This window comes from Gorilla gorilla, chromosome 17 (genome assembly GCF_029281585.2).
Source record: "Gorilla gorilla gorilla isolate KB3781 chromosome 17, NHGRI_mGorGor1-v2.1_pri, whole genome shotgun sequence".
Classification (NCBI taxonomy): Eukaryota; Metazoa; Chordata; class Mammalia; order Primates; family Hominidae; genus Gorilla; species Gorilla gorilla.
In genome coordinates this window covers 70,413,468-70,485,556 of record NC_073241.2, presented here as the reverse complement: position 1 = coordinate 70,485,556, position 72,089 = coordinate 70,413,468, and positions in this window count along the sequence as shown.

Genomic DNA, 72,089 nt, shown 5'->3' with positions numbered 1-72,089 from the left:
AGTTCCCATGCACAAGCTTTCATACTTGTGATATGCCAGACAATCTTCGTAAGTGTCTAAGGGGTCAGCTTCTGGGTCTTCACCTCCAGAGGACTGGGGCACTTCTTCTTTCTAGTCACACAGGTTGGGCAGAGCTCTTCACATAGCTGGCACCAATAATTTCCACTGAGGTTCTTTTTGCCACCCGTCAGGTGGCATCTCTACAGCCCAAGTAGAATTTGAGAGGATACACTAAGGTACTATGCTTTTAAAATGTATTTGACATAATTTAATGTATCATTCCAATAAATATTTAACCCTGGAACTATTTTTTATACCAACCGATACCCGTATGGGCACATATTTCAGAAAAGTAGACACAAGCCAAGCCCACACCAGGTGTTAAGAATGGGCTCCCAGTGGAGATGTGCTTGGAGTGATGGACTTTAGTTCAGGATGTAGAGTAGCCTCTGGAAGTTCCCAGTTAGCTTAGGTGCAGTGTGAGTGGATCGTGGGGTTCTGAGAGCTCTCCACATCTGTGGCAGGGGCAACTTGTTAAGGCTTGGTGATGGGGACAAAAACACTAAGGTGCAGGGTCTAGGCAGCACCTGTTAGTGCTCAGGTCAGCAGCTGTCTCTATAACAAAGCACTTTAAAGAGCATTTACCATGTGTTTCACACATCAGCTATTAGATAATACCAATGCTCTGGGGACTGTATGGCAGGAAGATGCTCAGGAAATGTCATTCTGAACAAAGGAGAGCCAAAGAAATCTTATTCATTCCTACGATGTTTTAGTACTATCTATATGCTGCTGACGTCTAAATTACTAGATGTAGCTCAAGTTTTTCCTATGATTTCCAGTCTAGATTTGCATATTTAATTTTTTTTTTTTTTTACATCTCCCTGTATATTTCTCATATGCTTTCCAGATTTGATATATTCAAACTGGAACTTTGGATTCTCTTCCCAGGGCTTGACACCCCACAGACTGCCTAGCCTACTAGTCTTTTTCACAAGAGCGAAAGTCACCACCAGCAGCCATTTTCTAAAGCCAGAAATATGGAACCAAGGTCTCATTCCTCCCTTTCTTTTATACCTTCCCTCACTAACCTATCAGCAGGCTTTGTCCATAGAATATGAGAAATTTTCATCCTTCTATTTTCGTTTGGTCACCACGGCTCTAGCTAGGACTCTTAGAGCAGCTTCCTCAATGGGCTCCATTCTTCGCTCATACTCTTCTGACCTGCCTCCATAGAGCAGCAAAGCTGATTTTAAATGGTCAATTCAGTTTGGCATGTCCCATGCTAAATATCTTAAATTAACTACTTTTGGCCTTAAGAGAAAAATAGAACCCTCCCAATGACCTATAAACACCCATATCTGGCACCTGCCTACCTTTTCCACACATCTCCTACCACTCTACACTAGCCTTCTCCTGGTCCCATGAATACGCTGAGCTCCTTTCCTTCTCCTAAGGTCTTTGCACATGCTTTTCTTTCTGTTTGATGGGCTTCTACCCTACGCCCAGCACATTCACGCTTAGTAAATGACTATCATCCTTGAGGCTCCATTCAGAATAAATGCCATTCCTTCCTCAGGTGGCCTTCATCCATCATCATCATCTCTAAAGGATTCCTTATTCTTATTCATGCTCTCTCTCTTTTAGCCTGTTTTCATTTGTCCTTCATAGACTTCATCATAATTTGAAATGACTTCTTTTATTTACTTGTATATTGTCTCTCTGTTCTATTACAATGTAAGCTCCATAGGAAGGGGGTCTGTCTGATCATTTACAGCCATATACCTAGTGCCCAATATAAACCTTGGCACAGAATTGGCATTCAATAAATATAATTTGGATTAACGAATGATTAACAAAGTGAGGACTGCAGCTCATGCCTATATGATACACTTAATCTGTAGACCCTGGCTTAACTGGCCTGACTTGTAAACTAACCAGGACAAGACAACTCATACCTTGAAAAATGATATTTCTCATATAAAATCACACTAATTTGAAACTTTCTTTTAGCAAAAGGCACAAAAGCCTTTACAGAAAAATACACTTCAAAATATAGAATTTAATAGCACTTCTGAGAAATCAACTGAGCATGATGTTTTCTCATCATTTAAACCTTGGTTGGGATTTGAATTTCAGAGAAGAGATTTAGTAAATAGCAGACATCAACCAAGCAAGGAAAATATATCAGAATATTAAAGAAAAAAAATGGACTGATGAAGTATAGCTATAATTTCCAAGTCAACTGTGTCTTTTGACTATGATCAGCAAATAGCTATCTAAGTACGGTCTGTTGATCAACATTCTCTATGAATCACTACTATCTGCAAGTCATTGGGTAAATTACTGAAGATACCAACATGTAGTACAAAGGGTCTCACCACCAGGAACTCAAAGTTAAGTAGATGAAATACTCATAATCACCTTTAAGGCTCATCAAAGATATTTAGAAAATTCTGCATGTGATCCGTAAAATCTGTTCAACCTAATAGTAAGCCAGGATTAAGCTTTTGTACATTCGAGGCACTACATCCTCCTCACCTGGACCTGATTTAAATAATATAATTATGAAATTTAAGCAGATGTCGTCATAAGATAAGACTCTTGGGGACTTTGCGAGGGTGTCAATGCATTTTGAATATGGGGAGACATGAATCACTAAGGGCCAGAAGGTACACTGTAGCAGACACACTCTCAAATGATTCCTGCCTCCTGGGGTTCAAGAGCTTGTGTAATCCCCGTGAGAGTGGACAGGATCTGTGATTTGCCTCTGAAAAATAGAATATGGTGGAGTGATAGGATGGACGTGATTACATGTGTGTGATTACTAGATTGTGTTACATAAAATTATAGTGCCCATTTTGCTAGAGTCTCTCTCCCTCTCTCCCTCTCTCCCTTGCTGGCTTGACAAAGCAAGCAACTATGTTGGTGGCCCATTGACAAGGTATGAAAGGTACTGTCTGGGGTTAGAGAACATTGCCAACCATTGTCTGTTGGCAATGAGCAAGAAAGTGAAGCCCTCTGTCCTACAGTAAGAAACCAAATTCTCCCAACAATCTCATGAGTGAGGATGTACATCCTTCCACAGTCAAGCCCCAGATGAAACTGCAGAACTAGACAATACCTGGTGTGCAGCATGTGAAATCCTGAAGCAGAGAAACTAGGTAAACTGTCAAGACTCCTGAACCGCATAAATTATGTGTTTGGTTAAGTATGTGTATATTAAGCTGCTTAGTTTGTGGAAATATAGTTCCGTAGTAATAGACACTAACAGAGAATTGCCCTCCATTGTTTCTGGATCTTCCTTTATTTTCCCTGACTCATGAGCCGGTTATATTTGTGTTCAGCTACATAACTAAAAGTCCTGGTTTCTGCAGGACTGGTTTCACCAAGGTCATAGGAAGCAAGAGTGGACACAATTTTCAGGCTTTTTGGTGGATTCTAGCTATCTTCATAGGGTTTCAGGCTGCTCGTAATCTTCAGAATCCAGCATTAGACACTAGAACAACCTTGTGAAGGCTGGTTACCCACAGGCTTCCTCTGACACTTTGTGAAGGCTGGTTACTTTTAGGCTTCCTCTGATACTTTGTATGGCTGAACCCCAACTAATAGAGTATGTGCTAGCATGGAGTTGGCATGGAGTTATGGGTTGGGGAATACAGCATTGATGAAACATGGTTTCTCCCCTTGACGAATAGGCCAGTGAGAAAGACAATTATACAAACTGAAAAAAAAAAATCCAACACAAGATGGTAAGCTGAAATGAATTGCAACATAAGTTGCTTTGCAGCTGTGATGGATAAATGACCACAGCACCATGGAAACCCAGAAAATGATGCTCTTTATTCCTATAGAAACACAATGAAAGAGTGACAGAAGAGCCATCATTTGTGATCCATAAGTTTCATGAAGTTGATTCCTAGGGTGCTGGGGTTGTAGAAAAGTCACTTTGTGATGGATTATATAAGACCTTGTATGCTAAAGTAAGGAGCTATGATATTTTCCTGTTAATCACTACAAACTATTGAAAGTGCTTCAGGAAGTTAACTCTATAAGAAATTTAGAAAACCAATTGGAGAAAATCAAAGTCTGATGGTAGAGAAAATTACAAGTATGTTACAATAGTCAAGGGAGAAAAAGATTACAGCTTCAACTAAGAAAGAAGAATGAAGTTAGAAAGAAAGAGATGGAGATATTTCTAAGGTGGACTTTTAGAATTCAATTTCTAAAGTAGTGGTTATGGGAAAGATGAAGATTTTGATAATTATTTGGAAATGTATATATTATGAGATAACATGGATGTGATTCCATTAACTAAATCAAATAAGCACTTCTTTATCCTTCAGGCCAGAGAGTTTGGGAAACGGGTCAGAATTTCCTGTTTTCTTCTCTTTTTACCTCCTTAGCACATTTGTAGGGTAACAGGAAGGAAGGGTAAATGCAGGACAGACTGGAATTAACCAAGAGTTGGTATATTGGAAAGCGGGGTGATGAAAGATGAAATATCAGGTACAGATTTAGAAATATATTTTTTGGAAAACGATGGCTAATTTTTTGAAACTCGGATGTAAAGAGTTTAATAAGCTATAGAGAAATAAAAACATTCATGCATTATTAATGGGGAAGTAAAATTGTGTAGCTACTTGGAAAAACATTTTGGCAGTTTCTCAAAAAATTAAACATAGAGTTTCCATAAGACCCAGCAGTTCCACTCCTAGGAATATATCCAAGGAAATAAAAATATATGTTAGGCAATAATGTGTACAAATATTTTCATACCCATATTATTCATAATAGCCAAGAATAAAAACAACTCAAATGTCAAAAAGATAATGTCACTCAAGTGACAAAAACATAATGAAAAAAGGGATAATGAAAACCGCGTCATGTGCATACAATAAATTCTCATACAGCCATAAAAATAATTAAGTACCGATTCATGCTACGACATGGACAAACCTTGAAAATCTTATTTTAAATGAAAGAAACTAGATGCAAAAGACCGTATGTTTTATATATATACACATATATATACATATACATATACATATATACACATATATATATATACAATTCAATGTGTATAAAATGTCCAGAATAGCAAGTTCACAGAGACAGAAAGTAGATTAATTATTGCCAGGGCTGGGGGAAAAAGAGAATGAGGAGTGACTGATAATGTGTACAAGTTTTCTTTTCTGAGACAGTAAAAAAGTTCCAAAAAATTATATAGTGTTGAAGGTAGCATAACTCTGTGAATGTATTAAAAATAACTGCATGATATACTTTAAAATGGTAAATTTTATAGTATTGTGAATTATTTCTTAACATAATTTATATATATATATATATATATTTAAAAGAGAATATATGTTGAGAGGCCACCTACTTGATATCCTTCATTTTCTCTGAAGAACTTGCAATGATAAAGTTTCTAAGAATTTTTAGGAATTCTTGTCACTATACATGCATTAAAGAAAAAAATAATACTTTCTCTCCTTGCTAAGTCTCAGTAAGTCAGAATTAAGTCATTGGAGGCTGTCTTTTCTAGTATTCAGACTCTTTAGAATGTTGTATCACAAATAGTAATACAAGTATATAGACAATCTTCTTGAGATCTGGAGGACCTGATTCAGTTGGGCTTCAAAGTAAGCCCTGAATAATTCTTTGTTCATGTTTCTCATGTCAATCGGCTAGAATTATCTGTGATTCAAATCCTGCTCATGTCTTTAGAATAGTCTACAGTATAAATTTTATACTAATGCCTGCATAAGATGAATTTGACCCAAGGAGCTGTGTTTCAAAACAACAAACAAAGGATCATTGGTCTCCAGGAGTGAATTTTGTTCTATTTTATATATGTTAGTTTTATTTACTTAATTTCTAAACTGGAATTCAGAAGAGGTCTCATATTCAGTAATAAGTCTCTGACTCTTCCAATTTTGACCTTTGTATGATACAAACAAACCAACCAACAAGGGAAGGATTCAGAAATATGAAGAATGCAAATCCAAATTTCTTACCAGGGCTCTCAGATTTGATTTAAAATATCTTAACAGGATCACTTTAGTTCATACTGATATGTAGATTCAGTGTCAGATTTAAGACTTAGGAAGAAATAATAGCTAGGCCACGGGGAAGGATAAAAACTGACTGTCTTAATCAAGAGAGAGGGAAAGAAAAAAATAAACTGATGTTTTCTAAACACCGAGTGAAAATTTAAACAAACAACTTATCTTCTAAGGATGCTCTGTTCAATATTCTTCCCTTGTGCTATTTTAATATGGCCATTAAAATAACTGTGTGCCTTGTTTTGTCACCCAGAGAACAACCTTCACATGGCATTCTTTGGGTACAGAACAGTGTCATAATGAATCACTTCCTCCTCATTAATGTCTTTTACTAAATGTATAAAACATTATACTTCTCATTAATGTCTTTCATTAAATTGAAAAAACCCTGAATGCATATATTTCTATTAAAACCAATGGGATCCTAAATTCACTGAGAAACTTTTGCTAAGATACATGCTACACATTTTTATCAGCATACCCTAACCATAGCAAGGCAGAAATAATTTCCTTTTATAACATCAAGACAAATTGTGCAAAGAGGGAGAGCAGTTTGGGGAATGGGCTGTGAGAACTCCCAATCCCCTCCTGTACATCTTCTAGTAAGCAAAGTCCTGTTTCAAAAATACCACTGATGATGGAGAGTTTTCTAATTACTCCTTCACCAAGTTAAGTACTCCAGTCTGCTTCATTCCATGTATTTCCACACAGGAGGTGCACTGACCCACCTTGCATTTTTCAGAGTTCACACCGTGTTCATCTCTTTTTGGCCCAATTCACCTGGTACTCGCCTGCTCACCCTTTTCAAAAGCTGGCAGATAGGGAGCTTAAAAACAACCTTAATTGTTCAGGATTTCTGCTAGCCTTAGATTGTGGCACCCTCTGCTTCTCTTGGACTGGAATTATTGCAATTATAATTATGTGTATGAGATGTACATTTTCAACCATAGAGTAACATCCCAGAAGACAGGGCCAAGTCTGGCTTGTTCAGCATTGTATCTGGTACATGGAGGTACTCAATATCTGTTGATTGACTGGCATGGACTAGAAGAACAAACTGGGTAACTTGTTGCCCATGTGCATAATATCACCAAATTTCTGGCACTCCCCTCACTCTAGGATGCCCTAATTTCATGTTGCCAAGGAGTGGGGAATGCTGTCAGATAATAGGATCAGAATTCCAAACCCTAAAGATGGATAGTGGCAACCACCTTCTACAGGGTAGAATACTAATTACTACTAGATAAGAGATTTAGGCTGTGTCCTTCTCATGCTTCCCTTTTCATTTTTGATACTTATTTTTGATACTTATTTTTATGACTTTGTTCCTCGTCTAATTCAAGATTTGTCCTATATGGTTCCATGACAGCAAGACCTAACCAGAAGTTAATGAAGAAGCAAAGGTGAATTTGATATCTGAGGTGGTACATCTGTGGTTTCTGACTATGATCATCCCGCAAATCCAATTTTGCATAAATAAACCAGGTTCTGGTAAATAATTGATCTCTGGGAACTTGACTTCATTTTTCTCTTTCCTGTAGACAGGTCTTACCAATCCCAGCTTGATAAGCACCTAAAATAGGACAATGGCCAAATTTTTGTAGACGTACTTTCTATGTTTAATGGGTGTTAGGATTTAACAGCACTATAACTTTCAGAACAGTTTTCTTCCTCATTTTTTACAAATTTTATCCTTAGAATTGAAAATCCTGCTGCATTTCAGTCCTTCTTATAGCTGCATTGATTAGTCTTCTAGGAAGCGCAGCTGTGGCAATAATCCTGTCTCTGCATCTTTGCAAGCAGGAGGGAAGGCAGGAGATAAGAGTTGCCACAGGGAGTCTATATTTAATCTACAACTGGCTTATCCAAGTGTCTTATTGCTCCCCGAGGGTCTCACCACATGCACTATTGTGAGAAAAAAAATGACACAGACGGAAGGAAAGAAAAGTTCACCTAAGATTGGTCTTCAACTAATTAATTCAGTTCAGAATTGGCACAGAAGTTTTTGCTTTACTAGTAATGCAGACTGAAGAAACTAGATCTTCCTAAGACCAGCACAGTTTACCTTTCTGGCCTGCCTGTGGCTGATGTGGGGGAATGGCTGGCCTTTTTCTTGGCAACAATCACTAAAGCTGCTGGGAGGCATCTATAAATGCTACCTCCAGTAGTTCCATCAAGGAAACCCCACTGATCCATACTGCAGATTTTTATGGACATTCACACAGTGGAACAAAGTAGGTATCTGAAACAATTACAAAATCAATTATGAAAACAGAAATACATAAATAATTAAAACATAAAATAAATAAATCTTCAGCCTCTAAGGGAGGCATAGAAACAGCTACTCTTCTTTAAACACAACTTTAATTTTCATTCCATTGCTTACAAGAACACAGTGATTGTCTATCTTATCCACCTGACATCAAACCAAAAACATGCCTGCCTTTGCAACCTCTCTGTCATCTGGTCTCACTCTAAATCTTCAGATATTCTAAACTGAAACCTCGGTCTTATGTCACTATCATGAAATAACACCACATTATACCTACTTGAAAATCATTGTGCTATTACCTTCTCATTGAATGGCCTCCTTCCTACTGTGTGTCTCTCTGAATTTCTTAAGAATGAGCTAAAATTCATCTTTTTCTAAAACTTCCATTTTTTTATTACTACTTCCTTCTCTGAACACCTTTAGCATACCTTATTATTATCGTCATTCTATCACAGAATTAGAATGCAGTGAGTGGGGAGGTTGAGGACCAGGTAGAAATGGACTAATATCAGCTAAGACTGTATAATTAATGTGTTCAGCCTAACCACCAGATGCTATCCACATTGCTTTTGAACAATGAAGGATTAAATGAGTAGTTCTCAGTTTTTTTATTTTACTAGACAATCACCAACATTTACGCACAACCAATTTTTCACGTTATATTTATATTGTATTCTCCTAGGGAAAAGGTAACACATATTCAAAATCACTGAGTAAAACTTCCTTTAGAAACTAACATTCACCACCATCCCCACTCAGTCCTAGGAATGATGATGAACTAAGGGGACAGAGATAATAGAATTTTCTTTGCGGCCAGCAGAAGCTAAACAAAATGAACAGTTGACACCTGAATGTATTAAACTTACAAAACACAGGAAAGGACTAAGATGATAGGCCTTGCCATTTCAGTCATGTGAACTTTTATACTGATTATTTTGTAGGGAAGGCTGATGCATACCTGAAAAAGAGAGGGACGGGTACCCTGCATGAAGTAAACCTTAAAACACTGCTAGAAGAAAAGATTGCTAGAAGAGAAGGGTGAGAGAATGGTGTCTTTCTTCTTGGTGAAGTGTGAAAAGTTCACAAAGTCAGGCCAAGAGATCAATACATTACACTCTTCCCCTTCCCCTCAGTTCAGATTTGGGGCAATTGTTTAAATTGTTCACTATTCAGGGCAGCGAGCTGGGAAATCTATCTGCAGAAAACCACCTAGTAGAACACTGGGGAAGCTGAATCCCTGACTTTCTTCTCTTTTTGTATCACAAAGGGATCCTATCTTTGGGTACACAAGAAGAGAGTATCTCCAGCTGTGTGAATACTAAACTGAAAATACAAATATGTTATTTGTTCAATGCTATTCAAGCTGCAATTCCATAGAAAATCTCTTGCTGTAAAAACTAAAGCCAGACGTTCTCCCACCAAATTTAATATTAGCAGGTTTTATCAGTTTTCAAAAATGAGTCAGTTAACAGTAATTTTTCAAGATTCCATTTTTCTCCTATAAATCTTAAATATTTAATGTCTGTCATAGTTCATCCTAGTACCAAAAAGCAAGTAAATAAGTAAAATAAAATAATAAGAAGCCAACATTGAAAATTGCTGATCCTACCAGTAGCTGATTACTAACATAATCTAATGAAAAAAATGTTATTTTTATGCGTAAGTGTAATATACTCAGTTTCTGATAGGTAGTTCATAAGATACAATGGTATTACCAAAAGAAGTGCCATGGACTTTGCCAGATGACCAAAGTTAAAAATTTAATGCCCAGGATTTTATTAAGTATATATAATGTAGATGTTGCTATTATCTATGGATTATTTAGAAGTAGAGACCAAAATAGTTTGCATGTGTGTTTCTGTGTAGACAAACCTGAGTTCATATCAGTCTCTCCTTTCTAACCACTATACGGTCAAAAAATTCTTCAACATCATAATTACCATCATTAACTAGAACATAAATTTGTTTGACCAAATACTATGTTTATGATACAAAACAGCTAGTCTTTCTTTTTGATTGAGGTCCTGAAATTTCTATTTCACTTTTCTTTTGGTATAACTCACTTGACTGATGTTTTCACCTCTCTTTCAGATGCCTCACCTATAAAATATCCTTTCATTTGTTTCTTTAATAAATAGTGATGTATAAAGACAATAATTATTAAAATGTCTCTTCCAATTTTACCTAATCCTGTGATTTTGTGTAAAGAAAATATAGAACCAAACTGAAAAAAGAGGGAAGATGTATGTGTGGGTGATAATATTAGTGTTATATGATGTTTTCTCTACATACACAATTGCACTTGTACAGATGTACCCTCCCTTACTGACTACTCTTCCCTTTGATTTCCACGAACTTATACTTATTTGTTCACATATCTCTGACTATTCTTAGTTTTTGCTGCTATGTTATTCTCTTCCACCCAAATATGAGATACTGGAATTCCTTGATGCTTTCTCTAAACCTTCTTCCTTCTCATTACACATTTTATTCTTACAATATTACATGCATTCTCATGACTTGAATTATTACTTATTATATTAAAAATACCTTCACACATCTAGCCTCAGATCTTAAACTCACTGGTTTGTTCAACATTTAAACCTTTCTTCTCTCTTCATCAAGCACTCCTTATTACAGTGAGTATTTTGTGACCATGAGACTAGTGTAGGAGCTACACGTTATTCATTTACAAATATTCTTTACTCTTTATTTGTAATGATAAACACATTCATGATTATTTAATGTTTAAAACAGAGTAAAATAATTAATGTGTGGTTATTAACAGCCTTCTGCTTTCTCTTATCAAAGTAAATTTCATTTTTGCTCGCATACGTTTCTAAACTTGTTATCTGCTGATTTTAAAAATTGATAAAGTGGAGAATTGGGGAAGTGGGTGAAGCAAGCTTGATTTATATTGTTGAGGGCAGACTTACTATTGAAAAGAAAAGAAAATTTGTTGTTTTTGAGAGTGACGGAGTCATATTTCAAGGCAGACTGCTTGGTTGAAGATAGTTGGGAAAGTTTGGAATGGGATGAAAGAGACATTGGTGTGTCTACCATAGATGGAAGCTACTGAGAAAATAAATAGGCTCAACTTTCTTTAATTCTGAATTTACTTACTTGTTTAATGCCTTTCTTTTCTATTCAACAATAAGTCCCACAAATGGAGAAACAATGCCTATCCTCCTCAATACTATATTACTATATTACTACTACCTATCAATAGTCCTAAATTATTGGATGTATTTAATCAACATTTTTTATTGATGGTTGAATTAATTAGTGTTCTTCAGAGAGAGAAAAACAATAGGAGATAGATAAATAGAAAGATGGATAGATAGATGACACAGATACAGATATAGATACAGATATAGATATAGATAACAGGGGATTTACTAGGGGAATTGTCTTACACAATTATGAAAGCTGAAAAATCCCGCAAGAGGCTATCTGCAAGCTGGTGACTCTGGGATGCTTGGAGTGTGGCTCAGACCAAGTCCAGAAGCCTCAGACCCAGGAGGTGATGATGCAACTCTCAGTCCCAGGCCAAAGGCCTGAGAATCCAGAAGCTACTGGTGTGAGTCTTGGACTCCAAAGGCCACATATCCTGGAGTTCTGATATCCAAAATCAGGGCAAGAAAGGTTTCACAACTTAGAAGACAGAGAAACAGGAAGAATTCATCTTTCCTCTGTCTTTTGGTTCTATCTGGGTCCAAAGCCGATTGGTTGGTGCCTGCCTTCATTTAGGGTAATCTTTTCCACTCCATCCTTGGACTGACATGCCAATCTCATTTGGAAACATTCTCACAGGTGCACCCAGAAATAATGCTTTACCAGCTCTCCAGGTATTCCTTAATTCAGTCAAGTTGACACCTGACATTAAATAACACAATGGTTAACAATCTGTATGCATGTTTCTCAGCGACTTAATATGCTATAACCATGAGGTTCAGTATATACTATGGGGACACAGATGAATGAGAGAAAGAGTTTTGACTTCTTGAGGTGAGGTTATACACATATAACCTTACTAGGTTTCAATTAAGATTTAGATTGAGGGCCGGGCGCGGTGGCTCACGCCTGTAATCCCAGCACTTTGGGAGGCTGAGGCGGGGTGGATCACGAGGTCAAGAGATCAAGACCATCCTGGCTAACATGGTGAAACCCCGTCTCTACTAAAAAATACAAAAAATTAGCCTGGTGTGGTGGTGGGCGCCTGTAGTCCCAGCTACTTGGGAGGCTGAGGCAAGAGAATCACTTGAACCTGGGAGGCGGAGGTTGCAGTGAGCCAAGATTGCCCACTGCACTCCAGCCTGGTGACAGAGTGAGACTCCGTCTCAAAAAAAAAAAAAAAGATTTAGATTGAATGATACTATTTTCAAAACTTTAAGAAAAGTTCATTTGTGCGTGAGTAGTCAGAGAAGGCTTCTCAGAAAGAAAAAGAGATGAATCTAGAAAGAACAAAAGTAGAATGAAGGAAAATCTTTTAAAACCCTTTCTAGGGAAGAGACAAAATTGTATCTATTATTTCAGGAGTTCGTGCTTCTTTGAGTTCAACATTTCCACATTTGTTGTACCTTGAACCAAAGTCCAAAGAGAATTATTTTGTCTTAAGTCATGGAGTACAGGAATTAATGAGAGAACTTTTAGTATATGGCAAAGCTGTAATTTTCTTCTAATGAAATAATCTTTCTAAGCTTCATTCTTCTTTTGTGGAAAGATTTTTGTGTAAAGGACCAGATACTAAATAAGCTATTTAGTAGAAAAATTTTCTAGGTTACATACTCTCTATTGCAACTACTTAGCTCTACAATTGTGATATGAAAGAAGCCACACACAATATGTAAACAACCAGTGTGGCTGTGATTCAGTAGAACTTTAAATACAAAAGGAGGTGATGAATCGAATTTGGTCTATGGGCTTCATTTGCAGATCTCTGGTGTATAGTGATAAATATTTTATGTGATAGTTGTATGAAATAAATAATATAATAAATACAAACTGCTTAGCACAATGCCTGGCACATAGTATAACAAGTGAATAAATTATAGCTATTATGGTCATTAGGCCACATGTGTTTTATAAGATATTTATTTACTCATTAATGTAATTGTTCATCAATATTTACTTAGTCCTTATTGCATGCCATGTGCTTTATAAGTAGATATAGGCATGAAAGATAATTATAAAAAGGAAAGTCACCCATTTTAAATAAATCAGGAGGATAAAAATAGTATAAAGAAAATTCTGCTCTGGCCATGAAAGAAGAACTGGTACTATAATTGTCCATCCACCTTAAGCAACTAGATAAGTAGATACAAAATATAAAATAACTGTTTTCAGACACCAGACAACAGGCAGCATAGAACCATAAATTATTTTTTAAGAACTGGAACAAATAAGTTGAGCCATATCATTACCCTTTCTTTCTTCTTAGAGGCCCTTTTAAAACCTTGGTGCAAGAAGGGGAACCCCAAGAAAGTAATAGTAGTCTTACTAAGTTGAATATACAAACGTCAGAGGGCTTGGAAGGTGGATTGGCTTGAATTTACAGGACAGAATATTATAAATGAGGGAAGTATGAAGAAAAAGCTTCAGAAATCTGAAAAACGTTCCTTTGAGCTATTGAAATGAAGATATGTGTCTGTGTGTGTTTGTGTGTGTGTGCATGTGTGTATGTGTGTACATCCCAACTTATGAGGTCACTATATGCCTAATACCAAATGCTTTGGATCATACTCATTTTTCTTTATTTCTTTTGTTAATGACCAGAGCTGGAAAAGAAAATTACTATATCTCATCCTAGATTGCAACTATTAGTTTGGTGCAAAAGTAAATGCGGTTTTGTCATTAAAAGTAATGGTGAAAATGGCTATTACTTTTGCACCAATCGAATAGCATCTAGAAGCAGCTGTACTGCTATATCCTGATAACAAAGAATGTGCCTCTAACTATAATAAGAGCTCATAGAGCACAAGAAAACTGTTGAGGAATCCTTAGTGTGCTGATCAGTCATGAGGAGAACATTGGGCTAACTTCACCATTGTTAAAATTATTATCTTAATAATAGCAAGTTAACATATTTTAATGCTACATCATAATGTGTGTTCAGGTAATTAGCTCAATTCATCCTCATAGGCTTAACAGATACAAGATGAACACATTTGTTTTTTTGACTCCTTTCTGTCCATAACACTGTGCTGCCTGAGCACTTTCAAAGAGAAAGTTTATTCTGCTTTAATTATTTTCCAGGTTATCCTAAAACTTATGACATTTATATGTAATGTATACAGTCTAATGTTATCAATATCCATACTCTTCCTCACAATAGAACTTTGAACGCTATTCCTAACATCATATTTTAATTGTAACTTTTTATCCTGCAACAATATTACTTTTATTATAGTTTTTCTGTATATTTTTCCACATATTTTTCCTTTGCCCTTTATTTTTACTTAAATCTTAATTCAGGAAGAAAGTCTGAAGTACATCCTTCATTATTTCCTTTAATGAAGGCCTGTCAGTGGCAGCTTCTTCTGTTTTTGTTTTGTTTGTTTGTTTGTTTGTGTGAAAATAACATATGTTTCATTCTGATTTTTGGACGTTAATCTTAATGCATATACAATTTTAGAATATATGTATTTTTCAGTATATTGAAGATGTATCATTCTGCTGTCTTTTTGCTTCCATAATTATAGAGAATGCAACTACCAGCACAACTGTAACTCCTTTAAGATAATCTGTCTTTCTTTTAAGTTGACAGCTTTAAATATCTTATTATATTTATTGTCCTATAGTTTCAGTAGGATGTGTACAGGTGTAACTGTTTTTATTTATCCTGCTTGGAATTTATAGGACTTTTTAAATAGGATTTTTTAAATCCTTAGATTCAATCTTTCACAAATTCTGAAAAATTCATAGCTACTGTCTTCTCAAATGTTCCATTTCATTCATGATCTCTGTCTTCTTCTTGAATATTAGATAAATATTAGGCTTTCTCCATCTGTCTTCCTTATCTGTTAAACTTTATTTCATATTTTATATCTGTTAGTCCCTCTGTGCTCTATTCTAAATGTTTTTCTTACAAATTAATTTCTATTTAACTAATTCTCCTTTCATTTTTGTCTAATCTGCAGTTAAATTTCTCATAAAGTTTTTCATTTTAATTATATTTTTATTTTCTAAGTTTTATTTTACAAATTTTTTCATCTTCAGTATTTTTTATCTTTTAAAATATTTAATGCTATATTTTATTTATATAAATATACATTTTTAAAAAATCTCTGGTAATTCCAATTTAAATACTTCATGACTGTTGTTTCTCCTGGTCCTCACTTATGGTATCTTATTTCCTTGAGTATAATAGCTCATTTCCTTTGGAAAATTTTGTGATCATTTAAGGTCTGAGATGAAGATATGTTCCTCTAGAAAGCACTTTCATCTGTTTTTGCAAGCACATGTTGCAGCCATCAGCCTAAAATCACCTTAAACTAAATTCTTGGCTTGAGTTTATTAGGATCACCCAGAAGTTAGGAATTTACATCCCAATTTTACCACTCCAAGTCGTGGTTATGAACTCTTAGAAATATAGTTTATATTTGATCTCAGATACAAGGTATTGTCTTTTTCAAGGTATTTTCTCCTGTGCATATATGCTGTGTGGAACTTGAGAATCACTTATTCCTGGTTTATCCCTAAATGGAAGGTAAAGTACTTTGGAATCTAAGATATTTTTGAAGGAGTATGGTGTAATTAGATGCCCTGCTTTCAACAGGACTTAAGCTTTGGTTTCTGCTTTTTATAAAAATAAAGTCACTTTTATGAAGACTCCTGGCTGTGAAGTCAGACTTACTGGCTTTAGATCCCAGCTCTGCTACTTACTAATCATTTTCCTTGGGAAAATTACTGAACTTTTCTGTGTTTCAGTTACCTCAACTGTAAAATTGGTGACATAGTAATGTATCTTCTATAATTCTTGTATTAAATGAAATCACACATGTAAAGTTTATTTAAAAAATTTGAACATATAATTATTCAATTAATTTTAGATGGATATAGTTTTTTATCCAAAGTGATTTATATGCAACTCTAGTTGAAGTGTTGCATTTATTAAAATAATTTTAATAAATATATTTTTTATGTTCTGTAGGCAATAAGATAAAGTTGTTACAACCAACACAGCATGGTACTGGCATAAAAACAGAAACATAGACCAACAGAACAGAATAGAGAATTCAGAAATAAACCCACACACTTATAGCCAACTCATTTTTTTACATAGAAAGCAAGAACATATACTGGGGAAAAGACAGTCTCTTTCATAAATGATGTTGGTTGGATATCCATATGTAGAAGAACGAAACCAGATCCCATCTTTCACCATTAAAAATAATCAACTCAAAATGGATTAAAGCCTTAAATCCAAGACAGAAAACTTTGAAACTACTGGAAGAAAACACTGGGGAAATGCTATAAGACATTGATCTGGACAGAGATGTCAAAAGCACAGGCAACAAAAACAAAAATAGACACACAGAATTACATCAAGCTGAAAAGCTTCTGCACATCAAAGGAAATAATTAACAAAGTGAAAAATACAATCTAGAAAATGGAAGTAATGTTCTTAAAAGATGAACTGTCCATCCAAGTAGAAATAAATAATCAGAATATATAAACAATTCAAAGAACTCAGTAGCAAACTATAAAAATAAAAAATAAAATAAAAAACCCTCAAGTAATTTGATTAAAAAATAGGCAAAAATCCTGAATAGACATTTCTCAAGAGAAGACATGCAAATGGCCAAGAGGTATATGAAAAAATGTTCAATATCACTAATCATCAGGGAAATGCAATTCAAAACCATATCACATTGAGATATCATCTCGACTCAGAATGGCTATTATCAAAAAGAAAAATAATAAATGCTGGCGATGATGTGGAGAAAGAGCGACACATGTACACTGTTGGTGGGAATATAAAGTTGTACAGCCATTACAAAAAATAGTATGGCGGTTTCTCAAAAAAATGAAACATAGAACTACCATGTGATCCAGCAATCCCACTGATGGGTATAGGTACAAAAGAAAAGAAATTAGTATACTGGAGAGAGATCTGCTCCCTATCTTTAGTTCAGGACTTTTTTCAATAACCAAGATATACCACCAAGCTAAATTTCCAACAATAGATGAGTGAATATAAAAGATGTTATATAGAGAGATAGATTATGGAAAATAAGATAGGCACAGAAAGGCAAATACGGCATGTTCTCACTCATACGTGGGAGCTAAAAAAAAAGTGGATCACGTGGAGATAGAGAATAGAATGGTGGTTACCAGAGGCTGGGAAAGGAAGGAGGTGGGGGCGTGAAGAGAAGTCAGTTAATAGATAGGAAAAATAAATGAGTTCTAGTATTTGATAGTACAGTAGGGAAATTATAGTTTTCAATAACTTTTTATATATTTCAATATAGCTAGAAGAGAAGAATGGTAATGTTCCAAGACAAAGAAAAGACAAGTGTTTGAAACATTAGAGTGAAAGGAGGGCGGGAGAAAAAAAAAGAAAGAAAGAAAACATAAGTGTTTGACGTGATGGATGTCCTAATTATCTTCATTTGATTATCACACATTGTATACATATATTAAGCTATTATATGTATGCAAAAATGTGTATAATTATTATATACCAATTTTAAAATGTTTAAAAGAAGGGAAGAATATTTTAACAAAAATACCTATAAACACTTACAGGAAAAAAGTCCAACCATGCAGAAAGTATTTTTCTGGATATATTTTTCTGGATCAAAGTATTATAGAAACAAAACAGGTTAATGACCTGTCTTTTCCCCTACACTATGTAACAAACCACATAGGCAAACAGGTGCAGCATAGATTCACAAACAAACAGACCTTCACGCATATATATGATTTAAATGATTATGTGGACATCTTGTTGTGGCCTGGAGTTTGCTTATTTTTTTCTCTTTGCATCTGTGAAAGAATATATACATACACACACATATGTGTGTGTGTCTTTATATATAAATGTATATATACACATTGATATGTATGTATAAATAATGATTTTGATGTCTTTCCCCAAACGTGGAGAACATTTGAACCTTAAGCTATCAGAAATTATAGATATCTACCCTTCAATATGGGGATTAAGGAAGATTTTGTTTTATTTTATTGTGATTATTATTATTACTTTCGGTCCCAGCCTTGAAATCGCCAAGGGATAGTTCTAACACAGCTCCGGCCACAATGCCCTGGATGCCCTCTTCTAGCATCTGCCTTTAATCACAGACAATATGGTTTGTGTTTAGAATCGAATGACTGTCATCATCTAGCACTAATGTTCTCTGTCACAGGGACTTAACAACCCATTTGGGGAACACTCTCAGAGACTTTCAAATTCAATATTCTCTCCAAACTCCTGGCTTTTCATTAACTGTGCCATGTGGGTTTCCAAGGCGTGATGCCCAATGGTATTATTTTTCCAAAGAGGTCATAGGAGAGAAGTTTTTTTTTTTTTCAAGTGCATATTTTAGCACATCTAAACATGCAAACCCACTGTAGGCCCTCTGTAGAAGTCTGCGTTCACAGAGAGCCAACATTCAGGACTCAACCTGATTTTACAATAGAAAGTGCACATGCTTTTGGATTGCATAATATGCAATTACCCAGCACACGATTGAACTGAATTACAAACTGTTGTTGATTTTCTTCATGGAGCTTACTTAGCTCTTTGGTATATATTTTCTCATTAGCTTTTCCCTGATTTATTCATGATATTTTTATGCATATAAAGGGCAGATTGTTGAAGTTCACATTGCAATGCCAAATTAGCAGTTGAAAAATCGCAGTTATGATGTGCAAATGATTCTCTAATGATCTGAAAGTATGCTCTAGTCCTTACTACAATTGTGGAGCTGTCAATTCCATCTTTACAATATTTCTCGCATCCACCCTCTCTTTACCTTTCCCGTAACCACCATTTCAGAACCTCATCATCACTTGCCTAAAAAATTGTAATATTTTCTAATCATTTTCCCCACATGTAGGCTAATCCCTTTGAAGCTTATACTTCTTAAAGCTGCAAGATTGATAATCTCAAATCACTCTCCTGGTTATGTTACTACTGTGTCCAAGAGGAAAGATAGAAAGAAAATAAGATAAAGGAGAAAATTAGAAAGAAAGTAATAAAGAGAAAGGTGACAAGAGGGCAAGAAAGTTTCTGTGGCGGGGGGTGGAAATAGGGAGTGCAAACAGAAAGGGAGAAGGTTGGAGAAAGAAAGAAAAAGTAGGGAGAGGAAGATAACTGTACATGTGACAATGGGAAATCGGCAATGTTCTGTTCTGTTGGTTTCTGTCTCGTATTACCTTTTGTTAATAAGACCCAATTTTATGCAATTGGAATATAGGCAGATGATGGTTTCTGCAGTTACACAGTTCAGTGGCACATTTTTATTTAATCTTCCTAACTAGGTACTTCTCCACCTGTGTATCGCTCTGCTCATCTAAATGAAAGGCTATTGTCCCTGCACCCAAGCACAAGACAATGTAATCAGGCCAATTTCAAATATTTATGGGAAATAGAAAGGCATCCTTCTTCCACCCCCTCTCTGCAGGGGCCATTATTGATTGGATGGTGATGAATTAGTGAGACGTGCTGTAAGGATTGGTAGGGGTACAGAGGACATACATTGTTAGTACCCATTATGCCACATGCATTTAAAGTCTAAGGTATTCAATGACAGAAGAATGTTGTTTAGCAGCTTTAATTTTCCCACAGTATAAGAAATTGTCTGGGTTAGGATATGGGAAAAAATAAAGAGATCACTCTACACATTGGAAGTGGACATGATGTTTCTTTCTTTTTTTATGATTCTAGAGGCCAAGTCACAAAGAAAAACCATATAGGCAAGCTTTAAAAATTCTGAATTATATGATAAAGATTTAGTGTCTCACAAAATCAAACTGGAAAAGTAGAAACCTTAATAACTACTTTTAAGAAGTTAAGGAAAGAAAGAACTGAAAACATTATAGAAATACAGTAATGTTTATAGCAATAAAACATACAAAACAATAAAATGTTTGAAACAGGGTCAGCAAACAGTTTATTTTTTAAAAGCTATGAGCAGAGAAGTTTAGTGATTTGGCTTTACAAATCATTTCATCAAATTGTATTTCAAAGTAATATAAGCTGAAACTAAGGGTTAGAATATAGAGGGGAAAAGAGCATACTTCTCCAATTAAAATAAATGTTGCTACTTTTGTCATCTCCTTTCTAATGACACAAATTTCTGAACATGGAATTGAAAATATGTTTATTCTTTTGCCAATATGTATTTATTATTATCTCATAGAAAAGAGTATAGCAGTTACTCAGTTATTATTGTTTGCATGAATAAATGACAATTACATTTGTGAGTTGCATAGCATCCTCACAATTCTTAGGGACAGATAAAATATGGGATCAAATATTTCTGTTATTTATAATAGTGATTAGCTTAAAACATCTGTTGAATTGTGTTTTTGTATCTAAAATACATGTGAAAATTAAAGAATGGGAAAGGTATTGTCCTTAGAGGGATTTTTTTTGTTAAGGAAGCACATCTTGGCATTAGTGCTGGAAAAGTGTACTTCTTAAAATGTAAATGATCTGTTGATTGTAACTTACAGTTAAAAGTGAGTCTACAGCAACCAAGATGCTTTTCAGTAAGTGAATCAATAAACTTTGGTGTATCCATGCAATGGAATATTATTTAGCAATAATAAGAAATTAGCTATCAAGCCATGAAAAGACACAGAGGAACTTTAAATGCATATTGCAAAGTGAAATAAGCCAATATTAAAAGGGTACATAATGTATTATTCCACCTACATGACATTCTGGAAAACAAAAAACTGTAGACAGAGTGAAAAGATCTGTTGTTACCAGAGGTTGAGAAGGAGAGGGAAGGATAAATAGGTGGAGCACTAGGGATGTTTAGGGTAATGGAACTATTCTGTATGATACTGTAATAATGGATACATGTTTTATGCATTTGTCTAAACCCTAGGACTGCACAACACCAAAGTAAACCCTCATGTAAACTATAGACTTCAGCTAATAACAATGAATCAATATTGGTTCATCAGCTGTAACAAATGTACCATACTAATCCAAGATGTGTGATAGAGAAAAGTGTGAGGGTGAGAGAGAAGTTATATGGGAGCTCTTCATACTTTCTACTCATTTTTTTCTATAAACCCAAAACTCTTTTAAGTAAAAAAGCCTATTATTTTATTTTAAAGTAAAGCTACAAATTAGATATGGCAGAATAACAGCCAAGGCTCTTCCTTAGTGAGCCTCCTCTATGAATGAGACCCAGGAACAAAAAACAATATTAAAAAAAATCAGTAAAATTAAAAGTTAATTTTTCAGAAAGATAAAATCAACAAACCAATAGCTGCAGTACTTAAGAAAAGAGATAAAAGAGTCAAGTAAATAAAATCAGAAATAAATAATGAAACATCACAACTGATACCACAGAAATACAAAGGATCATGAGACTGGTATAAACAACTGCATATAATAATAATAATAATATGATGACCTGGAAAATGGAGAAATTTCTAGAAACATATAACCTACCAAGACCTACTCACAAGAACATAGAAAATCCGAACAGAACAATAATGAGTAAAAGATTAAATCAGTAGTAAAAAGTCTCCCATTAAAGAAAGGCACAGGACCAGCTGGGCGCAGTGGCTCACGCCTGTAATCCCAGCACTTTGGGAGGCCAAGGCGGGCGGATCACGAGGTCAGGAGATCGAGACTATCCTGGGTAATACAGAGAAACCCTGTCTCTACTAAAAAAAATACAAAAAAATTCGCCAGGCATGGTGGCAGGCGCCTGTAGTCCCAGCTACTCGGGAGGCTGAGGCAGGAGAATGGCGTGAACCCAAGAGGCGGAGTTTGCAGTGAGCCAAGATCATGCCACTGCACTCCAGCCTGGGTGACAGAGCGAGACTCTGTCTCAAAAATAAATAAAATAAAATAAAATAAAATAAAATAAAATAAAATAAAATAAAATAAAATAAAAAAATAAAAAGAAAGGCATAGGACCCTGTGGCAGCAAACTGCTGAATTCTTCCAAACATTTAAAGAATTCATATCAATATTTCTCAAACTCTTTCTTTCCATTTTTGTATTTTTATTTTCATATTTATTTATTTTTCTGAGTCGGAATCTCACTCTGTCGCCCAAGCTGAAGTACAGTGGTGAGATCTCAGCTCACTGCAGCCTCTAACTCCTAGGTTACATCAGCCTCCCAAGTAGCTGGGATTACAGGGGTGCACCACCACACCCAGCTAGTTTTTGTATTTTTAGTAGGGATGGGGATTCGCCATGTTGGCCAGGCTGGTCTCAAACTCCTGACAAAAATGATCCTTCCACCTTGGCCTCCCAAAGTGCTGGGATTACAGGCGTGAGCCACCGCACCTGGCCTCACACTCTTTCAAAGAATTAATGAGAAAGGAGTACTTCTAAGCTCATTTATGAGACCAGTAATAATCTAATACCAGAACTACAAAAGGAAAATGAAAGGAAAAATATGCAGACCAAGAGCCTTGATGAATGTAGATGAAAAAATCCTGAAGAAAATATTAGAAAACCAATTTCAATAGCACAGTAAAAGAATCATTCACCAAGATAAAGTGGGATTAATCCAAGAAATGCAAAGATAGGACAACAAATTCAAGTCAATATATGTGATATACCACATTAACAGAATGAAAAACAAAAGCCAATTGATCATCCCAATAGATGAAGAAAAAGCATTTAACAAAATTTAACATACTTTCATGATAAAAACTCTTTTAACAAATTAGGTATAGAAGAAATGTACTTCAACGCAATAAAGACCTTGTATGACAAACCCACAGCTAACATCATATTCAACAGAGGAAAGTTGAAAGCTATCCTCCATAGTTAGGAGCAAGACAAGGATAACCACTCTCACCACTTGAATTCAGCATAGCACTGAAAGTCCTAGCCAGAATAATTATGCAAGAGACAGAAATAAAAGACATTCAAATTGGACAGGAAGAAGTTAAGTGTCTATTTTTGTAGATAACATGATCTTACATATAGAAAATCCTAAAGACTCCACCATATAACCTTTTTAGATGGAGTCTTGCTCAGTGGCCCAGGCTGGAGTGCAGTGTCCCGATCTTGGCTCACTGCAAGCTCTGCCTCCCGAGTAGCTGGGACTACAGGCGTCCACCACCATGCCCAGGTAATTTTTTTGTATTTTTAGTAGAGACGGGGTTTCACCGTGTTAGACAGGATAGTCTCAATCTCCTGACCTCGTGATCCACCCGCCTCGGCCTCCCAAAGTGCTGGGATTACAGGCATGAACCACCATGCCCGGCCCATATAACTCTTAGAACTGATAAATTTAGTAAAGTTACTGGACACAAAGTCAACATACAAAAGCCAGGAGGATTTTTATGCACTAACAGCAAAGTATCCAAAAAAGAAATAAAAAAAAAATCTAATTTACAGTAGCTACAACTATAAAATACTTAGGGATAAATTTAAGCAACAAGGCAAAATAACTGTGCACTGAAAACTATAAAACACTGATCAAAGAAACAGAAGATACAAATAAATGGAAAGATATGTTCATGAATTGGAATAACTAATATTGTTAAAATGTCCATACTTCTCAAAGCAGTATACAAATTCATAGCAATCTCTAAAAATTCCAGTGAGATTTTTCACAGAATTAGGAAAAAAATCCTAAATTTTATGTGGAAACAAAAAGGACTCTAAATAGCAAAAGCAATCTTAAACCAAAAGATAAAACTAAAGGGATCACTCTGCCTTACTTCAAAATATGCTACAAAGTTATATTAATTAAAACAGCATGTTTTTGGCATAAAAAGAAACTCATAGAACAATGGAACAGAATAGAGAGCCCAGAAATAAATCTACACATTTATGGCCAATTGATTTCTGACAAAGGCACTAGGAACACACAATGAGGAATGAACCTCTCTTTAATAAATGATGTTGGAACAACTGAATATCTATACCCAAATGAATAAAATTAGACTCATATCTCTCCCTATATAAAACGCTAATGCAAAACGCACTAAAGGCATAAATGTTATACATGAAACTATAGAATTACTATAAAAAAGCATAGGAAAAATGCTCCAGTACAGTGGTCTGGACAAAGACGTTTTGGATATGACCTCAAAAGAAGCACAGAAAGCAAAAGTGAAACAGACGAGTGAGATTACACCAAACTAAAAAGCTTCTACACAGCAAATAAAAATATCAAAATAGTGAAGAAGCAACCTATGAAATGGAAGAAAATATTTTCATATCAATTATATGATAATGAATTCATATTGAAAATACATAAGAAATTCAAACACTTCAATAGCAAAAAAAAAAAAAAAAAAAATTCAGAAACGGGCAAATAACCTGAATAGACTTTTATCAAAAAAAGATGTACAAATGACCAACAGGTGTATAAAAGATGGTCAACATCACTAATCATCATATAAAAATTAAAACTACAATGAGATATTACTGCACACTTATTAAAATGGCTATTACTAAAAAGACAAAAGTGTCAGTGAGGATGTAAAGAAAAGGCAATCTTGCACACAATTGGTAGGACTGTAAATTAATACAGCCATTATTGAAAACAGTGTAAAGGTGCCTCAAAAAATTGAAAGTTCAGCTACCATATTATCATCACTCCCACTTTTTAGTATATATCCAAAGGAAATAAAATCTGTATGTCTAAGAGATATCTGACCTCCATTGTTTATTGCAGCACTATTCACAATAGCCAAGATATGGTATCAACTGAAGTATTTACTGACAGAGGAATAGACAAAGAAAATGTGGCATATGTACACAATGGAATACCGCCTTAAAAAAGAAGAAAATTCTGTCATTTTTGACAACATGGATGCATCTACAAGACATTGTGTTAAGTGAAATAAACCAACTGCAGAAAAGCAAATACTATGTGATTGCCCTTATATGTGGAAGCCAAATAAGTTGAACACATAGAAGCAGAGACTAGAATGGTTGTTAATAGAGGTTGGAGAGTAGGGAGAGGTCGGGGGGAGATGTTAGTTAAAGAATACCAAATTTCATTAGATAGGAGGAATGAGTTCAAGAAATTTATTTCTTTTCTTTTTTTAATTGCACTTCAACATCCAGGATATATCTGCAGAACATTCAGGTTTGTTACATAGGTATACGTGTGCCATGGTGGTTTGCTGCACCTATTGACCTGTCCTCTAAGTTCCCTCCCCTCATCCCCCACCCGCAACAGGCCCTGGCGTGTGTATTTCTCCTCCCAGTGTCCATGTGTTTTCATCGTTTAACTCTCATTTATGAGTGAGAACATGCTCTTCCTGTGTTAGTTTGCTGAGGATGATGGCTTCCAGTTTCATCCATGTCTCTGCAAAGGACATAATCTCATTCCTTTTTATGGCTGTGTAGTATTCCATGGTATATATGTACTATATTTTCTGTATCCAGTCTATCTCTGATGGGCATTAGGATTGGTTCCATGACTTTGCTATTGTAAATAGTGCTACAATAAACACATGTGTGCACGTGTCTTTATAGTAGAATGATTTATATTCCTTTGGGTATATACCCAGTAATAGGATTGCTGGGTCAAATGGACATCTATTTCATAACATGGTGAATATAGTTAATAGCAATGTATTATTGAAAATTGCTAAGATAGTAGATTTTCAGTGTTCTCACCTTAAAAAATGAAAAGTATGTGAAGTAATGCATATATTAATTAGCTCAATTTAACTGTTCTGCAATGCATGTATATTTCAAAACATCATGTTGTACATAATAAATATATGCATTTCTATTTGTCAGTTTAAAAAATAAATTCAAAAATAAGAATGTTCATATGCTCTGAGCCACTACTGCCACAAATTGACAAATAAATATAAACATATGTGTTTGAAGTTAAAATGGGCAAGGAATACCAGTATCTTTTCCATGATTCCCAGCTTATATCAGCTTTTTCTATTATTTGACCAAGCACAGCTCTCAAATACATTGCATGAAAGAACAGCTACTATATTTTATTATTTTATTTTTTATTTTCTAGAAGAAAACCAAACAGAATTCCTTCAATAAGTATAGGAGAGAGGGTGAGGCATATATTGAAGCATTTCTCAATATTCTGCCGTTTATTTCTGAAGAAAATAAAAACACACAGATTACATTCCATAACCAAGGAGATTACTGCTTTCTCAGTGATAGATACTAACAGGGAAGGTAAATGACCTTCAATTGCCTTCTAATAGGAAGTGGCGTCTATAATAGTTGCTTTCAAGATGTGGTCAACATAACTCCAGGAAATCTTTAGAGTTTTCTTGGGGATAGTAATGGGGACAAAAGAAGAAGGCAGCATATACAGGACACTGAGCCTCTTACACCCACTTTAACAAAACATCTCCATTTTGCTTGTTTTATATAGAGTTAAGCGCATGATTTTCTTCAAAAAATGCTTTCTTGGATAAAAAAATAATAATTAGAAAACTATCGGTCTAGAGTTTACGCTTTGAAAATTCAATCTAATATAAAAATGGCATATGTCACAAAATCAAATCTAGGAACAACCATTTAGAACAAAATTTAAACAAGTGAGATAACGCTAATACAAAAGGGATAAAGGTGAAAAATGCTAAATTGATTTTGTAAATGTATACTGAAGAAAAAATATTGCAGAAAAATAAGTCCCCTAACAAATGAGAACAGTCACTGAAAAGCAATAATTTAAAATTTTGAGATATGAGGCTCACTTAAATCAATTTAATAATATAAAAGAAAATTAAATTTGGTTCACTGAAAGGAATGCAAAACTCCTTTTAAAATGTATTTATTTCCCTGTGGAAATTTATACCTGCAAAATTTGATATGACATCACTTTTAGTTAAACAATGAAATTTAGTTGCATTTTTAATGAATCATCTAAACTTCAATTAGATATTTGGGAACATAAAAAGAAATCAAAGGATGCACTCCTTAAAAAACTAGGCATTGAAAGTTGCATTATTGTAGTAGGCAATTATTCTAATAGGCAATCAAATTATTCAAAGACAATCAAGGTTAGAGTGTAAGAGTGTTGTATATATTCCCTCATGGTCTCTGGAATCCAGTTCACATTCCTTAGTCTAACATTTGGTGCTTTCCATTAACTAACACAACATTCATTCTTTGCTCTTACTGGGAAATGGTTATTAAATATTCACTATTTACATGGTAATACATGATATAATATATATTCCCTTTAAGCTTTTATTTATATTATTATCTTTCTTTATAAAAGATATCCCCTTTTCTTTTGTCAATTAAAATTCTGTTAATGCTCTAAAGTCTATGTCAGGTCTTGTTCCATGGAGCTCTCTTAGAGAACTGAGACCCAAAGATATTCCCTTTTCTTCTGAATTCTTAAAACAAATTATGAATCTTAAAATATAAACATGTTTAAAATATGTATTTAAATACATACATACTTCATGTTATTTATGTTCTCTAGAACTTCATTTATTCTCTTATCTCCAACCTAGTTTTAAGTATTTGCTAAATGTTTAATGAACACATATTTGTTGAGTACTAAATGAATTATAATCCCTTGAGGTTAAGATCATTTTCAACTTTCTGCTGTTTCTTTCAAAAACTACCATATAACCTGGCAGTAATATAGCATCAAATAAATGTGTGTTGATTTTCATTAAATAATTAATAGAGTGAAAGGGCTTTTTCAAGTTAAAAAATCTCTTGACATTATTTTTCCAAATGGTATTCCATCTTTAACTTCTAACAATTTAACCACTAGTAAAAGATGTTTGCTCCAGTAAAATATGACTTGTAATCCTGATTTTTGTGTATACTGTTTATATTCTAGGACTATATGATCTTTCCCTTTTCATAAAGAGTATTGTACATAGTGAGTGGTGGGTAAAGCTGTGGATGTTGAATAATTATTATAAGGAACATAGTGCAAACCCACTGTTACACTATACATTTTTTTGAGAAGTATCACTTGAAGATGCCAATGTAAATTGTTTTCACAATTATTTTATGATCATCACCATATTTCACTCAATTTATTTAAAACTTTATACTTTAAAATGACTTTCACAGCTGTTATTTTTAATGGTGTTATAACAAGAACCTACATAGAACATGTGTTGAGGGGTATTGCTTTTATTCGTTGTGTGGGGAAAATGAGTCTAAAGCCACTCAACTCATCACTGTGAGGTAGTACCCAGTTCTCATGTCTAGTCCCATGATTTAAAGACTATGGAAAATAATTAAGGTTTAAACTCTGGAAAGCATATACATGTTCTTAAAAAATATACCAAATAGTTTCTTTTAAATTTTCTTTTAGAATCTTTCTAGAAAACTTCCTCTTGTTCTCAGGCACAGGTTAATACTCACTGTCAGTCAAATTAGTCCAAGAATACACATTAGTTAGTATAGAAGCCCAGATGTAACACAGTTTTCTGACTTAACCACTATGAACCATCACTTCTTCTGAAACATGGTACTTCTTTAATGCCCTACTTGGCTTTAGATTTGAATTTAGTACTTCCTGTATATCTTCATTTTCTCTTTTTGGGTTCTAGCCTTCTTTATGACAGGGACTAATATACATTCCAATGTCCCTCACTGCCTCTAGCCCAGTGACTTCAATGGGGCAAAATTTTAATACAGGTCTGCTAAAAACAAAAAGTGTGTGTGTGTGTGTGTGTGTGTGTGTGTGTGTGTGTGTATAGAGGAACAGAGGAATAGTCAATGTCATAATCCAGTAAACTTTCAGGAGACTTGGGATGGGATTCAAGGAATGTGCAAAATTTGCATATTTCCAGAATAAGAAAAAGAGATGGAAGAAACAATATGACCAAAAGTATGGAGACATGATTGAGAAGAACATTTTGGGGACAGAGAGAAGAATTTGGCTGAATCATACCATTCGGATTAGGAAACTAGGTCATTCTTATTTGATGAACCATACTGTGAAAGAGCCCCTTTTCCTTTCTAGCTTATGATATTCAGCTATACCTCCTTCTGTTACATGTATGAATTATTCATTTTAATCATGTCCTCCACCACACCTGAGCATTATTACCACCTCCCTGTTGTTCTTGTGCCTTGGAAATCATAAATTCAAGTAAATGACTCTATAATTAAAACTTTCAAGCTTTCTCACAGCCTCAAGTTATTTATTGTCTTAGACTTTATAGAAACTTTTCTTCCCTTTATACCTGTATTCTCTAGTCTTCAAGCCTTCTTCTAGTATCCACACCTTAGATACCCTGTCTCCATTTTATGAGTAATCAGATGAATTACTTTCACCTGCTCTCTTGCTTCTCCATTACATTGCAAAACTCAATTTCCTGCTAATCCTGTAGCTACATTTTGTTTCCACATACACTTCTGAACACTAATGGAGAAGATATATAACCATGTAGATTCATATTTTCCTGAATTTATGATCATCCAGACTACTTTTTAATACCACTTGAGAAGCTCTCTTTTCCAAATCTTAAAATGTGTATGCTTCTCAGTTTCTCACCATAACTTTCTGTCATTGAGATTTACGCATTTATCTACAGGCAAGTCTGTATCTTTTTCCTTCCTCCCCTCCTTCTTTCCTTCCTTTCTTTTTCTCTTTCTTTCTCTCTCTATTTCTTTCTCTATTTCTTCCTTATCTTCAATCTTTCTTTCACTCTCTCTTTTCCTTCCTTCCTTCCTTCCTTCCTTCCTTCCTTCCTTCCTTCCTTCCCTCCTTCCCTCCTTCCCTCCTTCCCTCCTTCCTTTCCTTACTTTTGTTTCTTTCTTCTAACTTAAGGCTTCCCTAGTCTTAAAAGTCAACTTTCAACCTATGCTCTTTATCCTATCCATTTTCTTTCCTTTTAAAAGTTATTCCAAAAATGACTCCCTTCTATATTGCCGATGTCTCTCTATTGACCTGTTTTTGGTCACTAGTTTAAGCCTTTCTACAGGACAGATTAAAACTAGAAAAACAAAATGTCATATTGGTCATCATCTTCCTCCACTTTCAGTCACTTTTAATTCCTCAAGTTTAGCCCAATTGTCTGGACAGCATAATCTAGGCTCTTTCTTTCTAACTCATCCCATTCCTACCTCACAGAACAACAAATCCATTGCCATCCAGTTTATGTAAACTCCATGCCACTGAAGTTCTTGAGCAAATGTCAGTAGTGACTTCGTGTAACAAAGTCCAGCAGAAATTTCTCAAATATTTTCATATTTTCTTCTGGCTTTTACAATAGCTATAATAATATTGACAATCATGTCTTTATCCTTGAAACTCTTTACATCTTTTGCTTCAGTGATCCATTTCATTTTTGTAACTCAGCTGTTTTGGTTATAGCTACAACGAACACCTGAGCACCATTGTAGGTGATGAGGATACTAAGATATAAAAAGAAAGACAAGGTTATTTCCCACAAGGAACTCCTAGTCAAGTGGATGAAAAAAGACACAATATACATAAGTAGACAAATTGGTGGATAACTCATATTTATGGCAAATTCTAGGAAAAGGAAAGACAAGGAATTGAAAGACAGATTTACAGGGGTGGACAAACTTAGATCCAGAAGTTACAGAAGTTCTCTGTGAGAAGTGTAAGATGATTAAAATAACACACTCTGTTATGATGACCCCGCCCTGTGAAGTAAATGGAACTGAGCTCGTTTGTCAGGATATGGTGTAGATCATGCCACTGAGGATGCACAAAAAAACAACCCAGTGACTGGATGTGAGGAAGGAGACAAGATTTGGCATAAGATAAGGCTGGAAAGATGAAAAGGCCAGATTATGTAGGGCCTTGTGGGCAGGGAAGGTGAGTAAGTTTTACTGTAAAAGCAATGGAAAATCTTGAAAATTGCTAGGCAGAGGAATAACCTGACGGAGCGTCTGTTGTTTGGGGGTTACTCTGGCTGCTGAGGGCATTACTGATAGGAAGGAGAAAACAATGGCTTTCTCCTGGCATCCCTCTATATTCTCTGATAACATTTCCAGCTACTTATTAATTTCTTCTACCTGACTCTTACACGTGTGTTTCCTTATGGTTTATTTTCAAACCAATGTTGTTTTTCTCTCTTCATGCATTATCCCTTGAAAATCCCACCTAGTATCATGGTTTTAACACATACTGATAGCATAAAGATTTCTAAATCTAAATCTCTTAGACATCCTCTTGGCTTCTGTCATATACATCTGCTTTCTAACTGAACATATTCATTTGAATATCCATAGCAGCTAAACTTCAAATGCCCAGAATAGAATTAATTCTTTCATCTTCCATAGACTGACTCTTTCTATTTATTTTTATCACAATTTCAGCAAACTGAAATAGGAATTGTCAGTCCAAACCCAAAACATGACATTCATTTGGAGTTTACTCCCCCACGATATCTAACAAATCATGAATTCTCACGTTTCTCATAAATTATCCTTGAGCCCTTCTGTGTTTCTTCAACTGTACTCTAACAGCTCAAATTCAAGCTCTCATTCTCCTGCTTTGGTCTTAACAGCATTGAGTTTCCATTCTTGTCCTTTGTATCTAGACTTGCCCTTCTCAATCATATGCTTCCCAAGCTCTCTGAGCTTTCAGCACTCAAATTTGAAGGCACAGATCAGGCTCAACAAAGCAACTCAAGCTGCCGTAACAGGAGAGGAGGGGTAGCTAGAGACAGCAGATTACCAGAGGCTCTCCTGAACTTCGCTGATGAACCACCTTCTATTTCTCCCTGGTGTTGCTGCCTTTGTGCATGCTTGTGTCTTCTCCCTCTGAGACTCTTGCTAGAGTCACCCAGTATACATGGTGGTTCTGTTTCTCACATTTCTAATTCATTCTCCGTGGCAGTCTTTATAATATATAAGTTTGATTAAATTAACCCTCAGTTTATATTATTGTTTGATGGCTTCTCATGTCATATGAGTTCAGGCTCACACACCTTAGCTTGTCTCAAATAAGCTTTATCTAATAGTCCTAACCTTGCATTTTGACTCTACTGTCTTCCATTTTTCTCTTCATTGAAACCACATCAGGACCCAGTATTATCTCAAGTCTTGTGCTGTTTTTTTCTTCTCTGAATTGAAATAAGTGCTATCATTCTATTATTGGAAGATTCACAATCATATTTCAACATCAACTAAAATGTAATGTCTGCTGTGGAATGTTTCCCTTCATTAGACAGAGTAGACACAGACTGCCATCAAGTTATAGAGGAAGGAGCACCCAACACTGCCCAGCAGCATGCACCCTGCTTTGCATTATAGAATTACAATTACACTTTGGACTCCTTAAGGTCAAGGACCATGCTGTATCTTATTTGTACTTTTATTGCACATAATGCTGTATTTTATCATTTTAAAAGTGTATAACACATGTTTATAGAATGAATGAATAAAGAAAAGAATGGATGAATAAAGATGACTGTAATCATAGGATTATGAATAAATTTAAATAGTACTTGGGTAAGATGAATAGAGAAAATAATGAGACTAATAAAAATGAGATTCATTACTTGAGAAAATGCATATCAGTGGTAAAAATCGAGACGAAAATAAAAGCAAATAGGCCAGAAAGAACTTAATGGTTTTACCAGGTGAGATAAAACAAAATGGTAGGATAGAAATACCAAGCGGATCACATTAAAAAAAGTTATAACATGTGGTGTGTAGGCAGAAAGCAAAAAGATATCAGAGTCAAAAATAAGATTAAAAAAAGAATGTGAAGAAAAATGCCAAGTTAGAGGCATGATGAAATTGCAAAGAAATACACAGGAAGAAATAGAAAAACACACACATACAAACCCTGTATGTAAGCCTGTATTTTAAACTTTGTGAACACTTAAATGTGGGTTAGAAGAAGATACATACTACTGTTAGGAGAGGACAACAGAGTTAGACAAGTTTAAGTTGAGGCATGTTAAAAGGCAATAGAAACCAGTTTCTACTAGGATTTTTCAAAGAGTAATTTGTCCTCTGTTTTTACCGAGATGCAAACCCATTTCTAGCCTTGTTTGGCCGTCTCATTTCCAAGAAAGACTTCTGCAGAGTGAAAAATGCTTGACTTAAAAAAATTTTTTTTTTTTCAAGAAAATCACAATTCACAGAAAAGCTTGAGCTGTGGTACCAAAAAAAAAAAAAAAAAAAACAAAAAAAAAACCATTTCATTTTCCTAAACAATTTGAGAGGAAGTTGCCAGCTTGATGGCTAATTTCTGCACAAGATTCTGGTGTATATTGCCTGTAGAGAAGCACCTCCTCCTGTGTAGCCAAAACACAATATCTAAAATCATGAATTAGTATTGATACATTTCTGCCATCTACTCCTCAGACCCATTCAAATTTTCCCAATTGCCCTTGTAATATCTTGCCTGCCAAATAATCCCTTCAGAATCATGAACTGTCTAGTTGTCATATCTCTTCAGGCTGCTTCAGTCTGGAAGAGTTCTTCAGTCTTTTTGTTTTTTTTTTTTTTTAATTTTTAGAATGTTATTGTCTGTTAGAAATATTTCGAACTATTTTGTAAATTGGCCCTCAATTTAGGTTTGCATGAAGTTTCTTTGTAATGGATTCAGGTTGTTTCTTTAGCAGGAAAAATCTCATAAGTGTTGCCACCTCCTCACCCTATCAAATGGCGCATGGCATGTATTTTTCCCATAACTGACAATGTTCATTTTTTTTACTTGATTAAAGTGGTGTCAGCCAATCTTCTCCAAGTAATGTACTCTATTACCCTTTGTAAGTAAATATTTTGTGAGACTAATCTGTTACAATGTAAAGGTCTTATTTCTCATCAAATATTTATAGTTATTTTTATTTATATCTGTATGTGCTCATAGTTTAGTGTTTTATTTAATGGGGTTATCAGCAGCAGCATAAACTAAGAACTTGTTAGACATTCAAATTACCAGGCCCTACATCTATGTTTATCTAATCAGAAATTCTCTGGGTGAGACCCAAGTATGTGTGTTTTAACAATTGCTTCAGGTTGTTGTGATGTATGCTAGAATACTCCAGAACCACTGGAGTACTGAATCTGTATCTTGGCTGTATATTAAAATCACCTGTAGGGAACCTTTAAAAACTACAGATTGTTGCATCTCATTGTCAGAGATTAACCATAAATTGCTCTAAAATGGGGTTCATATGTCAATACTTCTTGTCTCTTAAAGGGATTCTACTGTGTACCTAGAGATTAAAACCACTGGAGGATTTTATCTGAAGCAGTGGTTCCTGAAACTGGCTCCACCTCGTCAATATCTAGAGAGTGTTGAAAAATACTGATGCCTGGGGCTTACCAATAGAGATTCTGATTTAATTAATCTGGAATGTAGCATGAACATTATAATTTAAAAATGTTAGAAACACCTGGAGAATTTTTAAACCTATTGATGCTCAGTTCAAGCCATTCTTTCACATTAGTTATATCAGAAACTCTAGTCATGAGATCTAGCATTTTAAAAATTCCCCAGGTGATTACAACATGCACGAATTTGAGAACCAGTGGTATGAGTCCTTTTATATCTCACAATGCACTCTTCCATAACAAGGATACTTGCTTACTGAATGATAAAAATGCTATCTTGTACTGAAGCCATAATGTGTATTAGCATGGTGCTAAGAACTTGGCATTTAAATGTAATTATCACAATATCTCCCTGTATTTCAGGTATTTTCTCACCATACAGATGAGGAAATTGAGACAGGACAAGGAATTACCTTGATCCGTATTACAAAACCAGGAAATGGAAAAGCAAACATTCTAACCTAGCCTCTGAGACTTCAGAAAATTTGCCCTTTGCAATTACACTCCATCTCTTCTCACTCCTTATAGGGGATGTTTGTCTTATATGAGATCATTTATTTAATTTTAACAAACATGCCTGGATTATAATAGAAAGGATTCCATGTTTCAGATGTGCAGAAATCAAAAGAACAAAATAATGTGGACACAAATTTCGGAGCTCCAAGGTGCATCTCTACAGATGGAGTCCTGGGTTTGGTAGCATATTAAAAGTCTAACACTTGACGATGACTCAGCAAAGAATAATGGAGTAGGGTAAACAGCTCAGGTTTTGGAGTCATATAGAGGTTTGCTGAATCCTACTGAATGAAACATATATTGGTTACATTTTGATGAGACGTGTGAAAGTTGGTGGTTAGGGAATAGGTGAGTTAGGAATGGTGAGATTGTGGAGAAAGTTTGGGAAGGTTTCAGATTATGAATTTTAAGTCTCAATTACGCACAATTCTCCTTCAAGTCAACCCTTAGCTAACATCTTTTTCACAGAAGAATCTGGCTACAGATTTTAAATTCTTTTTGTTTTTTACTATCAAGTTAATAAAGTTTCTGCCAATTCTTTTTCTGATTATCCAATGTTTTACATTGACTGGTTGCTGAGGATTTTCCTTTGAAACTTTTGAAATAAGGTGGTATTTATTTTATGGCTGAAATTGTGTTCTTTCCTTCCAATAAGGAAATGAAGGGTTTGAGGAGAAAATGAATTAGTTAGGTGTTTGTATCTTCCTAAGGAGGAGACAGTTCAGTGGCAACAGAGTGTATACTGAAGTAAACGTTGTATACCATTATTTTTCCATGTCCTTGTGATAGAAAAGAAAACATCATCTGGTCCCAGGATAACTTAATAAATAAGGGAAATGGAATGGCAGGGACAATAAACCGACATTTTCTTTTTTGGTTAAGGTTGCTGTATGTCTATCAGCTACCTTGTACACTTCTAAGACACAATCTACAGCATTCATAATTATGAAAGACCTAGCTTTATGCTTGAAGCTACTCAAAATTTTGATCGCTTTTGTTCCAGTTATATCCATTACATGATGTGCTATTTTCTGTTTTTCTGAGTGGCATTGAAGGTTGCCCTTTGTAAAATATTTGTGAGGGTGGGCACAGGAAGAAGGTTGTGGAAAAAAGAAAATGTCATCAAATAAGAACTGCAAAATAACACCATGAAAAGAATGTCATATTGTGAGAGGCACGGATATGGTAGATGGTCCTTATTCAATGAAGAGTGAATCTCGGCCTAACGACCAGATGGCAGAGCTGAACACAGAAATTCCATATGTGTGATGGCAGCTAGGGACGGCCACTGACATACTTGCTTTTCCAGCCAAATGCCTCAGCAGATGCAGAGTTTTACACTTTAACATTGCAATATGGCACTAAAACCCAGGAGAAGAGTTAGATGCAAGATTCAAAGCTGATTTAAAGTGGCAGAGTTTAAATCCAATCCTATCCTATTAGGGTGAAAGCTATCAAACAGAAAGTGAGGGGAGATTGGTGCTCTCTAAAATTACATCTTGGTTCTGCTGATTTTTTCGTGTGTATAAAGAAAAGCCAAACCTGGTCATATTAGTTATAGGTCCCTTCCTGTCCTCAAGTCTTTCTAAAAATAAATAAATAAAATAAAAATCAAATTTGAGAAATGAACTATTAAAGGAAAGCAGCATTAATATGTTCTTTCTTGATTCTCTAAAAGCTCATAATATGAGTTATTTTCCACTTTGAATAAACTGCAAGATGTACTTGAAAATTGTATTTCTATTCTTTTTTCTGTGCTAGGAGCTCTAGGAAGCCATTTTTGTGCAAGGGGGATCGTGGCTGTGCTGCACTGCCGACAAAGCCCTAAGAAGAATTTAATAAATAAGTTAACAACACCCACAGACTCTTACTATTTGTAATATATGTATTTATTGGAATATTGGCAAGCAACAGAGTTTTCTGAAATTATTAAGCTGTGGGCTGGAATGTCATTTGCAGCCTCTTTTCTTGGGTCTCAGTATTCTTCCACAAGGGATGACTGCCAAAGGCTGAGCTACAGCAAAGGCATTTCCCCAAACACTTCCTCAGTTGAGCAGAGAAAGACATTCTTTCACACTTTTGCATTAACTTGGCCAGGTTCTTGGTGTTGATAAGTTTTTCAAGGTTCACCGAAGGCAATGGTGTGAGTCCACTTTGGTCCTGTCTTGACATGCTCTTGCAATGAGTTCTAATGTTCTGTTGAGAAGAGAAAATGTCCTCTATGACAACTGCCTTCCCTTTTACTAATATTCCTCTATTTTTCTACATAAATTTAAAGATTCAGATATAAAAACTGTGATCTATTCACAAACATGCCTGGTATATTTGGCATTTTCTTCCTAGTGTTCCAATAATTGTTACCTCATTGTATTAGTTCGTTTTTACGTTGCTGATAAAGACATATCTGAGACTGAGAAGAAAGAGGTTTACTTGGACTTATAGTTCCACATGGCTGGGGAGGCCTCAGAATCATGGTGGGAGGTGAAAGACACATCTTACGTGGCAGTGGCAAAAGAAAACGAGGAAGAAGCAAAAGCAGAAACCCCTGATAAACCCATCAGATCTTCTAAGACTTATTCAGTATCACGAGAATAGCATGGGAAAGACCAGCCCCTCTGATTAAATTACCTCCCCCTGGGTCCCTTCCAAGACACATGGGAATCCTGGGAGATAAATTTCAAGTTGAGATTTGGGTGGGGTCACAGCCAAACCATATCATTCCACCCCTGCAACCTCCAAATTTCATATCAACACATTTCAAAACAAATCATGCCTTCCTAATAGTCCCCCAAGGTCTTAACTCATTTCAGCATTAACCCAAAAGTCCACAGTCCAAAGTCTCATCTGAGACAAGGCAAGTCTCTTCCACTTATGAACCTGTAAAATCAAAAGCAAGCTAGTTACTTCCTAGCTACAATGAATGTACAGACCTTGGGTAAACACAACCATTCCAAATGGGAGAAATTGGCCACAACAAAGGGCTACAGGGCCCATGCAAGTCTGAAATCCAGCGAGGCAGTCAAATTTTAAAGCTCCAAAATGATCTCCTTTGACTCCAGGTCTCACATACACGTCATGCCAATGCAAGAGGTGGGTTCGCAGTGTCTTGGGAAGCTCCACCCCTATGGTTTTGTACAGCCTCTCTCCCAGCTGCTTTCATGGGCTGGCATTGAGTGTGGCTTTTCCAGGCATACGGTGCAAGCTGTTGGTGGATCTACCATTCTGGGGTCTGGAGAAGAGTGGCCTTCTTCCTGCAGCTCCACGAGGCAGTGCCCCAGTAGAGACTCTGTGTGGGGGCTCCCACTCCACATTTTCCTTCTGCACTACTATAGTAGAGGTTCTCCATGAGGGCCCCACGCCTGCAGCAAACTTTTGCCTGGGCATCCAAGCATTTCCATACATCTTCTGAAATCTAGGTGGAGGTTCCTAAACCTCAATTATTGATTTCTGTGCACCTGCAGGCTCAATACCACATGGAAGCTGTGAAGGCTTGGGGCTTCCATCCTCTGAAACTACAGCCTGAGCTGTATGTTGGCCCCTTTCAGCCATGGCTGGAATGGCTGGGACACAGGGCACCAAGTCCCTAGGCTGCTCACAGCATGGGGACCCCTGGGCTCTGCCCATGAAACTGCTTTTTCCTCCTGGACCTCCGGACCTGTGATGGCAGTGGCTGCTGTGAAGGTCTCTGACATGGCCTGGAGGCATTTTCCCCATGGTCTTGGGGATTAACATTAGGCTTCTTCCTACTCATGCAAATTTCTGCAGCCGGCTTGAATTTCTCCCCAGAAAATCAGTTTTTCTTTTCTATTGAATAGTCAGTCTACAAATTTTCCAACACTTTATAAAACTGAATGCCTTTAGCAGTACCCAAGTCACCTGTTGATGCTTCCACCAGATACCCTAAATCATCTCTCTCAAGTTCAAAGTTCCACAAATCTCTAGGGCAGGGGTAAAATGCCACCAGTCTCTTTGATAAAACGTAGCAAGAGTCACCTTTACTCCAGTTCCCAACAAGTTTGTTATCTCCATCTGAGACTACCTCAGCCTGGATTTTATTGTCCATATCGCTATCAGCATTTTGGGCAAAGCCATTCAACAAGTCTCTAGGAAGTTACAAATATTCCCACATTTTCCTGTCTTCTTCTGAGCCTTCCAAACTGTTCCAGCTTTTGCCCATTACCAAGTTCCAAAGTCTCTTCCACATTTTTGGGTATCTTTTCAGCAATGCCCCACTCTACTGGTACCAATTTACTGTATTAGTCCATTTTCAAACTGGTTATAAAGACATATCCAAGACTGGGTGACTTACAAAAGAAAGAGGTTTAATTGTACTTTTACAGTTTCATGTGGCTGGGGAAGGTCACAATCACTGTGGAAGGCAAGAAAGAGCAAGTCCCATCTTACATGGATGGCAGCAGGCAACGAGAGAATGAGGAAGAAACAAAAGTGGAAACCCCTAATAAACCCATCCAATCTTATGATACTTGTTCAACACTATGAGAACAATATGGAGGAAACCACTCCCATGATTTGATTATCTACCACCACATCCCTCCCACAACACGTGGGAATTATAGGAGTACAATTCAAGATGAGATTTGGGTGCAAACACAGAGTCAAACAGTATCAGGTGGTGAAGTAGAATTTGATAGTACAGATCATTTCTCTGAAATAGACTTGATACTTGCTCCGTAGAAATGCTCCCATCATGTTCATCACAATTTGCCCCATTCTAACCCCCACCTCCTGCAAAAGCAGTCTCTAATCACACTAATTACCACATTTTCTCTCCCTTTTATAAACTCCCAAAGTAAATGGTTTAAGATGATAAGCAATAGCAGTGAGTGTGCTCCTAGTAAAAATAGTAATAATAAATAATTAATAATTATAAGCATGTGCTACATTTCAGATACTGCATTAAGTATGCATTATCTCATCTAACATTTCCAACTATTCTATGGGGTAGGCATTATTATTTCCTTTACTTTTAAAAACAAAAAAAGCTTAAAGAATATATTTTAAGGAGATTTTGTAACCTCTCCAAGATCACAGATCTACAAAATGGTAGCACTAGGAATTTAAGGCTGTTATATTTATTTCTAGAACACAAACATTCTTGCTATGTAATTATATAAAAATATGATCACTGGATTCTTAATTTGTGTTGAAATCACTTTAAGCTAATATTCACTATCTGTCTTAGTCTATTTTATCTAATATTTGAAGCTTTTCGAGTCACAAGAGCACAATCAAACTCTTCTATATTAACTCCAGAACATGGCCTTATTGCATATTTCAATGTGCATTTGTTTTTAGATGCTGTTTTCCTTACTTGAGATTTTCTTGCACACCTCACCCATTTAACTCATGTTTACCTGCTCCTCAAGATTTAACTCAGTTTTCATGTCCACCTCGAAACTTCCTCTGAATTCTTAAGCCCAGAATAACCAGTTTATCAGAAGTAGCTTTAAATCTGTCCACCTGTGTTGATCTTCCCAGCAACAGCCCGAGTCCATGTTGCCAACATTTCTTACCTAGACCACTATAAAACTCTTTAATTGGATACACTCTTCACACAGTGTCTCCTCTCATTCCAATATATCTATTTTTTTTCCTGAAGTGATCTTTTCAAACTGTGTCACCCACCCTGCATCCATATTTTAATGGCCTTTCAGATAAAGATCTATGTCATTAACATAGGCTATATCCTTGGTTCCTGATGAACTTACTGAGTTCAGTTGCCCTAGGCTTAACACATTTTGTGCTCAGTCACACTGGCCTTCCTTCTTTGACTCTTCCCTGTCCTCCTCTCTCTTGTTTACCCCAAGACACCCCACAGGCCACTCCTTCTCCCTGTGGCTACTCCACCTCTGCCAAGTTTACTCTTGTGCATCCTTCAAATTCGGAACTCATTGAATATAAAAATAAAGTCAGCAACCTCCAAGTCATATACTAACTTTTGGCCAAATACTAAAGCCTGTGGTAGCACCGAATTTTTTTTCTAATGTGCGTTAGATTAATCATTACTTTGAGTAAACTTCTCAATATTTAAGACAGAGAACTGAGTATTGGTAGCTTTCTTCCTCCCTGGATGGATTTAGAGACCAGAGCTCTTACCACTTAAAGTACATTGCCCAATTGCCCAATTTCCTATTGTCCATGCCTACACACCTAGGGTGTGTTGCCTACCACCATAAGACCATCGAATATGCTCTCTTATGTTGGGACCTTGACATTCCTCCCATTTGGTAGTTCCATTTCATTGATCACAGACAGAGTTATGTGACCGCTTTGACCAATTGAGTATGGTGCAAGTGAAAGTGATGTTCTGTGACATTAAATCAATCAAACATCTCTATTTATTAGCTTCAAAGCATGGCCTTAGCACACAAGTAAATGACACACACTTTCCTCTTGCTCTATTAGGATGCTCACTCTTGGAATCCAGTTGTCATCGCTATGAACAGGCCAATTGAAGTGTTATATAGAGAGGCCACAATAGGAGTTCTAGCTTTCAGTCCAGCTTAGGTCCCTGCTAACACTCAGCATCAGCTGCCACATTTATAAGTAAGAATACTATCAAGTGATTCCAGCCTCGAGCCATTGAGTAACCTACCAACATAATGGGACAGAGATAACCAAATGAGCTCTGCCTGAGTTATGAGCATAATTAGATGGTGGTTTTACATCAGTCATTTTTGGACAGGTTTTTTATGTAACAATAGTAATTGGAGCAACACCTTAATTTTAATGGTGATCCTTGAATACACTGCCCTCTTTCAAACAGATAAAATCCACAAGACGTCTAAGGAGCACATTATTGACTCAAAGAAATGTCCGTTTCCAGTATTGTACTCTTCTTTAAAATACGTATATATATGTATTATATATATTCCTTTTTCTCATCTGTAGAGTATACGCTATGTAGCTGCTATTAGTAGAGACCTAAGTCCAAGGTCCGTTTTGAAAGCCCTGGCAGGCTCATGTTAGGGTCCAGGAAAGGGCAGCATGGATTTGGTATCTTAAGGAAGCTTAGATTTAGAGAGGAAAGCTAATTCTTTTGGGGCATTTTCTTTCCTTGTCTTCCATTTACCATAAAATGATTTATCTTTAAATTCAGCTTTTTGCTAGTTAAGTAACTACAGTCAGCCTGCTTAGAAGTTTCAGAGAGAATTATTAGCCAATATTCAGGCTAGGATTAGAACGTTTATTTGTCTGGAATAGTGTTTCTTACATAAACTCCTCTGAAACTTGCAACCGAGATGGGCAGAAGGACTTCACCTGATTAAGGATACAGAGAATCTGTTTTCTGACTTTCTTCTTAAAGACATGTTTAAGATTATCCTGTTCTTTTCTTTGCTTTTGCACACAGCTACCACCTTGGTTTAAGTCTTTCTTATACTTTCTCTTCAGGATACCAGAAACAAACAAACACACAAAAAACCAAATGGGTTCCAGGCTTTACCCACCTCATTCCATTCTGCCATATGATGTAATTCAAAGCCATTAATAATTAAAAGATTAGGAGTAAGAATACCTGAGGTAAAGTCCTGATTTTGCCCCTTATAAGATAGGTAACTTAGATTAATTCCTTAACTACACTGATCCTAAGCTTTATTATTTGTAATAAAGGGTTAAAATAGTGCCAACCTATAGAGTTGTTGAGAGGATTATATAAACCAATGCACGTAAATCACTTAGAAAATACCTGACATGCGGTAAGAAGGGACTAGTTATATAGTAAAACTAAGATGTGTGGAGGTCAAGCAATGAGAATATAAGAGGGGCATTTGTAAAAGAGTAAGAATTAGGTCAATATACATAAATCACCTGCTCTAATCCAGGAACTATGCTAGAAATATTTTAAAAATTGTATATTACCCTATCCATTAAGGCTTGAAAGTTTCAATCCTAAGAGACAGAGTCAATGGTGGACATGCAGGAGAAGTTGCAGGGGAAGATGACTTTAGGTTTGAACATTTTGACTTGAGGTCTGATTGATTCATCTACATAGAAACGTGAAGAACTGATAATTTCCTATTACTGATTGCTGGAGTCTCCCTGCTTCTTGTCACTGGAAAATTAACTGTTTATTTAACTATTAAATATACATCACATTAATTAAAAAATTATGTTGTTCTGTGCTTGATTCTTGTTTTGCTTTACAAACTAGATGGAGAATGCCTTGAGGACTATGCTTTCTTTGTTCCATCTGCTATATAAGCTTTTCTTAAACAATTATTTTGTAAATATTTGTGTCAAGAAGAGTTTTCCAAAGTTTAGAATTAAAGCAAAAAGAAAATAATCTGTTCTTTCAACATCATACTGGGGCATCATTTAAAAGGCTCACACAGGACTATTTAATTCTCTTGGAGAACGCAGCGTATTTAGCTTTGCTTTAATTAAAGCCCAAACATTTTGAAGTAATATATTTACTTATAAATTCCATACAAATAGAAAAGGCAATTTCAAAGATTATTACCTTTGAGGACATTAACAAATTTTGTACTTAATCTAGCAATTTTACTCCTAACACTCATTTTGTAAAATGCCTCAAATACTCAGTTTATCAAATCCTTTTTGAGCCAGCTATATAAGATTATTGGTTTCCTCATTAATAAGGTAGGAAATCTTCGGCATTTATTTATCCTATATTTTCATTGAAGTGATTTTTTAATTTTTGAAAACTATATTCTGAATCTTGTTAGCCACATATGAACCAAGAGTTAGAAATTTATTGTGGATCATTGAATATAGCCAAATACTTATGACTATAATTGTCCCTATTACCACATTTTTAGATGTATCCCACGATATTTGAATTATAGAATTTTCCTTATTCATATGCAAATATATTCTATATTTCATTTTGATTTATTCAATAAACCTGTGGGTTTAAGAGCACATTTGTAGGTTTCTGAACATATGATATGTTTCTAGTTATTTTTTATTATTAATATTTAACTAAACTGCATTACGGTCAGAGTCAACTCTACATGATGTCAATAATTTTAATTTTGATGAGACTGGCTTTATGACCCAGGATATGTTTTAATTTTGGAATTATTTCACGTATACATAAATGTAAAGTCTATAGTTACAGATTATAAATTTAAATTGCATCTATATTTTAAACTTGAAAGTAAGTATTATTATTGTTTTCTGCAGTAAATATTTAGTACAAGTTACTGGTTTCCTTGTTCTTGCATTTCCAATACTTTGCTTGGTATGATTTTTCTTTTGTCTAAAGAATACTCTTTAGTATTTCTTTTAGTGCAATTCTGATGATAATGTTTTATTTTTCTTTTTAGTTTTTTCCCCCTTGTTTTAATGTTTCTTATTCCGGAAAAATAAGTTTTGCTGGATTAAGAACTCTAAGTTGGAAATTGTTTCAGTCTTTTAATAACATTTCGTTATATTTTTGCCCTCTGCGTTTTCTGTGTTGAGTTCAGTTGACAGTTTAATTGACACTGTTTGGAATGTGTTTTTCTTGTTTCCTAATGGTTCTAATATTTTTATTTGTTTTTAGTTTTTGACAATTAAAATTCAATGAGCTTGGGTATGAATTTATATTTTGTTAGGATTTTTAGAGCATTTTTTGTGTGTGGCTTATTGACTTCCATTAGTCTTAGAAATTACAGCTACTATATCCTTAATTATTACTTTTGCTCCTTTATCTCTCTCCTTTTCTTATAGAATTCTAAGCACAAATAAGTAAGACTTTCTTACTGTATTTTTTATTTATTTTGTACTATAATTTTGATCTTTTTTCTCTCTAGCCTTTATTTTAGGTATTATCTTCTAGTTCACTAATTATTCCCTTCAGCTACTTTTAATGTGTTGTTAAACTCATGTATTAGGTTTCTGTTTTAGGTCATTGTATTTGTAAGTTCCAGGATTTCAATTTTTTGGTTGCATTTTCATTTCTCTGAAAAAAATTCTCTACGTTCTTCATGATAGAAACAGACATTTTAAAGGCTATGATTAACTATTCTAATATGTGGACGCTTGGAAGATATTTTATTAGTGTTTATTTTAGGATTTTTTATGAATATAAAAAGTTTTCATCCCATTTTTAAACATCAAAGTGAGTGTTATTATTGTTTATTACGTGTTGAAGACGGCAAGAGGAAAACCATTTGCAGATATATTTGAGACTTAGAATGATGTGTTTTGTTCCAAAGATGATTTACCTTTGTTCTTGCTAGGCACTTGGAGGCGCTAGAAATTTAGAGTCTTCTCCCATTTGGGGAGGTGATGTGTATGAAGCTGGGCTGCAGGCTTCACCAGCCTTTCTATTTTCTGGGTTCACCCTTATCGCTCTGATGCTGCTATTCTGGAGGGTCCTAATCCAAAAGAAGGTTCATCACCATCCTTGAAGTGCTTGGATATCAATATTTATATCACTAGCGTTTCTGGGATATTAAAAGTGCTCACGTACCTCCCAGGTTCCGCCTTCTGGATTCGACACACTCTCCCATTGGAAAAGCAGCCACAAATGCTAAAATAAAATTCCTAAGCCACCTCCATTCTCCCCTGGTAACAGGTTAGGAATTTCTCATGATTCTGTTAGCTCTCAGCTGCTACACACACACACACACACGCACACACACGTGCACACACACACACACACACACACACACAGCATTTCTAGTTTCTAGTTGTAGTTGGAATATTGGCCTGAATTACTTAGTCTACTCTCACCAGAAAATAAAATCTCCCCTCCTCTCTTTCCCACATATCTCTTATCTGATCAATTGAACTTTTTAAAAATCAGAAACTGAATACTAATGTCTTCAAAGATCCGAAGTAAATATCACAAAGTGTATATACTCGTTTCTTTGATTCATAGTAGATTCACATAGGACTGTGATTCAAAGATTATTTACTGTAATATTACACACATCTGTACCAAATTTTCAGTCTGATTTTCTAGTCCATGAAACATTACAACAATAAATTATGTCAGGGTAGGAATAAGAAGCAGAATGACTTTGCTGGAGGTAAGCATTCTAACTGCAGCCCAAGTAATAGTTGTCAAGGCAGAGTTAGTCAAAATGTGAAATAGCAGATAAATTCAAAAGAATATAGCAATGAAAGGAAAAACAGTCCTGCCTACCTCAATACCATCTAAGAGCATTAATATGTAGTAATGAATATTTATAATCATGGCTCCATGCCCTGCATAAAAATAGCAAATGTTGCCTGGTGAGCTCTACCTTTAAAAGGTATTGAGGTTTGTGAAATATTTTAGTGTGAATTTTTTTTATTAATTTAAAGCTTAGATTGGCAAATTTCAATTGTATTTTTTATGAGCAACACCCTTTGTGATTGCCACTGCAAGAGTTTTCTTTTTCCTGCCAAATTACCTTCTTAAATGGCCAATAGTAACTAATCTTTTAAATCCACGTTTCTGTATTGATTGTAAAAAATTATCTTCTATTTTCTGCATGAATATATCTTAAATCTTTAACTATTCTTGAACTTGGAATACACTCTTCAAGGCTGTTTTTTACTTCACAGCAAATAGCACTGAGCTGTTTTTAGTACAGAAAGAAGAAACAAAATATCGCTGGTACAGCAAATTTTTTTTTTCTTGCTGAGTCTTATCCATTTTGGCCAGTGGTACATACTGGAGTCTTTAAATTATGACTTTTCTGTTTATATAACTATGATGTATAATAAATTGAACATCAAGCTGAGTGGACACACTTTATTTATCTATTTACTTTGATCACTAAACTAAACCAATCTAGTACCTTATTTGACCTCAGCTAAATTCCCAGAGAACTGGATGTATTTCCAAAGAGATGGGAATCTGACCAAGAAACACTCTTTGATCTGTTCTACCAAGCAAATTATATACATTTACAGATAAAAATGAAAAAGAGAAAAAAAGAAGAAGATTTGCAAACCCAGCATATTTTGCTAACACAGACCACTAGTCATCCATGCTTCAAGGAGTTGGCCTTAGCAGTGGTGTGTCACCTTTTCTTCCTATTAAAAAAGGTCATTTTTTATTGTGATTGTCTAGCAACTGTTGCTGGAAATAATAGTGTGTAATATAACTGTAGATACCTTGAAAAGACGCTTGAGATTTATATCTTTCTCTTATATTTTATTGAATACAGAAACACTAGTATTTGAGAAACTTAAATGAGCCTACTCTTCTAGTTAAAAAGCTAAGTGTTTAAAAAAGGCTATTAAATATATCTAACCCTCATTCCCAATACCTAAATACTACATATTATCTTAAGACACACGTGCATTTGAAGTCAGAAAGGTAGACAATTTCAAAATGTCTACTATGAGAAATGACTGAGAATTCCTCTTGGTCTTTAATGCCCTGGTGTCAAAGATGCTAGTCATTCTACAATGTGCATGACAGTCACTCTTAGAAAAAAAACAATTGAATAAACCCAGGTGATGGAACACTGTTTTTGAAAAAAAAAAAAAATTTAGGAGGAAGAAAATTCTAGAAATTTACAGCAAGGAATCTGTAGGGGAAAAGTGTGAATATCAAAATATCTCGAACACTCAAGAAACAGAGCAAGGGCACTGAGTTTCTGGAGGTTTAAAAGATTGAGAAAAAGTTAGAGATATGAACCTTGTGGATGAAGACATTGAAGATAATTTATCCCAGGCTGGTTTTGCTTCCTGGAAATTGAAAAGAGACTAACAAGTTGGGATTCAAAAAGTTTTTCTGCCAAATAACAAAATTAAAGTGAGAGATTTTATGAAATCTAAATAGAATTAATACTGACAATGGCTCTGAAAGTGCAGTAAACTCTAGTTTTGGAAAAACTCTTGGGGAAATTAGTGCCTACAGATAATTAGGCGTTTTCTCCTAGTGTCACTAATTTATTCTATGGTCCCTCGAACAGGATATCCTTATTCTGAGGCATTGAATCTGGTTCCTGGAACTCCCAGCATCAGAATTCTATATGAAATTCTGGGTCTTATAAATGTAATCTAGGAAACGTCTCTTCCAGCAATAGCAGACCAGATTATTTTGAACTATGATTCCTACTGAGGACAATTAGAGATACTGAACAAAATATTAAAAGTAGAAGTATAAGAAAACATTAAAGAACATCCAAGATAGTAACAATCTGGGGAGCCAATATCTTGGAGAAAGTAACACCCAGAAAGATGAACTCAGTTGTTAGCATTGCTTTTCTCCTCTAGCCATTTCCTTATTCCGAAAGCTACAGTGAGTGGACAAGGAAGCTGAATGGTACTTTCTGCAGGCTTGCAGTGACAAAAATTGTAATTCAGCCACTTCCAAGGTGTCATTTTTGAAAATAATCTGTCATTATTTTCTGACTATTTGATTGTTTTCAGTTGAATTGAAATCAAGTAAAATTGTGCAGTTTCATAAAGTTTCTTCTTGTTTAATCCTGTATTAAGAAATAGCAGAGAGAGCCAAACTGTTTCCATATAAACTCCCACACTACAACCTCTTTCTGAGACTGAGCAAGCCTATTTCTGCTAATGTTTTCACTCTTCTGTTGTTAACTAGTTTTTTTTTTCTTCACTTAATTCCCACTGTAATTAATGGGAATTAACATCTGACCTAATACTCTCACAATATTCATAAATTTCTTAATTAAATTTCAGTAAATGTTAAGCTAATGGAGGCCTGTGATTTTGTAGTAGTGTTTTCTTTAATGGGCCTGGTGACTTGTACAAGGCTGAGTACCACGTAAGTCATCAATAAATGTTTCTTTAATTTTCCATTAGTTGACCCTATACAACTTATTGTCTATGCTATTTATTCCAGCATAAGATCACATAGTTGCTTAAATTTTCTTATTCAACCCACATTTCTTGAGCTCCTACTGTATTTCAGGCACTGTGCCATGATCTAGATGTACAAAACACAAAAGAGAAACAGTCTTCAAAAAGCTCATAGCCTAGGGAAGAAAGAAAACATACAAATATCACCTAGGCATACTTAAATTACTTAAATTACCCTAAAGCAAATGAGTATAAAAATGCCTGTAATATATAGTAAGGTAGTTCTTTTAGAAACAGAACATTAAAATTAGAAAATGTAAAACATTAGTGGCAGACACATGGTATTTATAACAGATGCAAACAGCAAAAATTATCAAATCATCAAAATCATGTTATTTTGAATGTGCTGTTCTTTAAATTGTTAAAAATGATTGAATATTGTGGACCCTAGAAATACTGTTTACTCCCACCCGCCACCCTCAAAATACTGACAGTAAACATTTAAAATAAATGTTTTGTAGGTAACAAAGTGTAAGGTTTGGAACACAGAGCTGAGAAATATTTGACACAATTTACATGGGCTTACAATTTTTTAGGAGAAATACAGATAATTATTTGGAAATGGCATACTGCATCCCCAGCCCTTCCACTGTCTTCTGAATTTCCCCACCCTTCACATGCACTTTAGAATAGTCATCACTATTGAGTCTCCGGAAGTTGTTTGAACAGGACATTCTCCCATGTCACATAATTTTGCATCTTCTTTTGTGTAGAATCTTTTTTCCTCATCTTCATTCCACTCTCAGACCCCTCTCTCAACTCACTCCACATTATCAGTCAAAACTCAGTATCTCCAGGAATTTTTTCTTTATTCACCCATACTGGACACATATCAAATAGTTTCCTTTGTTTGGATGATAGAGAGTGGATGACAGTGTGCTAAAACATAAACCTAGAAGGACAGGAAGCACCTGGATGATGGATAGCTTTTTAAGTCATTTTGACAATTTGAACTCTACCTTTGAGCTATAGGAAGACATTAGTTTTAAGCAAGGAGTGGACATTCTAGTTCATTGATTTCCACCTTCCTGTTACGTTATCCTGATCAAATTCATATTTGCCTAAAATGCTAGTGAGAATATTCTGAGGGCTGAAATTCAAAGCCTATTAAAATTATGTTCAGTTACATAATCTTATTGCTAATCCCTCTTATGAGTTTTAATCTCACATTTGTATTTGTGGGCAATTTCTAGTTAAATATTTTTCACATAAAAACAGGCTCATGTAATGTAAGCTTTTTAGCAATGTCTTTGTATGACCTCATTTCAGTTAAAAGTGATTTTCAATTTCTACTATTCTAAAATTAATTTTTATTGTTGTTGAAGTGTAGAAAAATTATGAGCTAAGAAGTAGCAAACCTACCTAGAAGTATTGTCTCGTTATCCAGGCAAATTGTTTAGACTTTCTGAACCTCACTATTATCATCTATATAATGAAAAATTGAAATAAAAGACATACCACGGCTACTTTCAGTGCAAATTTTTTTTTTATTTTTTAATTACCATTTCTTCAACACCCTCATTCAATCCTCTTAGCTGTTTTGTATCAGTCCAAGGAATATCTAATACACTCTTGTTTTTTCATTCTCATTGCTACTGGTCCCTGCCTACAACTTACCGTGATTCTACCCTCTGTTAAAATTAACACTATTATTATCACATCTTTGAGCAATTACACAAAGCCCTACACTGGATTATCTTAGCCTCTGTCTTCTTAGTCTCTGTCTATTTCAAACCAGGTGTATAACTTACATTACTGCTCTTGTCAAGAGGTTTCTCTTGCTCATAGGATAAAATTAAGACCTACAAATTAGGGTCCAAATCCTTCTCAGATGCATTGTTCTCCATAATTTCCTAATGTTTCTATATCAACCTCTGGTCCAACCCCAAAGAAAACCAGAAGCTCTTACTTTTTATACAACTATTACTTCCCTCTCAATGCAAAATTGTTCTTTCCATTCCTTAAAGGGTAATCCCTACATCTCTGGAGAAGTCCTCACTGATGAACTCCATCCAGGAAAGCTACTTGTATCCCTTGAACACTTACAGCAGAGTTTCTATTTTCCCCTAGCCCCATATTGTTTTGTTAACCTACAGGAAAAAAATTCATATCTAGTATGATCTCCGAATACATAACACTGACAATGCCGGTTTTGAGAGTTAAAACAAGGCAAAATAAGGAATCAACAATTAATGTTGCAACAGCTCCCAACTATACTCTGCTCTATAGATTACAACACTGTTGATTTTGTTTACAGAATACACTTTACTTAATGTATTACCCTATTGTTATGATGGGGAAGATGCTGTTAACTCTATTATTTAAAAACAAAACAAAACTGTGCTTCAGAGAATTTATGTGGCTTGCCTAAGGATTTACAGCTGGAAAAGTAGAGCCAATGCTTGGACAGATCTCCTGACATGTAAGTTCAGGACTTTCATGGTAATCAGTCAATATGTGCATCAAATAACTTGCCATTTTGTATGCAAGTAATTTTTGAGGTCAGAGAATATACCTTTATCATTATATGCCAGACTTTATCAACAATGTTTGTTGTAATGTCAACAAACATTTCCACTAGCTCTCTGTTAGAATTCTTTGTCTTATATTAGTGCCACTTCCCTGAGTCCCAATGCTTTTTTTAAATGACCAGAATTATAAAGCTGAACCCAAGATATCACTTGTCTGAAACACCTCATTACCTTCTTCCTTCCAGCCACACTTTACCTATGGAATTTCTTTCTGAAAAAGCTGATATTAGCTAGTTATGTTGGAAAGGAACTGAACTTCCATCACATAAAGTATTAATTGCTGATTAGGCTTATAGTGTTTCAGTTTTCAGGGAAATTTCCAACTTAACTAGAAACAGTCCTGTAACCTGAAGGGACCAATTTCTAATGGAATTATACCAGATAATTTGGTGAAGAGAGAGAGGAGATGTTTATGAGCGAGAATTCCTTTAAACCACATTCATAGTGATTGCCTAGTTGGCCTCAATCTAAAGTTAGATATGGTTTCAATGTAATTTTTTCTTCCCTGTTTGCTAACAATTGTCTCTACATTGTGCACAAAGATAAAGTAGTTGGAATTTCAGAAGCTTTCAGAAAGAGAAAGGCTGGTTATATTCTTAGATGGTTTAGGACATTATTGCATAATTTCATTTCAGCAGAAGCAGTCAGTAAATATCCACTAATTCAACATTTGCAGAGGGAGACAGAATACTTTCCCGTTGTTCAACTTTGCCTGCTACCAGAGCATCATTCTTTTTCTTTCTTTATTGCCCTCTCTTAAAATACATAGCTATTTGGGAATGGTTGAATGTATATTTGTAAACAGATGTATGCAGAGAGTGTCCACACGTTAAGTAGAGCTTATGAATTATTTACATGTAAATACAAATGAGTTTATTAGATCTCTTCACTACAGCAAGTTTTGAGGAAGCAGTTACAAAGCACCAGAAAAGGCAGAAGGGAGTGGTTTAATGAAATAGAATAAAGAATTTAGGAAGGGAGATAAAATGGGAAATGCTAGAACAGAATCTTTGCTTTAGCCTCGAGCTGGCAAAATTTCACCACTGACAAAACAAAATGGTACCATGAAACCATGAAATCAAGAGGGTGACCCAGACAAATCTTCTTGTCAAATGGTATGTTTTTCCTGTTCAATACATCATCTCTGGTTCTTTATTTTTTCTGAAATAAATTCTCTCAGAGAAAACACACATTCTAGAAAATAAAATGTTCAAGCTACAAAATGACATCTCAATTACTTGCACATTCAATCATTCTTACAAGTAAAACAAAATTGATCAATAATGTTTGCTGTATGTGCCCCATTAAGCAGCTTTTCTTCCTACTATATCTCCACAAAGCTTTCTATTCTCAGAAGGACAAGGATTGAAAGGATAACAACAAATATATCATGAAGAAGAAAAGTATATGGTGTGTTAGATCTGTTTATGTTAATCCTAATTTATCTCATCCAAAGTGAGTAAGATGGGATTCTGAAAGCATCCACTTCTCATTTATGAACTTGCTTCCTACTCTAGAAGTTGTCTTTCCTGAGATGCATTTGTAAAAAAACCATAGTTATTGACCTGATATCTCAGATGTTCAGTTTGCTCTTGATATCTACGGCCTTATTATATTAATTTTGACTTGTCATCTTGACTGTTTCTTAATCTATATTATTTAAAGTTTCCTCTTCCCTCACCCCTCCCTCCGTAATACATTTTGCTACAGTTTTAGCGATGGTTTTACATATGTATCAGGAAATAAATTTAAACTACCTACCTAAGCAAACCAAAAATAATGTTATTATCCTTTCCCTTTTTCCTTCCCTTTGCCATTCAGATTCAAACATATTCTTTAATACAATTGCAAATAGACAACAGTAATAGCAATGGATAATTTTTTAATTGATTTTTTGTAACTCTGACGAATGAGAAGAGGAAATAATATTATCTATCACATATTTATTCTCATTTCATCATTACCTTTTGGTTCTTTCTCTCTTCTACTCTCTTTCTCATCCCCCTTGGGACTACAGACTTCTAAAGCCACTGATGCCGGTGCCAGATCTGTAGTATGTACTCAAGAAATGATTGTTGAGTCAAGGAATAAACTATATTCTATAACACCCCATCTTCTCCATCAGCATTGGTTTACAACCATTATTAGCCTTTTTCTACATCTTATAAATTTGTTAAGCTCTGTGACATTATATTCAATATGATTTATATTTATTGGGCACCAATTATGTGCCAGGTACTAAGCATAATTAATAAAACAATTAATAATCTTGGTTATTTTGGTGCTTTCATTCCAGTGAGAAAAGAGAGCAAATAATTAAAATTAACAAGTACAATACACTGTATGTACATTGAATATAAATGTAGAGGAGAAAAGCAGGGGAAATCAATAGGGATATTGAAAGGCGCTTCAATTCAGAGATCGTCAGTGAAATCCTCACTAACAAGGTACTATTTGCAAAATGGCTTGAAGTAGATGAAGAAATGACCTATGTCTGTAACGAGGGATACACCAAACTCAAAGGCGCCTGGAACATTCAAGGAAAACCAAAAGCACTGACGTGGCTGGAGTAAAAAAAGCAAACGAGAATGTAGTTGATGACTGGATCATGCCATTATGGTTCTCTTCGTAACAAAGCCTGTATTGGTCTGCTTGGGCTGCCATAACAAAATACCCTAACCTGTCTTAAACAGTTCTGGAGGCTGGGAAGTTTAAGATCAAGGTGCTGGCAGATTCACTTCCCAGTGTGGGCTCTCTTCCTGGTTAGCAGATGGCCTCCTTCTCACTATGTCCTCACATGATGGAGAGATTGACAGGGAGCTCATTGGTGTTTATTCTTACCAGACTACCAGTTGTTTTGTACCAGGACCTTACTCTTTGAACTCATTTAACTTTAATAACCTCCTTATAGACTTTGTCTCTAAATGTAATGAAATTGGCTGTTAGAACTTCAACATATAAATTTGGCGGGGGCGGGGGGGGGGGGGGAGGGAGTGTGTGTACACAATTTAGTCCATAGAAAAGCTCTAAGGAGCCATGAAAGGCCACTCACAGGAGTACCATCCCCTTGAAGTTTTCTGTGCACTGGGCAAATAGCTATTGAATTGCACCTGTTACTCCGAAGACCAAGAGGCTGGAGGGCACTTGGTGTCTGCCTTCAGTAATTTTTAAGGAATTATTTGTACACCTGCATATTCACTCTTGAATCTTCTACCCTCTGTTACTTAGTTCAATATCTGTATTGCCCTATTCAAGATGTGCTTGTGTATATCTTGATCCTCCCTGTGAAAGAACATATAAAGGAGAGAAATACCCTTTTCTCACCCATTTCAAGGGTCATATAATAAGACAGATTAACAAGAGAAAAGCATACTCAATTAATTTAAACAAATTTTTACATGACATGGGAGACTTAGAAATAAAGACCAAAAATCCCAGGAAAAACTTCGTATTTTTATGTTTAAATTCTATGAAGAGTGGACGGTTGTGTAGAAGTATGATGGGGCAAAAAGGGCATGATTTAATGCTAATTACCTGGGAGTGATGGGGTGTGTCAGAAAGGTTTGTCTGTTCAGATATTTCTTGTCCTCCAGATGGAGGTCAAGATCCATCCGACCTATGATCTACTTTAAGCGAGGTTAGTCAGATAACTCCTTTATGGCTAGCTCTCACACAGAAAGCCAGAGGAAGGTCAGATTGACCTTCTTGTTTCTACCATTTTCTCAATTGTCAATTTGCCCATATTTGAGAGTATTATATTCTGAGCCCAAACATGCACGATCTTTAAGAATCATCTTTGATACTTTTCCTAACCACAGTGCCCGGATCAGGGCCGAGGTCACTGTGGAAAGTCAATAAATATCTTTACTACAGAGATATTTAATTTTTTTATTTTTTCATTAGGAAAGCTTTCATAGCCATGGTATAGTAAAATATTCATAAAATACAATTAGAGCTCTAAATGTGTTTTTAATCTCATATATGCATATTCATGTGTGTATTTGTGTGCACTTATAATGCAACAACAGCTATGACAGAAGCAAACATTTATATATAAGATCATTTTGCTGTCCAAGATATTATGGTGATCATTCCAAAATTGTGTTTTCCCAAGGATAAGTTTGGATAAATAAAAACGCTCCATGAATATTCAGCTGTGCTTTTGGATTGAGATTTCTACTGTTCTGAATAAATTCCAAAAGCATTTCTACATTTAAGGTTCTATTACTTCTTGAAAGGCTAGCTCACTGTAGAAAAGAGCGTTTGATTTGCTGATGCTTTTAAGGCAGGTTTGTGAACTCAGTCAAAGATATCAGCTAGAGAAATAGTTGTGTTGTAGGTATGTTTTATGCCTTTGAGCATTTCTACACAGTTAAAACTTTTTACTTATAAAATATAAGATAATCATTCTTACCAATTTTGTAATCAATTAAATATAGGATGGATACATAGATATATTTTATCATTTATAAATTACATATCATTTACTAGATTTCAAATACAAAATATTTTTGGAAAACCCGACAATGAAATTATCAAACTGGCTCTCAAAAGAAAATTATAATAAATGACTGCTTATCAACATAAGAAAGATATTAGAGATCATTTGTTTTGAATACAGGAAATATATTTGTATTCTATTCCTATCACAGTCCAGTTTAGTGACTTTGGGAAAATCATTTTTCTGTTTCCTTGAAATGTTTATTTGGAAAGAAAATGAAAACTGATTAATATGTAATATGTTTATGTAATAATGTAATATGATTAACATATTAACATGATGATGTTTTGGGGAAGATTCAATATTATAATGTAATGTAATAATAATGTATATTATTATTCAATAATATAATATAATGCCTTCCTTAAAAGCACTGGCAAATCAAACTCTTTTCTACAGTGAGCTAACCTTTCAAGAAGTAATGTTAGTAAGCTGAACAACACTATTCAAAACTAAGATAGCTTTTAAACCGTCTAAAGTAGAAATCTTACCTTTAATAACTTTGAAAAAGTTTCTCCTCTTACTGTGGGAAAGATAGATAATTCAAATCTGTGATTTAAATATAGATCGTGACAATGAAAGTCTGCACATAACTAGAATATGAGAGGTTCAAATTGCTCTTTCTCTCTTTCAAAATTGGCTACTGGTAGAGGAAGTCATCATGCATCAAAAAATTTTACCTAAACTTTCTTTTTCTAGTTTCATAATGTCCCTTGGGCATGACGATTGGGACCAGACAGACATCTGGAATCACCCATTATCCTGGCTATGATTTGGCATCTCCCAGGATGGTCCATATTAACATATCCCTGGGTAGCAGAAGTTATCATATGCCTTCATAGCATAACTTGTGCATTTTGGAAAATATTTCTGAGAACAGATTTTTTCGACAATGAACACGCCAAAGGCTTGACATGAAAAGTACTTATGCCTAATGTCTGTCATTCTCTCTCTGCCAGTTCATCTTTCCTGGGCTGGCCCTCTGCCACACTGGCACCTGAAATGCAGCAAACAATGTGGCTGGATGCTGAAGGTGTGACCGTAAGTTGCTGTTATCTTCCAAGCAATTACCATATGGTGCACAATTCAGCTCTTCATCTCCCTGATTCGTTGAGAGAATAATAACAATGACAATAATTCTGTTTAATAATGTATTTTATCTTTATGGCCTATTTCATTCCCATATTTCTGTGCCTTTGAATAAATTGATGCAGGGAACCTTAGGTAACATTAAAGTTTAGTCACCACTGCAGAGTAGGAGGCTATTGTATATAAAACAATTCTAAAGCAGGCTTGATGAAGGAATGAAGGGGATTAGCATATTGAAACAGGATTAGGGAGAATTTTTTTTTAGAAATTACCAAGTGAAGCATGCCTTTATACAAAGCAGGCCCCATGTTCATGTTTGTGCTTTTCAATATCATTCCTAATAAATATTCTGTGACGTGTCTGTATAAACTTCTTTATTTATTTTAGAGGAAACTTCTGCAAAAAGTAGAATGCTCTCCTAACTATGCCTTGGGTTTTCTACTAGGCCATTATGAGAGCTTCTACAATGCTATCATAAATATTTCTTGAGTTTTCTGCTAGGCCTCAGATTCAAGTTATGTGACTGTTGACTTTACGAAACTGAACCACAATTTTAACAAAATTACAAACTAGGAGATTACTATTTTAAACTTTAAAGGAATTGGGTAAAAACTGAGATATGTTTTAAAGTTTATTCACCCAACCAACATTTACTGAATAATAATGTGTAAAAGATTCAATGTTTGTCTCAGTTTTAGTCCCAGAAGACGAGGTCTTTGCATCATCATAATGAAGACTGAAAATTAAATCAAAGGTTGTGATCCAGGATGAGAGGGGCTATGGTAGAGCATATAGTAAATTTGAGTATCTGTGAAGTCTTTCTGGAGAAGATGCTCACTGTGCTTTAATTTATGAGGGGAAGTAGAATTAATTTTATAAAACAGAAGAATGTTTATCATGTCAGAAAACATGCACATAGTTATGGAGGCCTAACCTCCACTACATAGTCAGGAAACTAAAAAACATAGATGAGACTAATGTACTATTTGTTATTAAATATATCATCCCTTTTTATTTTCAGAATAACCCTATCAAATGGAAAGTACAGGCATTCTTTTCCCCATTTTATGGAAGAGGACATGACTCTTCCACAGTTGAACTTAGATCACTAAGTTACTTGCCCAAATTCAACTATAATGACAAAAAACATATAGCCTTGAGATTCTTCATTTTGTACTCTGTATCATGCACTACCTTGCACTAATTCACATTCCATGAGAAAGATGGGCTATAATAAAGAGACACAGGATGATAAATTCATAAAATAGGAAGAGACTTTTGAGAAATCTCCAGAGGAGAATATGCAGCCATTCTCTTTATTGCAATCTACCGAGTATTTCTTCCTGGCACCATAGCCACTGTTTATTTTTATTTTTCTGTTTGCTTCATAAAATTAATCACTGAAACCTTTCACATATTTAAGTACTAAATAGCCTTTTCTTCCAAGGGATACAAATATAACATTGAATATAATTTCAAAAATTATTGTTGGATAACTTCCCATGTACAAAATATATTGGAGTTCCTAACAAAGTATATGGAAGGTTACAAATATGAGTGTGGAACTTTCAATTCCTGTAGTAGACAGCAATTTAGTGAGGAATACTGACTGGAGAAGCTCTAAGTGAAGATAGAACAGGTAGAAACAGAATACATGTACATTGGGAATTTCAAGAAAAAATTCTAAATTCATTGTGAGGTTACATAGAAGATTTATTAGAGGAAGGAGAGTTGGACTGAAATCCAGAGAAAGCCATAATTTCAATAGATGTTACAGGATCAAAGTGGTTGCAGAGAAAGGGAAGAAAGGGATCAAAAAAACCTAGGACACATTATAAATAGAGTAATGAAGTGAGAATGTTAATATGGTGAAAGATACAACTGGAAAGCTTAGAAACTATAGAGATATTTATACTGCAGATAATTATTAGGAATTAAAAATTGTAGTTGTATTAATATTGATTTATTTTCCTCTGAATATATAGATTATTTATATGTATTTGTATATAGATCTATGATATAATGATATAGATAAATGATACAATTATATATAGTCATAAATATGAAACATTGAAAGCATTTTAATCTCAATTTCATCATTCATAGATGAAAAAACTGATGTCTGAAAAATTATGATGTTTATACAAAGTTACGAAGATAATTAGCAACAAAAACAGGCTATAAACCGAGTGTGAATTATCAAGCCTCTAGGATGGCATTGTGCACACACACAAAAAACGTCTTTAAAATGGCATAGAAGAGCTTCCTAATCTATTCATAATTTACATTTCTGGTTTCATTTCTGTCAGCATACTCCATCCTATTCTTACTTGTATTCTCACTGTTCCTGAGCTCCCAGCCTATTTTTCAAACCTTAAAGCCATTGCACATGCTGGTCTTTCTTCCAGAAAGTTCTTCTTTGGTATGGATACTCGCATATATCTACCCAATTCTTTGAAGAAAAAGAATTGTGATATGAAGACAACCCTGACCCTAACTTCACACAATGACATGGGGTTGTGATAGGTAAACCTTGAACTGGGTGATATCTGGATATTACCATGAGATTTATTTATGTAGTTATAATTTATAACCTGCTTGCTTCCAGAAAGGATTTGAGTCAGCTAGCTAAAAGTTAAAATACTCAGAAAAATCCTATTTTGAAGTTCTTTGATGTGAAAATTATCCTGCATGAGTTGGCATGCCGAGAGTTTCTCCTCTGATTTCTGCCTCCATGTCTGATCCATTTCAGCAGCGCAATTGCTTGATGAATTTTTTTTTTTTTTTTTAAGGAAATTCAACTGAACAACTCACACTCTCAGAAATGCTTTGATTTTACTTTGGTTTGTGCTCAGGGCAAAGATTTTGGCTTTGCCTTTCTCATCCACAGTTGTGAATTCATTTTAAATAAAACGCAAAAGGAAATCAATGTCCAGTGTCTTGGCTGAAAAATAAATGAAAACAAACATACAGGATGAAGTAAACATCCAGGCTTCTGTAACTAAACTCAATAATAAAAACAATGTGATAAACCTAGAGGACTCCATTTCTCTCTGTTTGGAAATGCCCAAGGGCTAATGATTAGCTAGCTAAGATACTGTTCCTCTTCATTGCTGGCCCTAACATTTTGTGCATGAGGTAGGAGATCTTAAATTTTTCTATAAGCATTTACCTGCCTATTGGTTGTTTTCTGATACTTTAAAGCTCTCTCTTCCTACTCTTCCCTCCCTTCCTTTCTCCTTCCTTACTCTTGAATTCGGGTTAAGGTTATTGAAGGGCCCTCTTGATGTAACATACTGTTACAGTGATGGGACTTACAATGCATTATAATGAAGCCAATTAAAACGTAGATCAATTTTCATACGAAATTCTGTAACAATTTAGTTATTTAACTTAAAATGTATTTTTTTGTGTGTGAAGTCTTAAGCAAAAAGCACAGTTTTCAGGTGCATCCAAAAGCTGCAATAGTAAGTAAGTAATCTGTGGCTATTGTATTAAAAAAAAAATCAGATGAATAAAAGAGCTTAAGAATGATTCCCTTCTAACATGCTCACAAGGGCAATAAAACTAACCAACCTCAGTTGAAAAATTAAAGATCAATTTGGAATTTTAAAGCTTGTCAAAGGAAGAAGTGAGAACTCCATAAAATATCCAAGAGAAAGATATAAGAGCAAGAGAAGAAAGCCCAGAAGACTGAAAGGAGCCTTGAAAGAATCACTTGAATCTGAACCTGATTTGAAATGAGGAATCCTGCTAATCATTCTTTGGTTCTTGATTTCTGGGTTTTCGTTTGTTTGTTTGTTTTGTTTTTTGAGACAGAATCTTGCTCTGTCCCCAGGCTGGAGTGCAGTGGCGCAATCTCGGCTCACTGCAGCCCCTGCCTTCTGGGTTCAAGCAATTCTCCTGCCTCAGCCTCCCGACTAGCTGGGACTACAGGCAAGCACCACCACGCCCAGCTAATTTTTGTATTTTTAGTAGAGACGGTGTTTCACCGTGTTGGCCAGGATGGTCTCAATCTCTTGACCTCATGATCTGCCCGCCTTGGCCTCCCAAAGTGCTGGGATTATAGGCATGAGTCTCCGTGCCTGGCCAATTTCTGTTTTTTTTTTAATATAAAAATATTCTTCTTAGTTCCTGCCTAATTTAATCACACACTCTGTCCTTCCCTGGGACAAGCATTGGGTTCTAATTCACTCCCAAATGTTCAGGCCAGACTAGCAAAACTATGCCATTTCTGAATAAAACTTAGGCCTTTAAATTTTCATTTATTCGACAATTTGTTTCATATAGGTCTGTATATTCACAGCGTTTCCTCTTCCAACTTCTAAGAAATCTGAAAGAAGAAATGGGAAATGCTTAGAAAAGCTATGTTGGTTTAGACGAGAAATAATCAGGAGGATGAAAAGGGCTTGGACTGGAATAAAAAAATAAATAAGAGACTTAGATGAAGTAGATTGTGAGAAGGTGTTAGGAGAAAGATGAAAAGGGCTTTGGAGCATTTATAAACTCAAAGAATTTAACTCCCTTTGGTGTGCCTTTAACAGACTTCCACAAAAATTTACATTGTATTTTGGTATTTTTTGGAAGTCATGTTTTGTGTTTTATTACTGTATCATTATATAGGTCTAATAACACTGAGGAGATGATACACAGTTCCTGCCATCGTGAAATTTGAGGTGCAAATGGTAAGGACCACCCCCGCCACAATAATGACAAAGTGCCATTAAATTTACATTTATTATCTCATTGAATATTTTCTGTGACTTCTCTTATTATCATCTAGACTTGTACAGAAGGTCCTTGACTTACAACAGTTTGGTTTATGATTTGGGGGGTTTACAATGGCCATACAATCATTCCATTTTTCCTTTTCAGTACAGTATTCAATAAATTACATGAAATATGTAACACTACTATAAAATAGGCTTTGTGTTAGATGATTTTGCTCAACCGTTGGCTGATGTAAGTGGTTCTAAGAGCTTTTAAGGCAGGTAAGGCTAAGCTGTGATGTTCTGGAGGTTAGCTGTATTAAATGCATTTTCAACTTATGTTGGGTTTATAAGGTTGTAACCCCATTATAAATAGAGGAACATCTGTGTTGTCTTTAAGGCTCTTGCCAATCTGAGGGAACTGTTCATGGACAGGGTTAGGGAGGGTGAGTCCTCTCTATCCTCATCACACTTTGCCGTGTATCATGTCTGTGTTTCATGAAGATAGATTGAAAATTTGAAGACAGATCATCTTGATTTCAACTTTTGAATTTTTATCCTTACTTCCAGGCTTAAAACACTCACTTTAATGCATGATATTATTATTTAGATTTGTCCACAGGTATTAAGTAAATTATCCATAGTATTAGAAAATCAGTTAATACATAAAAATTTAAAGAATTACTCTTCCTGGTCATGTAGCATGGATTTTATAAACTATATTTGACTGTTACATTAGCCATGACCTGATTCTCAACAATCATAGTTTCAATCAGATGTCATGTGCTTCCTAATGTTTGCTAATTGATAGTGACAACTGACTAGACTAGAGCTCTTAGTATTTGCCAAGCCTCAGTATGAGCATTTTCAATATATTAACATATTGAATCCTCCCAGAAATCCCTAAGGCAGGTGTCATTATTACCACCATTTACAGATGAGAAAACTAGTTAAGGCAAAGAAGCCTAATTAATGTGCATGTAGCCTTACTGCAAATGGAATAACCAGGATTCAAATCCAGTTTTGTGGCTTGCAATTGGTTTTTATGATTAAATCCCCTGCCATATTAATGCATCTGTTGAGCTTAGGATCATCATCATTTCTATTCTAAGGGGCCAAGCAGCGACTTGGATTGATACATGCTAATGTGTTTAAGGAGAAACTTGGTGATGTCTAGTTCCTTTGTCCCAGACACTTCTCTGCTCTTTATATTTCAACAATGGCCTCTTAGAGGTCATTTGTATTAGATTCAGAATTGGTAAGAGTACCTTTATGTAATTTCCTCATTTGAATCCTCCTAATAATCAGCTAGTGAGATAAGTACCATTACCCCTTTGTACCAGCAATCTGGCCTAAATATCAGAAAGCTTACATTATCTGCTGGGCCACAGAGCTGGTCTGTGCTATAGTCCAGAATCAGACCACATTGAATATATGTATATATATATATATGGGCTTTTTCCACACTATCATATTGACTCTTCTGACTCCATAGCCTTCAAGAATGTGCAGTCCAGAAAATATCCTAATAAAAACCTCTTACAAGACAAGAATAATAATTAAATGTGAAGCAAATGTTATAGGGGAAATTTAACTGCTTTCACCTTGCAGAGCCCCAAATATTCATCCTCAAAATTAGGAACAGTCTCAAGTTTGACCATGGGTTTTGTTACTGTTTTTTTCATTAAGGAATTTTGATGCAATAATGAATTGAAATATAAATTATTTCAATGATTGACTGAATCAAATTATAAAGTAATGTTGTGATAATGAGTTTCTAGGACTGAGAAAAAAATGTTTACCAAAAACATCAAAAGCAAAATGTGTAGGCCTGGCTACTAAAATATAAGCAACCTTCCTCAGCTGAAAAGACAAGCAAACATTGAATTATAGAACCTCCTTCTATGACACACCTCTAACAGAACAAAGAAGATTTTCAACTAAGAACATAATCTTGATCCTAAAGAAAGTGAGATAAGACTTTTTCAATTCTTCGTTATTTGAGTAACTTATGAAATATGTATTTTTGTCTGTTTAGCAATTTTGAGAAATAGAGGTCATAATAAATTCTACCACCTTTGCCAACCCCTCTACCACACATCACTGTGTTTTGGTTCTGGAAATCAAGAAATTAAACTTATCTCTATAATGTCAAAATTGGTAAACTTAACAAAACTTGAGATATGAAAGATATGTTACATTTCATGCTCAGATTGAACTAAAGCAAATATGAGATTAAATTAATTCTCCATTTGCTTTTGAAGGTATGTGTGTATATCTGTATGGCTACAAAAATAACAATGTAATTCAATTTGTGGTTTAGCATTTTCAAGTGATCTTATTTGATTGATAGAAACACACACATATGTATATGAAAGATATTTTGTATAAATAAGGGCAAAGGAAAATCATATTAACTGAGGCAGGCAAATGCATTTAAGCACTTATGATACAAGTAAAAATTAAATAAATGATTTCTTGTAAGAAACAGGTCTACACACTTAACAGACATTGTAACTCTCTTATTAATTATTGACTGATTTATCCCACAGTCAGACTGATGTTGAGATTTAATGTTCTGAGTAAGTGAGGAAGAAACATAGATTCAAGTGATTATTTTAGAATGTGTAGTAGTTTGAATCAGAGATTTACTTTTGGGATTGAAAGACAGAATGGGTTAGAGATAGGGTAAGAGTAATACAACTTAAAATAAATAAAGAGAGTAAGAGAAGATAGAAAACTGTAGTTAGTTAAATCTGCATAGTAGAAGCTGCTGGGCAATTTCACTTAAAGAATCAGATGTTGTATCAACAATACCCAAAGACACTGAGTAACTGACACATCTCCACTTCATCTCATATTGGGTGCCTGACTTCAAAAGCAATTTTACATTGGCTAAATGCAACTTGATATAAGAATATAAAAATGACGAAAGCTGCTATTTGGAGTTTCAACAATAAAGGAGCAGAAGGATAATTCCATAACCTGATTTTCTCTAATCTATCTTCATGCTAAACAAAAGCTAAATTCACCTGCTCTTCTATGTGACTATGTTGTGGCTATGTGTATGTGGACTCTGCTGTCTCTGTCTCTATCCCTCTCTTGTCCCCTCTCTCTATTATTAATTACACTTAAATTTTATTCCAAGATCTTGCTTTTCAACCACTTAAATATTTCATTCTGATTAGACTGAAAAATTCAGTGCAAGATTTGTGTGTGTGTATGTGTCCATATTGGCATGGGTATATGTGTGTACATGTGTGCCCTGAAAGGGGGTAGCGTGGGTAAAACTGATGACAAAGATGGATGGAGAAGTGTAAAAAAAAAAAAAAAGAAAAAAGAAAAAGAGAATAGGATAAACAGCCTCTGTTGCCAGGATATAGATACAAACAGTCTTTTAGGTCTTCAAGCAGCCCTGTGGCGGGAAGAAAAGGTGGAACTCAAACTGGTGGAAAAGGAATTTGGAGGAAATGGTGTCATCATCAAAGGCATCTTTACCAGGCTCTCTCCTTTGCCCTGAGCTGCAACTATTGACCTCCCCAACTTTGGCATCACAAACGGTTGTTAGATTAACCATTTCGACGTCATTGATAAGCAAATTCACTATGATACTGGCTTAATCTGATTTTCAACACCCACCTTATTTAATCAACCAGTGTTTTAGCTGTAATGACTGTTAACTCCGATTAAAATTGCTAAACCAGCATAAATGGTCAAATTTCTCCAAAAGATTTGAAAGAGGTTGTGGATAACTCAATGTGACAAATTTGTGTTATAGCTAAGCTTTGTTAAAGAGGTGAGAGCATTTTTACCTTATTCAATTTATAAGAATCTAATAAAATTAACTTTTTGGTGAGTGAAACTTCTTTATGAAGCTAATTGCAGGGTTCAGGAGAAATACCCAGGTTTGGGGTCAACCACTTTAGATCAGGCTACTTCCAGAAACGCAGTCTAACTGGCTGGAGAAGTGGAGTGTTATTAGTCCATTTTCACACTGCTATAAAGAAATACCTGAAAGAAAAAAGAAAATAAATATCTGAAACTGAGTAATTTATAAAGAGAAGGGGTTTTATTGGCTCACGGTTCCACAGGCTCTACAGGAAGCATGGCTGGGGAGGCCTCAGGAAACTTACAATCATGGCGGAAAGTAAAAGGGAAGCAGTCACATCTTACATGGCTGGAGCAGGAGGAAGAGAGAGAATGCGGAGTTGCTATACACTTTTAAACAATCAGATCTCCTGAAAACTCACTCACAGTCATGAGAAAATCAAGGGGGAAATCCACCCCTATGATCCACTCACCTCTCCCCAGGCCCCTTATCCAAATTGGGGATTACAATTCAACATGAGATTTGGGTGGAGACACAAAAATCCAAGCCATATCATGGAGTTATAAACTATAAAAATTGAAAGGAAAATTTACTTGGGCTATACACTATTTACAAATAACAAAGTCATTTTTCAGGAATTCATGATATGGACTTCAATAGGAAATTTCTTTTATTCAAACATAGCAAGGATGGTTTGTGGTCTCACATAGGAACTTATTTCAGAAGGGCCTTACATATGGTTTAAAGTTTTGCTGTTGCCATCTTAAAATTGTTTGTTTTTGAACAAGGGACTATATAATTTTATTTTGTACTGGGCCCTTCAAGTTTTATAAACACGTTTGCAGGGCTGGTTGGGGTGGGGGGAGAGCGTGCTAGTGGAAGTATAGAAAAAGGGGATCTAGATACTGAAGCTATGTTTGATTTCCAATTATAATTTCATAAACAATAGAATCAGCTCAAAATCTACACCATTCTCTCCCAGGACTAACAACTTATGTATGTATATAAATGTAAGGAATCTCTGGGCTCACTTTGCTGTGGTCTTCTGATCCTTGTGAAGGGGGGAAATCAAAACAAAAATTCTGAGTGTATAATTTCATTAAAATCTTCATCCTAAACTTTATGCAGTAGTAGTTTATATAGTAGCAGATTGTTTGGCAGAATACCAGAGATAAAGTTATACAACGTGGACAGTTCACATTCACTTTCCTTGTACCTAGCAGGGAAACTGGTTATTGCATTTTCCAGAAGATTGAATTGTTATAATTACATTACATGTTATAATAATATTCAAATAGCTCCCAGTGTTTGGCGGACACTTATCTGTATATTCTCAAGGGTTTCTTTTTTTTTTTTTTCTGTCTCAGAACACTTTAGTTAGCCAAATGCGGGAATATTGGAGAGTCCTTGGAAAGAGCAGTTTCTTGATCTATTAGACACATGAGGATATCATTAAATTAAGATAACAAATGGAAAGACTGTCCTTATATTTATGACCCTAAGAAAAACCACTTTCATTGTCAACTGAGGTTACATTTTTATCAAATTAGGAGAGGTTAATTATTAACATTTTTCTCAGTGGTTAAGGGCAAAACTGGAATATGACTTTTTAAGTACAAGAGTTGTAATTTGCTTTTTTTGTTATCTGAAGATAGAGCTTTTTTTTAAATAAAATCAAAACAAACAAATGAAAACTCAGTTTTATTCTATTGATTTTATTTCTGAAGCATCTCTTGATCTTTTCACTACTTTTTATTACAACTGTCATCATCTTAGTATAAGCCAGAGTCATATCTAACCTAAGCTACTGGCTAAAATTGATGTCTTTTCCCCTCAGTGTCACTTCACTCCAAGTTATTTTTTACATTGTAGCCAATAGGATCCTCCTAAGCCACAAATCTGATGAAATTACTTTTCTAGTAAAGACAGGGTTCGAATGGCTTCCTGCTTTTCTTGTAATAAAGTTCAAACTCCCTAGTTCTGTTTCTATCACTGTCTAACACAGATCTCATTTTTTATTAGTATTTTCAAATTCTATTTTCCTGACTTAAGGGAACATTTTTTTCTAAAACCTTTAGAGCCACTGGTTTTACAGTGTGGAACCGAAAAGCAAATTTCTTGTTTTATGGGGTTTGTACTTTAGTGATTAACATATTAATATCATAAGAGAATTAATATGATACTGTTGGGTAGTCCTTAGTGCTATGACAAAAACTACAGCAATCAATATAGAAGATGCTGATGTCAGTAAAATGATGGATTAGGACATTCTCAGCAAGACTGGAAGAGAGACCATTTTTTCCAATTCACAGACACCAAACCAAGGATATAAGGATTACAAAAGATCAGGCAAACGTGACACCACCAAAGTAAACTAATAAAACTCTAGTAATCAATTCTAAAGAAATAGAAATTCATAGACTGTCTTACAAATAATTCAAAATGATAAGCTCAAAGTAGCTGAATGCGCAACAAGAGAACAGGGAACGACAACTAAACTAAATCAAGAAAACAATATATGAACAAAATTTGATGTTCAATAAAGAAATAGAAAGTGAAATAAAGAACCAAATGAATGTCATGGAGATGAAGAATATAATAAATGAACTGAGAAACTAAATAGAGATACTTCAACAGTAGTTGTATTTTTAAGGAGGAAAAATAATCAATGAACTCAAAGATAGTTGATTTGAAATTATTCATTTAGAGAAATAAAAACAGAAAAGATTGAAAAAGATGAAGAAAGCCTATGTTACTTATAAGACACTAAAAAATAAACCAACGTTTGCATTGTAGGAGTTCAAGAAGGAGAAGAGAAGGAGGAAGACACAGAAAACATGTCATATAAACCACGTCTGAAAACCTTTAAAACCTAGGGAGGGAAATAAACATTCAGATTTCTGAGATCTAAAGGTTGCCAAATACCTTCCATGCAAAAATATCTACATTAAAATACATTATAAATAAATTATCAGAAGCCCAAGAAAATAAAAGATATTGATGGCACCAAGAGAAAAGTGGCATGTTACAAACAGGATAACCTTCCTAAGACTATCAGTGAATTTCTCAGCAAATACTTTACAGGCCTAAAAATATTTGGATAACATATTTGAAGTACTGAAAGAAAACAAAACAAAATAAAACTCTCAACCAATAATACTATCCTAGTTTGTTTGTTTGCTATAAAGGAATACCTGAGGCTGGGTAATTTATACAGAAAAGTGTAATTTGGCTTTTATTTGTCTCATGGTTCTGCAGGCTGTACAAGAGCAAGGCATCAGAATTCATCTTATTGGCTTCTCGGGAGGGCTTCATGCTGCTTCCACTCATGGTGGCAGGTGAAGAAGGGTCAGCATTTCACTGCAAGAAAGAAAGAGAAGGAAGTGCCAAGCTCTTTTCAATGACCAGTTCTTAAGGGATCTAAGAGTAAGAACTCTCTCTCATAAGAACACATCATCCTACCAGGCCCAACTTCCAACATTAGAGATCAAATTTTAACATGAGACTCAGCAGGACCACCCAAACCATATATAAATTATAGCAAATATTTTACACAACAAAATTGTCCTTTAAGAAGAAAGGAGAGAAAAAGAGGTTACAACAAACAAAAACTGGGATTATTTTAGCACTAGATCTGCCTTATAAGAACTAAAAGTAATTTTTCAAGATAAAGCGAAAAGATTGTAAACAACAACATGGAAGAATATAAAAGTATAAATCTCATTTCTGAAGGTAAATATAAAGACAAACAAAAATATTGTTATACTGTAATGATGGCATGCAAATGATGTTATACATTAATTAATAAATTAAATGAAAAAAGTAGTAAGAATAATTGTAATCAATATAGAAAGAAGTAAAATCTGATCTTAATTATATAAAGTGTGTGTTTTTTGCATGTGTGTGTTTAGAGGTAAAGCATATAGTTTCTTTAAACAATTGCAGATAAGTTGTTGTCAGCTTAAATTAGGCTGCTGTAACTATAAAATTGTCCTATGCATACAATGATACACACACACACACACACACACACGTATATATGATATACAGTAGTTACACAAAAGATTAAAGAGAAAACAATTAAATCATACTACTACAAAAAATTGCCACAGATAAGAGAATAAGAGAGAAACATGGGAATTACAAAACAAACATAAAACAATCAGTAAAATTGCAATATTAAGGTCAATCCTATCAATAATTACCTTAGATATAGATCAAGTAAAATCCTCAAAAGACATAAAGTGGACAAAGTAGATATTTTTCAAAAGAGCCAAACAGAAATTTTGCTGTTAAAAACATAAATACTGAACTAGAATATTCCATAGAAAGCTTTAACAACAGACTCAATAAAACTGAAGAAAAAAATCAATGAGCTCAAAGATTAATCATTTGAAATTATCCAGTCTGAGGCACAACAATAACAACAATGGAATGAAGAAAGTCAGTGGGTCTATGTGAAACCATCAAGCAAACCAATTTACACGTTATGCTAGTTCCAGAAGTAGCAAACAAAGAGAAAGGAGAATAAAGCTTATTGAAAGAAAAAAAGAATGACAGAAAACTTCCCAAATCTGACAAAGGAAATTACTAGATCCATGAAGCTCAAATAAGTGTAAATAGAGGCTATATACACAGATCCTTTCTGAAACACAATATAAACAAATTCTCAAAAGTTAAATACAAAGAGAATTTTGAAAGCAGCAAGAGAAAAGCAAGTGAACACATACAAGGAAAACTCCATAGGACTATCAGCACATTTCTCAGCAGAAACCTTGCAGGTGAGGAGAAACAGGGATAATATATTCAAAGTTCTGAAAGAAAAGGAAAGAAAAACACTACCACCCAAGAAAACTATAGCTGTCAAAAATGTCTTTCAGAAACGAAGGCAAGATAAGCACTTTCACTTTCCCAGGTAAGCAAAAGCTGTGAAAGTTCAAGACCACTAGACTTGCCTTACAAGAAATACTAATGAAAGTTCTTCCAGTTGGTAAACAAGGCCACTTACAACATGTAACATGGGAAACTGTAGAATTCACTGTAAAGGTAAGAATATGGTGTAGTTCAGAACACTATAATACTGTAATGGTGGTGGTTAAATCATTTTTAGCTTTGGCATAAAAGTTAAAAGACAAAAGCGTTAAAAATAAGTATAGGTACAAAAATTTGGTAATGGACACATATATGTAAAAGATGTATATTGGGGTATATACAACATAAAACATGGATGAGGAGAAATTAAATATAAGATTTTTGTATATGGTTGAAGTTAACTTGTTATCACCTTAAAATAGATCGATATAAGATATTTTACATAAGCCTCATGTAATCAAAAAGGACAAGCCTATGGTAGATACACAAAAGGCAAAGATAAATAAATCAAACATAGCACTGCAAAAATACCAAGGTCCCTCCTTAGTGGAGTAGGCAGCACATCAGTCTCATAATCAAAGCATAGCACTGCAAAAATATAAAATCCTAAATTAGGATAGCAAGGAAGAAATAATGGAACAAATGTACTACAAAACCATCAGAAAAAAATTAACAAAATGGCAGTAATGAGTTCTAACATATCAATAATTACTTTAAATGTAAGTGGATTTAATTTTCAATTAAAAGACAAAGTGAATGGATTAAAGAAACAAGATCTAACTATATGCTGTCTACAAGAGATTCACTTTAGCTTTAAGAAAATACATAGTCTGAAAGTGAAGGTATAAATAAAGATATTCCATGCAAATGATAATGAAAAGACAGTAACAGTGGACATCATATCAAAAATTGTCACAAAAGATAATTAAGGTCATCATGTAATGATAAAGGAGCCAATTCATGAAGATGAGATAATAATTGTAAATACATATGCACTGAAGTTTGGAACACCTAAGTGTAATTCAAATATTAATGGAACAAAAGTGAAAAGTAGACAGCAATGCAAAGTCCCCTTAGTAAGGGACTATGATACCCTGCTTTCGACAATGGATACATTATTTAGACGAAAATTCCTGGAATAGAAAACGCGAGAAGAAACTCAGAGAGAAACCTAAAGGAAATTTTGTGTGGTTGCAGCAGTGTGAACACAGGCAAGATGGGTTAAGAAATGTTGCTGAAAATGAGATCATGCAGACAATCGCAGTGCATGGGAAGAACTTTACGTTTTAGTCTTAAGTACAATGGGAAACTACTGAAGTCGAAGTGGATTCATTACCTTATTAGGTTTTGGAAAGTGCATCTGGGTTACCTCAGGAGAATATACTGTAGGGGAAATAGTGGCATCAGAAAGTCCAGCTGGGAATTAGGAGTTCATTTGCATAGTCCAGGAAAGAGATTCATACAGTTTGAGCAAGCTGAGGGTAGTTTGATT